A 72,089-nucleotide genomic window follows, 5' to 3' on the forward strand; every position below is an offset into this window, starting at 1 on the left:
ATTGGAACCAGAAGCAGCCATAGAAACAAGAAATCGACAGCTAAGAAATCGATCAATTTCGGAAGAACTTATCCGCTGAAGATTCCACATGGGAGGATGAGAATTTTATACAGAAGCATTAAGAACTACTCAAGCATTGAGGACAACTATTTTTTAAAGGAGAGGGGCATGTTGGGTCCCTATAATACTAGTGATTACCCCATTGCTATTGTAGTTGCATCCCTTATTAATATTGTTGTGCCCCTATTATCCCCATATTGTTATTACTGTGCCCCATAGAATCCATCTATTGTTATTTTTGTGGCTTTATATTATTATTGTTAGGTCGGCTAGGTTATATTGTGACTCCTTAGACTCCTATGTATAGAAAGGAGGTTTTTTCATTTGAATCATCCAAGAATTGTTCATTTATGTAATGTAAAGGAGGTTTCCCCCTCGAAGAGATTAAATTCTAAGGCGTTGATCTATCTTTTCTATATTTTCTTGAGCTGGTTTCATAACAAAGTGAGGTCGAGATGCTTGCTAACAATCTTGTGGTGATCCTTTTTCTCCTAGATAACCTGCTACTTGCAATAATGCACATATCAAAGAAAACTATCACACAACCAATCTAATCTACACTACTTGTAATGGAAATGCATCTAATAAGAGAATTAGCAATTAAACTATGAATCTACACTAAACATACATGTACAATCAAGAGGAGCCTTGGCTGCTAGGGTTGGGCCCTAACCAAAGAGCTTCAACCCTTTGAGTTAACTCAATGCTGGCTCAAAACGAAACTCATTCTTATTACCATAATAACAAATTACATAAAAACGAACTGTCACAAGTCTTGTAGCTCAAAAATAGAGTAAAGCTTTACAATGAAAATCGAAATCCTACTAAGGTCCTAGGCCTATCTACTTATACATATGAAGTCTCCAACAACTTTCTTAAAATTAGGGAGGCTCGGCTCCCAAACTCGAGATAAACTGGTGCTTTGTCTCTCACTTGCTTGGTTTCCTTCTAGTCCTCATGATTTGGTTGTTTGCACTTCGAGTTGATGGAGAAATATTCGAATGGAGGGGTAGTAAATGAGGAGGATTTACCTCCTATAATCCCTCTCCCTTGTCCCATTTGATTTTTGACCTTGGTCTTTGCCAAAATTCATTGATTTTCTCCTTTAATCCTGCATTAAATGCACATTAGAACACAAATAAAAACATCCAACTCTAACTCACCTCATAAAAAAAATATAATCAAAAGCATGCAATAAGTTATGAGAATAGTTCGTTTGACTAAGCTAGGAGGTGAATTAAGGCCCATATAATTACCTAATGATGATTCTCATCATCACCCCCCACTCAAAGTGTTGCTCATCCTCTAAGAAACTTAGTCAATATCCATATCCTTCATGGCTCTGGTAGCCTCTCTGACATTCCATGCCTCTGTTGTGGTCTCCTATTCTGATTCATAGAAGCCTGCTTTCTTTTCTACCTCTTCCTTCTGCCTCTTTCCTTATTCTTCTTTTCTCCCTTCTAGCATCCTGAAGAGTTTTAGTTCCTCTCTCAACCTTTGAGGGGCATGATATTCTCTTATCTTTAAGTTGTATGGCAGGGTGTTCCATCTCCTCAAGAAAGCATGTATACTATCATCCCCTAACAGCCTAAACATGTCCTCAAAATGTGAAATTGCTTGCTCTTGGGCAACAAGATATCTAGGCTCCAGCCGAGGATCATTTGTAGTCAAATTATGGGTATTGATGAGGGCCATGGGATTTGATTGTTCATATCTGATAAAAAAGGTTCAATTTCCTCTTTTGCCAATATGATTTTCATCTCTGTAACTCTTGACTCCTCATGGTTCATCCATGATGTCAATGCCATTAATTGTAGATCTCCTAGCTTTGCATTAAGGTCCCATAAATTAATGTATGTGAGGGCCATGCTGTGAAAATAAAAATCAGCCATTTTAGACCTATCCTTTAGTGTACTTTGATCACAAATATCAATAAACTACCTGTAGTCCTAAAATCGCATGGTTCCCCTCTATGCTAGAGTCTTAAAGCTACATCCATTGTTCTTTAAGGTAGAGAGCATAGGATTTAGCTGGCATCCTACATTGGATTGCCTCTAAGGAGAGGCTGGCCATACATGCCAATTGGTTCTCTCTTTCTTGTAGATGTCGCCTTAGCCATGCATTTTCTGTCTCTAGCTGATTTCTCATTATAGCTTCTCTATCCCTCAGGCCACTTATCTCTCTACCCATTTTCTTGAGTTTCTCCTCCATGTGCTCAATGTCTTCCACCCCCTTTGATTTGGTGATCTACATCCATCAATGGGTTTTAGCCCTCTCCTTCTCAATCTCAAAGAATAGTGGGATGGAAAATTTTTGACGTATGACCCTACCTCCTTTAATAAATCAGTAATAGGTGTTCAGGTTAGGTTGGGGGCTGGGTTCTCCACTTTAGTTTCTTGTTTCTCCCCTACCTTCCTTTCCAATTTCTGTGCCTCCTGTAGATTCAACAGAGTATCTTGTAGGACTGTTTTTGCTTACTGTAGATTTTGTTGTGGATCCTGTAGGATTGCCTTTTCCTTTGAGGAAGTTGATATAGTAGTATGCCTCCTCGCATAGGTGATAAGGGACTCAGGGGAAGGCATTTTGTCTTCTTTTGTAGGGGAATTTTCAATCATAATAGGAATTTTGGTTGATGTTTGTGGCTTCCCCTGTCTTATTCTTTTGCTCTTTCTTGTTATGAAACATAGTTGGGTCTGCCTCTGCCTTTTTCCTTTTTGCTTGATTGGAGCATTGAGAGCAGTGAGGGAAGTTTCTGCCTCTCTTTTAGTGGCCTCTAGAGACACCCTAGGTGACTCCTCCTTGTTTTTTGTCCCCTCTGTTCCATTGCCTTCTTCCTCTCTGTCTTTCTTGTCTTCTTCTTCTTCTTCTTCTTCTTCTTCTTCTTCTTCTTCTTCTTCTTCTTCTTCTAGATCTTCATCATCTCTATTGTTTCCTCCTTAATTTATTCCTTTGTTTATTCTTCATCCTCCTTCTCTTCTCCCTCTTCTTCTTCATATTCATAATGTTCCTTTGTGTTAGCTCCATCTTCATCCATCTCATCCTCATCTCCTTCTATATCTTCCTCTTCTTGTTTTACCTCCTCTTTACTGGCAGTAGGACTAACATCATAAGTGAGAGCTTTGATGGTATCCTCTACTGGCATGTCTATGAAAACTGACCATGTTATAGGAGTTCTAAAGTTTTGGAGGGCATATTCTATGAGGATCCTAATCAAGCCAGGGTGAGCTAATTGTTGGGAATTTCCCTCCTTTACTTTGATGCTTGAGTCTATGAGTGATTGAAGCAAGAAGTATGGTATGTTGAGCCTTTGGTGAGGGGGTGTTTATGCCCCAAATCTTAATTATTCAAGGATCCTGAAATGATAGCCATAGACAACACTAAACCTACCCCCACATGAGATGTATTTGATCAGTTGGTAGCCTACCTCATTCCATGGATATGGCAGACTTTCCCTCCTTACTCCTTTTTTGTTCTCAGTGGGTTCCTCACTTTCTAAAAATAATTTTCTTTTGGAAACCTAGCTATCTCGTTTGTCTTCTTTCCTCCATGGTATTCCTAGGGGAAGTGTGGTGACTCTGCTGATGAGCTCAGGGGTGAGATCTATAGTGAGGCCCCTTATTACAATAGTGGCATGAATTCGGGTGTGTGGAGTGAGGGAGAGAGAAAATTCTTGATCCACCTCATCATCATACCCTCCGAATTTTTTGAAAACCCCATCCAATTATGTCTTGTGAATATTTCAAGAACTTGGGGGTGTTGTTGGATTCTCATAGTGTTTGTGGGCTCTCTCCTATTAAATCCTCCTGTCATTTTGCTGGTGAGGATTGAGGAGAAAATGAGAGGGTTGAAATAATTTTTCAAATGCAGAGCCAAAACGAAGATGACTGTGTATTTAATTCCCTTCAAACAGTTGATAAATTCACTCAAATTTAGAGTATTCTTGGTTCATTTACTTGCAAATAGTGATGTAATTATAGAGCCTACCTCTTTAAATTATTTGCAGTGGCCAACTCCTATGATATCCCTTCTGAATTATTCTCTACCAATCCTGTAGACAGTCTCTGTGTATCATGTAGGCAATCTCTGTGTATCCTATAGGAATTCATGTGCACTGAATTGATGGATCTTTTCTTCTAGTGGGTTGCTTGGGTATGGTAGCAACTTGAGTGAGGGATTTTTGAGGAGGTGAAATGCATGAATTCATGGGAACGATGTTTTGTTTCCTCTTATGGTGATTCGGGGTGAGGTGGTGTGCTGGAAGCAAAGGTACGTTGCCATTTTTAGACCGTTAGTCCCACTACCACCTTATCGTTTCCCACTCCTTGTAATCAGCTCCCACCTTGTAGATCTGTAGTTTAACCTCTTTTTGTCCTACTCCTTCTCTGTCTTTGAGTTGACTACAACCACGTGTGAGAGGACATTTGATTATGCATGTGCTGACTGAATGAAGGTGGCCAAGTTAACTGGCCACCTTTTCACTTATAAACCAACTATCTCATAACCCTTACAATTTTTGACTACATGATTCATATGAGAGAGAAATCGGGATACTTACCTGTATTTTCAATGCTATACTGCAGTTGTTGAAGACGAGAGGTGTTGTTTTGTATATTTGTTGCATGCCATTCTTCTTCCTCCTCTTGCTGTCTGTTAATGGCTTCTTTGTTTTTACAGGTACCTATGGTTGAGGATCTGATGCTACTACTTTGTAGCTCCTGGATCATCATGGTGAAGACATTTTTCTGGTGTGATTGGTATTCTGTGGGATAGGCTACTACAGGATTTCCTACAGGATGTCGTGTAGGTGCTTCTCCCTTATAAATCTTTAATCATTTTTCTTGTTGGGGCTATGAGCATCGTGACATGGATGGAAAGGAGTGGGAGTGTGGAGATAAAGAATACTCAAGTGATGCTCTTTAATCCTCTTTGTTTCCTTTTTTTTTTTGAAGACTGGATATAAACTCTTGAAATTGATTTTTTGAATGGTGAGTGCAGGGATGATGATGGTGGACAAGGTGAGGTTCTAGATCATGAAGACAGTGAATTTTATGGTCCTAACAAGTCCATCATTTGCCTTCGGATTTCTTCCTATAGGATTTCTGGGTCACTGTAATTCCTACAGGATCATCCTATAGGTTTTCAGGGGATCCTGTAGGAATACAAGGGATCCTGTAGAAAACACAGTCTTTGTATAAACTGAAGCAATGGAGTGGAAAAATGACAAAAATGATGGAGGGATGCATGGGAATGAGTGAAAAAAATAAATATGTGAGTGGTAGAGGTCTCCTTGGGATACTCATTTACTCCTTCACCGTCCTTACCTACCTATAAATGAAAATTTCATGATTTTTCTTTTTTGAAAAACAACTAGGCTTCCTCAGAGAGGTTTTCACCCTATTTTTTTTCCCTGGGCACCTCAAGAAAGGTTTTCACCCAGGGATCTTCTTATTCTCTCTCTTTTCTTTTCTCTTTTTTTTTTGTCATCACATAGCCGCCTTAACAAGTTTGCAACCCAATGATTGGACTCAGGCCCATCATGGACGTTTTCACTTGAGTCCTTATTTTTTCCTTTTCTCATTGATTTGAAGATGGAGGAGCTAGAACTTGCTCCACTATCATCACTGTTTTATTGATATCATCAAAGAACTCTTATTTTGATAAAGGTCTCTTGTAAATTTTCAATCGGTGTCCATTAACAAGCAAAGGAATGTCTTCTTCATATATGGTTTTGATTTGCACTGAACCATTATCATGGCAGCCTTCCACAACATAAGGTCTTGGCCATCTTTTCCTTAACTTGCCCTTGAAGTCTTTATACCTAAAATCATATAACAATGCCCAATCGCCTTCCTGAAATTGCTTCTCTTTGATATTTTTATCATGCCAGATATTCCTCTGAAGTTGAACTATCTATGTATGTAGGAGGGCCTGCATTCTGAATTCATCCAAACCATTCAATTGGAACAATCTGTCTTTCTGTGCATTGCTGAGATCCAGATCAAGCGGGGTTGCCATCCTTAATGTGTTATATTCAAATTCAATGGACAACAAGGAATTTTTCCCATAGACCAGCTCATAGGGTGTGAATCCAGTGGTGGTCTTCCATGTGGTATTATAGGCCTAGGTGGCCTCAACTAGTATTTCTGCCCAATCCTTCCTGCTGTTGCTCACCACTTTGGTCAATATGCCCTCCAATGCTCTATTGGTCACCTCTACTTGCCCATTAGCTTGTGGATGATAGGGAGTGGAGGTTCTATGCTTGATCTTGTGATGGTTGAGCAAGTCTTCAATCATGTTGGAGGTAAACTTGTTACCTTGGTCTGTGACTAGCTCTCTAGGGTACCCAAATTTGTAGAATACATTCTCCTTTAGGAACTTAGCCACCTTCTCTTCTGTTGCTTCCTTAATTGCCTTGGTTTTATCCCACTTATCCCAATAATCAATGCACACAATAATGTACTATTTTTTTTTTGGAGGGTCAATAGGCCCAATGAAGTCCATGCCCCACTTGTCAAATGGCTCGAAAGTCACTTGAGGGTGTAGAGTCATTTCATATCTTGGAGTATCCCTTCCCATCCTCTTGCACCTATCACACTGACTAGTGTGTTTTTTACATCCTTATGAAGAGTGGGCCAATAATAGCTTTCTTGTAACACTTTGAATGGTGTACTCCCTTCATTTCCTTGTAACTCCAAGTGAAGGCTTCTAGATTTTCCTTTAACATGTTGCATAGCTTCTCCTCTTCGAGAGAAGAAAGAGATGGATTGATTTTCAAGGTTCTCTCTGGGTTGAATTTTATGGTTTTAATAGGGAGTGGGTTGTAATTGGCCAAGCATAAGTCAAGTGGAGGATTTTTATGGGTTTACTTTACTGCTTCTTCTAAAGGTAATGAACCAGGAGTTGGACTTTGGAGTAGGTGTTCAATCAAGTCATCCTAATCTTGATGTCCTCCTCCCATGGTTGCTTCCAAAATATAAATTTAGATGCATTAAACTTCATCTTATTCCTTCTCCTCCAACCATAAAGGTAAGTCATGCTCTAGAGAAGGTTGAGCAGGAGGGTATATGACTAACTACTTGGACATATGCCCATTCTTGATGGTCATATTTCCAGCTCTGTAGCTAATGTAAGCATCGACAGTGGCCAACCATGGCCTCCCAAGGATGATATGGTAACCAATAAGCTTAGACATAGCTTGGAGAACTAGGAAATCTGCAGGGTACTCCCAGGATTCAATGGAGACCATCACATACTCCACAATTCCCTCAGGGGTTACTGTGGAACGGTCTGCAAGTTGTAGAACTATTGTGGTCTTCTTCAATGAACCTTGGAGGTTGAGCTTGAGCATGGTGTCCTTGGTCATCACATTAATGGAAGCCCCAAGATTGATCCGAGTGTGTGGGACAATGGTGCCATTGATGTGCACATCTACTACAGGGTTTCCAGGGTCCAAATACTTTGCACATATTACCTACCCCAACATCAAGTCGGACAACTGCCCAATGACAATGATTGTATGGGAAACCCTCTTTTGCCTCCTTGGATGCTTGAAGCACTTCTCCTTAATCAACTTATTGTAAATGGGAACATCTTTTATTTCCTAGAGAAGTGGGATCTTTACACATAGTTTTCCCAATTGTCCAAGAAGTTCAGTGTCTTCTGGGGTAGGATGGAGTGGTTGGGTTAATCTCTCTGGAAAGGGTGCATTTAATTTAAGGTTACTTTCCTCTCTTTCTTCCTCAACCTCCCTAGGTGGAGGTGGAGGATGGTTATCCAGGAGAACACTCCTAGATCTCAAGTTAATCTCCTAGATTTCCACAACATAAGATGGATATGATGTCTCTCCATTGTATACTTGTTGAGCCTGCCTGTTGTTTGGGTTTGGATTTGGCTGGGTAGGCACTTGGGGTTGCTTGGGTGGAGTAGAGTGTAGGAGCTGTGGTTGGGTAGGTGGTGGAGGAAAAATAGCTAGAGCATTGTTTTATTGGGGCCTTCTAGTGGGATCCAGTATTGCAGCAATTATGTTGCAACTCCTGGGACTCCCTTCTTAACTTTTATCAACCTTGTAGTTCATATCAAACTTGGAAGCGACGGTGTTATATGCACAAGTACTAACTCTTACTGCAAGCTGTCACTTGATTAGCTGGCACAAGTTCGCTAGGAGCTTCAACCAACTTCCATGAGTTCTTAGAAGAAGTTTTTAACTGTGATGGATGAAACCTAACTCAAAAGAGGCTAGTCTACTTGCAGAAAGAAGTAGAAAGCTGAAAGGAAATGCAAACCCTAGCAAACCCTAGTTTTACCGACTAACCCTACTAGTGCAAGAAAAGGATGAAAGCTATGGAAATGGATGCCATTGACTCTTGGAAAGGTAAAATGCATGTGACTAAGCTACTTCTGAAGGAAAATATGGAAAAAAACATCCTTTTGTATTTTTGAGTGATTTTGCAGAATTATTATGCATGTGATTTAACTATTTTTTACTGTGCAGAGGTTGATTGGCGAAAGGAAATGGAGTGGGCACTTGCAGGGGGTTGGGAAGGTGAGAAGAGGGCCTAAGGGGTCCCAAGCACCCTTTTATAGAATTTCACAGTGATCATATTTCGATAAATGGCTCACCTGAACTTCTACAGGAAGTCTGCAAGGGTTCTACAAGAAGTTCTACAGGAATGGCCGAAAGAGGATTTTAGAGGGTTGATGGTGGAAAAACTGTGGGAAATTGGAAATGAAGGATGGATAAGGATGTTAAGGGGTCTAGGACCTGGTAAATGAATCTAAGGAGTGATGAAGGTGGTTGGATTTTTTCAAGGATGGATGGAGCAATGTTGCACAAGAATGTAGAAATTAGGGCAACTTGGGAAAGTGTGGCAAATGAAGGGAAGAAATCTTGGATCAGGGCTAGAATAGGTTGTATGATGGAGGAATGGTAGGTAGGGATGTATTACAGGTGATTTTCACATTATTTCCAAGACTGATCGAATAAAGACTAGAAAAACAAGAGATCTATCTATTTTGACCTAATCTAACCTAAAAACCAAAAACATGATGAACAAAAGTTTATAGATAGGAAATCATGCAAGATAGCTATGGAAACTAAGCAAGAACAAATATAAACATGCAAACACAACTGATATCAAATTTTCCAACTTAAAATCTAACACTAGCAATTGCATTGGAAGGTAAAAATAGTGTTTTCGTGGCAACAAGTATGCCTTGGTCTCAGCTCATGGTCTCAAGGAGGGAGAGATGAGATCAAGGATTGCTTGATGGCCTTTTTGAAGATCTTTTCTATTACCAAACTACCAAATCAACCTAAAGCATGAAAATCTATCTTAATCATCGAAAACAACCTAAGTAACAAAGCAAGATCTTAACGTAAATAACAAAAATTATTCTATGAATGCAAGGAAAACACATAAAAGTACACAAAGGAGGTATTGGCACTTGGGTGGGCCCAACCCCAAGAGCTACGACCTCCTAAGCAAGCTCAGAGCTGGTGCAAAGAAAAATTCATCTCCATTACTCAAAAAATAATAGTCATGTCACAAAACTGGTTACAAAGCTCGAAAATGAGCTGAAATGCAGAGCTGCACTAAAGTGTGAAAAACAAATTGTTCAATAGTTAACCTACTAACTAAAATCTAACTAAAAAAACTAAGGCCCTAAGCCCTCTTATTTATACAAATGGGGACCTCCAACAGTCCTCCTAAAATCAAGGAACTCGGCTTCCTGGAACTGAAGATAACAACAGCCCTACTTGACTTGCTTTGCTGCCCCTTGGCTTTGTGCTCCGAGTTTTGGATGGAGAATTTGAGGTAAGGGCTCATAAATGAAGGGGACACCCTCCTACAAATCCTCTCCCTTTTTCTTCCATGTATTTGGCTTCCAAATGCTCACTAAACCCTTGATTTTGTCTCAAAATTGACCAAAAATTTGCATAAAGCACACATTAGAATTTTTGGCATAATGACTAACCCAATTCACTCTATTAGCATAAACATAATAGAAAACATGCAATAAACTAATGAGAATGGTGGATTAAGTTGAATTAAGAGGTAAAATGAGCCCATATAATTACCCATTTCTAAGGCTCATCATCACCCCCCCACTGACGGTGTTGCTCATCCTCTGAGCAAATAATTTATCTCTTCATCTTTGATGGCCCTGGTGGCCTCCCTATCATCCCAAGCTTCTGATGTGGTCTACTCATGTGTGCGATAAAATTCTACCTTCTTGTCCATGTCCTTCCACTGCTCCTCCTCTTCACTGCTAGTTTGCTTCTACATTACAAGGCTTCTATTTCCCAGCTGGCCATGCAGGCCATTTGGGCTTCTTTTTCCTCTAACTGTTGTTTTAAATATGCACTTCATCTGCTGCCTGAGACTCTTTTTCTTGCAGCAGTTTCATTAGCATTTCAACATAAGCTTATGGCTCTCCCTCTTGTTGTCTTTGAATGTGGTCTAAGGGACATCAAAAACTCTCCAATTATCTCCTCATCATAACCCTGAATTCTGTCAAAGAAGGATATCCAATTTGCCCGAGTGAAAAGGTCCACCATCTCAGGGTGCTCATGCAACTTGCTAGAGTCTGAGGGTTCTTTCCTTACGAATCCTCCTGGCATGGTGTTGAGTGCTCTTTTTATGTTTCAACCAGAAAAGAAAATGCTCAGGTGGAAAAAATAGTCAATCACTGAAACAGAGGATAGCTGAATTCGGTTTCTTCTGAACCCAAGAAGGAATGTCCTGGGTGCTTCTTTGCAATATCAAATGGCAATAATTCTCCTATTTTAAACTGCTGCCACCCTGAATTTGACTTCATGGTTTTGAAAAGAAAGAATTTTTTTAACAGAACAGAGGATAAGGACACAGGTTCTTTTCTCAACACGTAGATAGATATGCACAGTCGTTTTTTCACACACACACAGAGGCTGGCCTTTATTGCTGCATGTATCTTTCTTACAGGAGAATTTGAAAAAGGATGGGGAGATTTCGGATGTAGAGAAGAAAACAGAAAACTGAGTAGAACTCAGGGAAAATATGCAGGTAGACTCTTTTTTAAGATTCACTCTCCTTTTCAATCCAATGTCATGTTTTTAATCCACCACCTTACTCAAACAAGTCATATGCAGAGAGGCTTCCCGAGCCTACCTCATTTCTAGCTCGAATTTTGACAAAAATCTCAGGTTTTCCTTCTACAAAGTTGTTCTCTGCCCTTCTTGTAGAAATCTTCCGGCTCCTGTAGACTGTGTTTGTCATTCCTGTAGAACCCGATAAATAGGAGGGTTTTGAAAAATGGCAGAGAACGACTGGTTCACTGCTATGGAGGTGGTATAGAGCTTGCTGCAACTGCAGGGATGATGACAAAATGGAAACAAAGGTGGTGAGAGTATTTCAAATATGAGTTTTTACGGCTATTTATGGAGACTTCCGTTGATGGAAGGTGATCTGGCCAAGTGCACGTTGGCCTCATGTAGACCATTGGTCCCCACTGTAGTGTTATTATGAAACTGTATGTTCTCTGTCTGTTAATCACTTGACATCAGTTGCGCTAGAGTTCAAAACATCTACCACTACCTGTTTTTTAAATTTCCCGTGGGTTGACTATACATGTGTGCTGGGTGATCTCCGGATGAGTGCAATCGAACCAGCTGAGGGTGTCCAGTTAACTGGCCACCTTTCTAGCTTAATGTCACCATTTCATTTGTTTATGAAATTTTGAATCATATAGATGCAAATAGAGGAACTAGTTTAGACACTTACCTGTAAGTTGAAATGTGTGTGTTGCTTGGTTCTTTTGCTGCTGCATGCCTGTATCCCTTCTGCTATATGCATTTTGTTGTTTGATGTGTGGCTATTTTTCCTGTGCAGGTATCCTCTGGTTGGATCTAAGCTACAGAAGTTTGTTTCAAACTTCAGATTTGCACCCTCATGTTGTTGATGCAAGATTTTTGTAGGACGGGGACTTGTTTTGTCCATAGCTCCCAAACGATAGACTGGATTGACCTGAATTTTTTTGAGCAGGTTTCTATCATCATTATGCACCTCCCATAGAAACATTATGGTCAATGGATGCACAGATTTCGAGAAAAACTGAAAATGGCTGAAGGTGACGGAGGTCAATTTCTTGGAAACCATGCACTGGAATTGGCTGAAATTGCTTAGGCAGGTTATTATCACCCATATACATCTCCCCATGAAATAGGTTTTTAAATGGATGGACGGATATGGAGAAAATGCAAAAATGGCTGAAGGTGATGGAGGTTGATTTCTTTGAAACCATGCACTAGAATCGACTAAAATTGCTTGGGCATGTTTCCATCATCCCTATACAACTCCCCATGAAACAGTTTTTTAAATGGATGCACGGTTTTCAAGCTAGGTAAAAAACAAATTTCTACTCTATGTATTTTCGTATCAGATCATTCTGCAGTTTTTTTTTGGGCAGTCAGAAAAATGAGCTTGGGGTGTGATGCAGGCATGGAAATGATGGAAGAGGGGTTTGAAGACTGTAGGAGGATTTATAAACCCTTTATGAAGCTTCCTTGTTCCTCAAACTGATTTTGAAGTCCATTTCTAGCTCTCTATAATTTCTACAGGATCCTCCTGTAGAAAACATAGTTTTCAGAAAAGAAGCACAGTGAGGTGGAAAGGATGTCAAGAATGATGGAGAAGGGTGAGGGAAGGTAGGATAGGTGCTATTATTGGTTTCAGAGCTTTCTTGGCACTTGCTACTACTTCCTGAAGTTCTGCAAACCTGCAATACAACTGGAAATTCATTTTATTTTTTTTTCTCTTTTCTTTTAAAAACAATTAGGGTGCCTCATGAAGGTTTTCACCCTAATTGCCTGTCCTTGGCGCCCCCAAGGGAGGTTTTCACCCAGGGATCTTGTTCCCTTTTTATTTTCTCTTCTTTCTAACCCTACCATACTTGAGGAACAAAATCATTTTCAAGTATAAGAATACTTCCAATGGAGCCATGTGCACATCGAGATGAGAGACAAAATGATGTGGAGGCTTGGAATGCATGCTTTGACATGTATCCAGATTTCAAAGACCAAATGATTTGACTTCGAAGGGATAGAGCATAGTTGAGGAAGAAAGTACTACTGCAACTTAGTGACTGTCTGGAACCATATCTCAATATAGCTATGATGTCCTTGGTCCTTTTGCTGATCTGTATCATTCTTCATGTCTTCTTCTATCATGACCTTCACATCTTCCTCTTTTTGCTGATTTTTCTCTTGAATACATGGAGGATTTGATGGTAACCATGAGGGAGCTCTCTCGATCTCTAATTTTGATGTCTTCTCTTCATCAAGTGCATCCCATGGTCCTTTGATCTCCTCTTTTGAATATTCTTTTGCTAGATGTGGTCCTTCAATGCTTTCAATATAATCTCTTTTTTACAATACTCTTCTTGAGCTATGGTGAATATCATTGAGCTCAAGAGGAGTTGTTTGGACATGTTGTGCCTCAGCATTGTAATTGGGTTGAGCTACTCCAATGTGTGGGTTTGGAAATGGTGGTATGGGTAGTTGAGTGGGGGTGTATATTTGAGATGGACGTGGATGGGGTTGTGGTTGGGCACGTGGTTTTCCACTATATACTTGCTGAGCCTACCTATTATTTGGGTTCGGGTTCGGTTGAGCAAGCATTTGGGGCTGCCTGGGTGGAGCAGGAGGCGATGGTTGCAGTTGAGCAGGTGGTGGAGGAAAAGGAGCGGGAGGAGCATTGTACTGGGGCCTCCACCCCTAATGAGGTGCATTCCACTGAGGCTATGGCTGAGTGTAGGGGTGAAATGGATGAGCAGTTGGTTGGGCATAATATGGAGATGTGAAGGACCAAGGAGGAGGTGTGAACCAGGAAGGATGAGTAGGGGGACCCCAAGAAGGCATGGAAGTGGCTTGATAGGGGTTCTAATAGGTCTGGGATGTCCCTTGCATTCCCTGCTGGTAAGGTCTGGGTCCATGTGGCCTCCTTTGGTTCATTAAATAGAGTGGTTCAATGGCTCCTTTGGCCCTCTGATATGAACCTTTGATTTTGGGTAAGGAAGGGCACTGATTTGTAGGATGGTCTTCTTTACAGACAAAACACACTTCTATGGAGTGCAATGGACATTCGTTCCTAGGATGCTTTCTAGTGCACCTAGGACAAAAGATGGCCAAATCCCTCTCTTCTTCTTGTTGTATTCTTTTGATATGCATGGCAATAGTCTCTCTCATCTCGCTTTTGAAATCTTCCATCTGATTTGCAAATTCACCTCTAAGGGATGAGTTGGAAGAAAAGGTACTGCTCCCAACATTTTTGTTTTCAGCCATGGGCTCCAGAGGAATGGGTTTCTTCTTCTTCTCCCCTATAGGTTCTTCAAATATGTCTGGCTATTACATAAGGGTGTTTCTTGATTGCAGCCACCAAAGAAGAGAGAAGGTTGGTTGTGTGAAGTAATGGGGGTGTTTTGCAAACATTTTTCTAAATTATCTCTACTCCTACGATGCATGAAAGGAAATCTTTTTGGTTGATTTTTTTTTGTACCTGCAAAACTGAAATTGATCTAACAAAAAATTGCAACTAACTAAAATAAACCTTGCTACAATGAAAATTGCAGAATTGAAATGAAAGCAGGAGATATCTAATCTACTTTTACTAAAATGAAATTGCAGAATTGAAAGGAAAGCAGGAAATGCCTAATCTATGCTTGCTGAAATGAGATTGCAGGATTGAAATGAAAGCAGGAGATGTCTAATCTATGCTTGAAGAAATGAAATGAAAGTAGGAAATTTCTAATCTACTTTTGCAAAAATGAAATTTCAGAATTGAAATGAAACAACTACTCTACTCTTGCTGAAATAAACTACTTAACAGAATGTTGCAGTAGACAATAGAAGAAAAGCAGTAATCACAAATACTTTGACACTTCCCCGGCAATGGTGCCAAAAATACGGTGGGATCCAATATTGCAGCAATGATGCTGCAACTCTTGGGACTCCCTTCTTAACTTTTATCAACCCGGTAGTTCGTAACAAACTTGGAAGTGACGATGCTATATGCACAAGTACTAGCTCTTACTGCAGGCTGTCACTTGATCAACTGGCACAAGTTCGCTAGGAGATTAAGCCAACTTCTATGAGTTCTTAGAATAAGCTTTTAACTATGATGGATGAAAGCTAGCTCAAAAGAGGCTAGTCTACTTGCAGAAAGAAGCGGAAAGCTGAAAGGAAATGCAAACCCTAGCAAACCCTAGTTTTACCGACTAACCCTACCGGTGCAAGAAAAGAGATGAAAGATGTGGAAATGGCTGTCATTAACTCTTGGAAAGGTAAAATGCATGTGACTAAGCTACTTCTGAAGGAAAATATGGAAAAAAAATCTTTTTGTATTTTTGAATAATTTTGTAGAATTATTATGCATGTGCTTTAACTATTTTTAACTGTGCAGAGGTTGATTGGCAAAAGGAAATGGAGTGGGTGCTTTCAGGAGGTTGGGAAGGTGATAAGAGGCTCTAAGGGGTCCCTACCACCCTTCTAGATAATTTCACAGCAATCAGATCTCGAAAAACTACTCAAGTGAACTTCTACAGGAAGTCTGCAGGGGTTCTATAGGAAGTTCTACAAGAAGTTCTTTAGGAACGGGAAAAAGAGGATTTTAGAGGGTTGATGGTGGAAAAACAGAGGGAAAGTGGAAATGAAGGATGGATAAGGGTTTTAAGGTGTCTAGGACCTGGTAAATGAAGCTAAGGAGTGATGAAGGTGGTTGGATTTGTTCAAGGATGGAGAGAGCAATGTTGCATAAGAATGTAGAAATTAGGGCAACTTGGGAAAGTGTAGCAAATGAAGGGAATGAATCTTGGATCAGGGCTAGAATAGGTTATATGATGGAGGAAGGGTAGGTAGGTATGTATTACAGGTGCTCTGCACACTAGTTTCCAAGACTGATCGAAAAAAGACTAGACAAACCAGAGATCTATCTATTTTGACCTAATTTGAACTAAAAACTAGAAACATGATGAACAAAAGTTTATAGATAGGAAATCATGCAAGATAGCTATGGAAACTAAGCAAGAACAGATCTAAACATGCAAACACAACTAATATCAACTTTTCCAACTTAAAATCTAACACTAGCAATTGCATTGGAAGGCAAAAATAGTGTTTTTGTGGCAACAAGTATGCCTTGGTGTCAGCTCATAGTCCGAAGGAGGGAGAGATGATATCAAGGACTGCTTGATGGCCTTTTTACAAATCTTTTCTGTTACCAAACTTCCAAATCAACTTGAAGCATGAAATGCTATCTTAATAATAAAAAACAACGCAGTAACAAAGCAAGATCTTAACCTAAATAACAAAAATTATTCTATGAATGCTAGGAAAACACATAAAAGTACAAAAAGGAGGTACTTGCACTTGGGTTGGGCCCAACCCGAAGAGCTATAGCCTCCTAAGAAAGCTCAGAGCTGGTGAAAAGTGAAATTAATCTCCATTACTCAAAAAATAATAGTCATGTCACAAAACTGGTTACAACAAGAGCTCGAAAATGAGCTGAAATGCAGAGCTGCACTAAAGTGCGAAAAAAAAAATTGTTCAATAGCTAACCTACTGACTAAAATCTAACTAAAAAAAGTGAGGCCCTAAGCCCTCTTATTTATACAAATGGGGACCTCCAACAGTCCTCCTAAAATCAAGGAACTCGACTTCTTGGAACTGAAGATAACGGCAGTCCTACTTGACTTGCTTGACTACCCCTTGGCTTTGTGCTCCGAGTTTTTAATGGACAATTTGAGGTAAGGGCTCATAAATGAAGGGGACACCCTCCTATAAATCCTCTCCCTTGTTCTTCCACGAATTTGGCTGCCAAATGCTCATTAAACCCTTGATTTTGTCTCAAAATTGACTAAAAATCTACATAAAGCACACATTAGACTTTTTGGCATAATGACTAACCCAATTAACTTTATTAGCATAAATATAATAAAAGACATTCAATAGACTAATGAGAATGGTGGATTAAGTCGAATTAAGAGGTAAAATGAGCCCATATAATTACCCATTTTTGGGGCTCATCACCTCGACCCCTAGAGTGGTGTATTCCACTAAGTTTGTGGTAGAAAGTAAGGTTGAAATGGCTGGATGGATGGCTGGGAGTGATACTGAGATGCATAGGACCAAAGAGGGGGTTTAGACCAGGAAGAATGAGCAGGGGGTCCCTAAGAAGGGATGTTTATGGTTTGGTTGGGGTTGTAATATGAATGGGATGACCCTTGCATGCGCTGCTGGAATGGTCTAGCACCATGAGGTCTCCTTTGGTTAATGTAGTAAAGATACTCAGTGACCCCTTTAGCTCTCTGATATACATCATTGAGTCCAAGTGAAGAAGGAAACTTGTCTATGGAGTGGTTTTCTTCACAGGCTGAGCAAATTTCAATAGAGTTCAATGGACAATCATTCCTAGGATGCATCTTGGTGCATCTAGGACAAAATGGCCAAGCTCTCTTTGATTCCTCCTACATTCTTTTAATGTTCGTGGTGTCCATTTGCAAGGAAATGGTTTGTATCATCTCACTTTTGAAATATTCTAGGATGTTTCCAATTTCCTCCTTGATGGATGAGTTGGAAGGTGATGTACTGGCCATAGGTTGACTACCACTACCCTTTTTCTTGGTTGCCCTAGAATGGTTTCTAAAGACAGTTTTGGTATCCTCATAGGGTAATTGGTAGATATCTCCTCCTACTAACAAATGTAAGGTATAGAGAAGATCTTCTCCTACTCCCCTAAGCAGACCAACTTTAGTGACTCAGGGTCAAGTGTCCTTTCGTACACCCCATTCTGTTGTGGGTTATGGGGTGCCGTCAACTCCCGTTTAATTCCTTCTGCAACGAAGAAGTCCTTAAACTGCTGGGAGACATACTCTCCACCATTGTCGCTACCCAAGGCTTTTATTTTATTTCCAGATTCTTTCTCTACCAAGGCTTTAAACTCACAAAACCTCAAGAAGTTTTGATCCTTCTTTTGCATAAAGTAGATCCAACATCTAGGAGAAAAATCATCAATAAAAATAACATAGTACCTTTGTTTAGCGGTGGACGCTGTAGAGAATGGTCCACAAAAATCTGACTGAACTCGCTCCAGGATTTCTCCTACTCTACTGTCTCGATCCTGAAAGGAAAATTTTGCATACTTACTCAAGGTACAGCCTTTGCATGTATCTGCCTGCTCCATTTTTCCATTGGGAAGTCCGGTAGAAATCTGTCGCATGATCTTCAAGGCTCCAGGGTGCAAGTGGCCCAATCTTTTATTCCAAAGCTCACCAACATCTTGGCTCTGCACCATCTTAGATTTGGAACTCAGTGCAGCATAGTCATCTACCTCCAGCTTGTAGAGATTCTTTACTCGAATCCATGTTCTCTTGGTCTTTCCAGTGTCGATATGCCTCATGAATACCTTTCCTTTACTAAAGACTACATCATAGCCTTTATCTTATAGCATAGCAACAGACACAAGATTCTTCTTCAGACCTAGTACATAATTTACATCAATCAGGGTGAGAGGAGCTCCATGCTCGCTCTGAAACACAACCGTACCTTCATCTGAAACATGGTACTTTCCATCATCGCCCATCTCGATCCGCATCTATAGATCCTTCTCCCCCAAGGTATTGAAAAGATTCTTGTCACCTGACATGTGGAATGAAGCTCCAATTTCCAGGTACCAAACACATCCTACCATGGCTGAAGCCATGCATGTGATAAAAGAGAAATCCAACTCAAAATGGGAGGCCAGTGCCTCACCATTAGATCCCTTCAAGGATCCTTTATTGGATTTCTTTTGTTGACAATTCGTAGCATAATGGCCCACTTCATGACAATGAAAGCATCGCGCTTTCGATTTGTCAAACTTCTTCCCACCATGGGAAGAATTGGATTTGGAATGGGACGCCTTCCCTTTCCCCTTCTCGCCTTACTCGCTAAAGCTATATTTTCCTCATCATCTTGCTTTGGTGAGGATCCATCTCTGATGCTTCTTCTTATCTCCTCCTGCATCAAATCCGACCAAAGTTGTTCCCAATCTGGAAATTTTTCTCTTCCATTTACCGATTCTTGGTAGCTATGCCAGCTCTTAGGAAGACCAAGAAGTGTAAGACTCACCATGTCATCATTTGTTGTCGTGATCCCTACACTTCCAAGCTCATCCCTACAGGTGGTGAGCTTGTTCAAATATGTAGAGATCATGTTTCCCTTTTCGGGTAAAAGCATGTTAATGTGTCTCATTATATGGCAAAGCAAAAAAATACTCAAATGAAAAAAGATATATATATATATATATATATATATATATATATATATATATATATATATATATATATATATCAATTAAATGAGTTGAGTTTCATACTTGTTAATTATAAAAAATAAATGCTAAATTTGTAACAAAGCTAACTCACAATAAATTTTGGTAAAAGCTATAGTGAACCTATTTATTGGGTTTAGAAAATATAAATAACGTTATAAAAAGTAAATACTAAATTTGCAAATAAGTCAACTGATAGTAAATATTGGTAAAAGCTATGGTTAAACACTCACAAAATATAAATGACTTTATGTAAAGTTAAATGAAATGCTAAAACTCTTTAAAAATATATATAAAAATAGAAGTAGAATTTCTAAACAAATAATTTTCTATATTATATTTTGAATAATATAAAATACGTTATTATAATCATAGTTAAAAATTTCATTATAAAAAATATAAAATATATTTTAAAATTTTTCAAAAAATAATTTTAACATTTTGTTATATGTTATTTTCAAATTTCTATTAAAAAAAATTGATTTTATAAACTTGAAAGGGTAGTTTCTTGGGTTGCGGTTTTATATATATGAAAATATGATCATTTTTACTAGTATTTTAATAATAATTAAAAAATATGCTTATTTTTTATTTTTAAATTTGTTTAGCAATCTTTAGAATGTTTACAACACATCTCTTAAAGAAATTGGAATTAAAAAACATAAATCAATAGAGAAATGGGGGGTCGCGGTTTCGTCACTACTTAAAAATTTATGTAAAATATTAATGATACCTTTTAAAGAAAATGAATAAATTAGATAAAAATTATATATTAAATTTTAGAAAAAATATGACATGAAATTGAATTTAAATTGACATGTTTTGTCTTCTTTTACCACCACCTAGTTTTTGATGATTTTGTAATTTTAAGAGTCAACATTCCAACTCCATTTATTTTTATAAAACTTCTTTGCCACAAAAAGGGAAAAAGTGATACACATTAACATGCTTTTACCCTTTCACACTTGATTTTCCAAAGCTTGTCTTTCAGCACCAGCTTCCTCTAATCGCTGCTATTCTGATATAGATATTTCAATGTTTTCCACATCAAAAGTGTCTCCTTCCCATGGAAACTGGAGACTATGTGGTCTCTAACTCCCTCCAGAAGGATTCTCCTTGCTCTAGCCACACGTTTCTTCCATTCCGCCAATTTTGTAGCATTAGCCGCTGCCAACTTGGGGACTTCTTGATCAATGAAGTCCTTTAGACCATTTTCCTCTAATACTACTTCCATGCAATCCTTACATGCTATATAATTCAAGTTGCCATCAAGGGCATACTCGAGTCTTAAACCGTTGAATGCCATTGGCGAAATTGAGATGTGATAAGAACTCGATTTCTATATTCAAGAACCTCAAACTTCAAACTTCTCCCTTCTTGTATATTGGTCTCTCCTTTGATCACCTTTGCTCTGGTACCATGTAGAATTACTCACTGTAGGTCAACAAATTATGCAATATACTAAAACAAAATACAAGATATACTTCTAAAAAAAACTTTGCAAAAGCCTAATCGAATATGAGCAAGATCAAATAGAACACATATAACTGAGAATGAGAAAGAAATCACATATGAACACAGAAGAATACTCTGGGGAAAGCCTCAGCCTAAAACCCCAATCTCTGTAATATCATACAAGTGGAAATATGTTCAAATTACACAAAGATTCATCTCACAATCCATCCAGATCTCAGCGAAATTGAACAATTACAGCTCACAGACTGAATAGACACAACATATGTCTTCCTCTAGCCCTCCAAGTCTCCTATTTCCTTGCGTTGTTTCTCTTGGGGTCCAATGTTGCCACCTGTGTGAATTGGCGTCATCACACAACCATCAAACTCAAAAGTAACTTGATCCAGGTGGATTTTGGTGGCCACCCACCTATCCCATTTGGACCCCCACCACTGTCTCTTTTAGTCTTTTTAGTTTCTTAAATTGTAGCATATTTTACTATTTTTAGCAGTTTTTCGGGTCGTAAACTTTTGGAGCCATTTTGAGGCCCTAAACGATGTTTTTTGGGAAATCTACCACCAATGATTTTTCTGACAAAAAATCATCTTTTCTGTTGTAGTCCTTGGAGATATCTTTCCAACGGGCTATCATGCACGTCAAATGGAGATAATATGACCAATTCACGACCCCAGGAAGTTGATGTACCAACTTACCCAGAAACGGGGCCCACAATTTGACATTTCATCTTCTAGGGTTAGGTTTTGGAATGTTAAGGGTTTTCCATTGTTTCTCAACAATAAATAGGCCTTCGAGCCTCATTGTAACACAGTTCAGAGGCATGTAGCTGCCACATCTCTTCTTAGAGATAAGCTACCATCGCCCTAGCTGGTTTATTTCCATTACTGTTTGTAAACATATTTCAGTATTTTATATTAATGAAATGAAGTATTATTTCCGCTGCATATCTGTGTTTATGGTTATCTCTGTAACTTGTTGCTTTCCTGGATGTATCTGTGCAGGCAGCCGCAGTATTTGAGTACTAGATGCAGCTCAGAATCTTTGATACCCAACTGTGTGCGAAGGGTATGAAAAATGTTTGTGAACTCCGGCACATCTTGGTCTCGTCCCTGCTGCAGTGTGGTCCATTTGATGTATTTGTCCTCATAGCTTTTGACAAGGTAGTATTAGTCCTTGATGGCATCCCGGAAGTCATTCCAAGTAGGTGCGGCTAAAAACAGTGAGCCTGTACTTTCATCCTTCTTCTCGCAGTAGGTTTCACACTAGTCCTTGAGGTGGGGGGCTGCTTTGAGAAGAGCGAAAAAAATCTTTTCCCGACTTGAAAATTCATGAACAGAAAAATACCCATCTAGCAGATTTAACCATTTATCTACAACATCTGCGTCTATTTGACCCTCGAAGATGGGGATTTCAAAATTAACTTGTACCTTAAAGGGTGTGGCATTTCCAGAGTAGCTGTTGGAAGCCGATGCGTTGCCTCTGGGTAGCCAATGAAGGATTTGGGCAAAGCTGTCCATCATCGCGTTCCTTTGTCGCTCAAGGGCTTCTTCGAGCAAGATTTTGATAGGATCTCCTGCTCCCTCATTTTTCTTCTCATCCGCCATGGGAGGTCGTCAAGATTTGCGAGGCTAGTCTTGTAAAGGTTCGACCAATTCAAGCCCTAACTCCTTATATCCCGACCTCGTTGGGGACATGCAAAGAAAAACAGAGAAAAAGCAAACCACTCTGATACCACTGATCCGGATTTAAACAGGAACACAACAAATTACATAGATAACCATAAACATAGATATGCAGCGGAAATAATACTTCATTTCATTAATATAAAATACTGAAATATGCTTACAAACAATAATGGAAATAAACCAGCTAGGGTGATGGTAGCTTATCTCTGAGAAGAGATGTGGCGGCTACATGCCTTTGAGTTGTGTTACAATGAGGCTCGAAGGCCTATTTATTGTTGAGAAACAATGGAAAACTCTTAACATTCCAAAACCTAACCCTAGAAGATGAAACGCCAAATTGTGGGCCCTGTTTCTGGGTAAGTTGGTACATCAACTTCCCGGGGTCTCGAATTGGTCATATTATCTCCGTTTGACGTGCATGATAGCCCGTTGGAAAGATATCTCCGAGGAATACAACGAGAAAGACGATTTTTTGTTAAAAAAATCGCTAGCGGTAGATTTCCAAAAAATGTCCTTTAGGGCCTCAAAACGGCTCCAGAACTTTAGGACCCAAAAACTGCTAAAAATAGTAAAATGTGCTACAATTTAAGAAACTGAAAAGACTAAAAGAGACAGTTGTGGGGGTCCAAATGGGATAGGTGGGTGGCCACCAACATCCACCTGGATCATAACTACGCAATCTCCAAGGAATGAATTCCTTCTACATGCAAGAGATATCCTCCAAGGAATATTCATGCAACTGATAGTACATTGTCCCATCACCTGATCTCAATTGGGTATCTAACTGAACTGATATGCATGAGTTATTTATGAGAGAATATTCAGTTATCTGAAGTGCAGTAGTTACATGCATGCGTGCATTAACTAACTGAACTCACAATCAGTTCCACAAACTGTTGGAACTAATCTAATTGACTTAAGTCATATAACTGAGCTAACTAATTACAACTCATCTTGATCTCGTTTAATCAAGGCATAAATTCCTCAATCAATGGAGAAACTGTTGCATGTCTTCACATAGACTTCATGTTTGATTTCCAACAACTAATTAACTCAAGAAGAATTAATTAATTATTTTACAAACAACTGCTAAGATCAAATTCGAATTTTACTTCTCAATTTTAGTTCAGAGACTAACTAAAATCGGAAGGTATCCTGACATGCTATTTATAGCAATGATATTTTTAGCACTTCTATCTTTAGCATTTCTTGTTGCTATTTTTAAGAGTTAAGATAAGCTCTAACACCCATATATATGGCATACTTAGTAAAACTCAAAGTCCCAAACAATTAAGAATATTTTGAATGAATATCTAATTCTAGAATATCATGTTGAATTCAGGAAGAAAATTCAAAAATTAAAAGAAATTAAGAAGGAAGCAAAATAGAAGATAATTAGAAGTATGATTTCTAATTTATTATTAGGGATTATACATAAGAAAAGACAATTAAATTGGGATTTAGGACATTTGGTATCCACTCTTGGAACTATTGTGGCTTTCCATGGAGCGTAGGTCCCATGTCATGATGTTGGATCATGAGAAAAATTGATATTATAGTGCTTATTGAAGCTGGGGAGCATGAAGAAGCCTAGGTCCCTAACATGAGAGGTTTTGTATTGTGGTCAATATATAACAATAGGTCTTACCACGTATGGTTGGAGGAAAATATTATGATAAAAAGAGGAACATTTTCCCTCATATTAGGCTTCATATTAAAGATTATTTCAATTAGTACATGTGCAACGGATATTTCACATATTAATGCCAAAAATATTTACATAGTGATATGTTATTTTTCACCTATTAATTCTGATTTTAATAAGAAAAATGATCTAGAAAATAATTTCCCTTATAATGAATTATAACAATATATTGAAAAATTGAGAAATGAAGGCAATATCCTATTTCTTGTAAACTTTAATACTAGAATAAGAATTAATAAAGGTATTAGTTTAAGTAATGATTCCAACTCTAGTCCTATATGACTAGATGAGGACTTTGGCTCTATTAGTAGATACAAAGGAAACTTTAAAAACTTGGTTGAGAAAATGTTTAGGTCTTAGCCAATCATGCTCTATAGTTCTCAAGATATGATAATTTATAGCAGTTTAAAAAAGTGTCCAAAATCATTTAGGATGAATTGCATCCACAGGCTTGGCAGTAGTATTGTAGGGAATATGCTAAATATGATATCACCAAATGCAACAGATAGTAGATATTGACATCTTAAATGACCATGAGTGGTTCAAATCATGAAATTTAACCCCAACTCTAAACTTTGTCACACACAAGACCCCATATAAGAGAATTATGATAGCCAAAAGTATTTCATCTTCGAAAAATGAACATTAATCTTTTCTAAAGGATTTAAATAATGAATTACATATCCTATCAACTAAGAACAATATTGAAGATTTCTATCATGATTTTATGATAACCCTCTCCAATTTCATCAATAAGTTCTCTATGAAGGTGTTGAGTGAAAACAAAATAGAATGAGGTGTAAGAATGTTAGAAAAGCCACTAGGGATGCCTCTAAAGAGTCCCTAAAATTTGACAAGATAAATTGGTACAAAGGCCAACTAAATAGAAGAAAATATATAGCAATATAAACTTTTACACCTCTCTATGTTAGATCCTAAGAAATTCTAAAGAAAAATTATAATTTGTAAAATTAAAGAAAACAATATGATTTCTTTGAGGGATTGGAATTCCTACCTTAGATTTTTTATGAATCATCTAATGTTGTAAACAAACTTTAAACCATTTCTACAAAGAACTACTTTTTTCCTTTAGAATACACAAACTTTGGGGTTTAGCGGCTGACAAATGGGAAAGCTAAAGACATAGGAATATGTTTTGTTAGATTCTTATGGGCTTGTGATTTGATACCTGATTTTTTCGAAGTAAACTCCACATTAGACATTTTGATAGGTAAATATTTAGAATCTATTAACCAAATTCATAATCAGGACATAAAAGTCAAAGAGAAAAAGGAAGGAAGGAAAGTTAGAAATGCAAGATAGAAAATGGATAAAGAAGAGAAGAGAAGTGGAGGAAAAGCATTGATTTAATGTAATTTTTCTATTAAAATAATAGATTATTGTAATATGTAAAAGTTAATATATAAAATTATATAAAATAATAAAATAATATATAAAATTAATAACAATATATAAATTAATGTATTAATATATTGCTAGTATTATATAAATCAATAATAATATATAATAGATATAATTTAATGTATTAATAAATATATAACTCAATAGTACAATAAATTATTAAATTAAATTAATTAAATAGTTATATTTAATATTAATTACTTTATTATTGTTATTAAATACTAGGAGGAATATCCTAGAGGAGAAAAGGAAGGAGGGGAAGAAGGAATTAGAAAATAAGAAGTAGAGGGAGATGAGAGGAGGGGTATAAGAAAAAGAAAGGTATAGGGAGGGGATGGAGGAGAGGAGTAAAGAGAAAAATTGTAAAGTAGGTTAGGAGGGAAAGGAGAGAAGAGGGAGCAAAGAAAAGAAAATTGAAAAATATAAGGGAGATGAAGAGGGAAATGGAGATTATGTTCAACAATAGGGGTATTATGAATTGTCAATTAGTGGAAGCCAACTTTTACTAATTTCCAAGCCTTCATTTATATTTTGGTTGTTAAGATTTTTGGAAATTTATGGGGCCTCTCTAGTGTGCCTCTTAAAATAATGATTTTCTATAGCAAGAATTTGGGTGTTTTTAATACAAACATGATGTTTAATTTTGATCGAATGTTCATATAAGGCTGAGGATCTGATACATCCATGATGTATGCAATGTGTTCCTTCATTCTGGTCTTGAATGATCCCCCAGTTTGACTAATGTATCATTTCATGCGAGAACAAGAAATCTTGCAAACCCCTCTCTATTGGTGAATGTCAATATCATCCTTAACATACCTCATCTTTTATTTCACTGTGATCAAGGGTTAAAAGGATGAGACAATGTTTGTTGTTTTTGGCACTCTTGGAATCTTATCAGTAGCTCCCTGAATGTAGGGAATGTATGCCTTTTAACAATGTTTTTTTCAGTAGATTTTGTTTGGCTTGACATTCTTCTTTTAACTCTGGTAAAGGTCTTCTTAATGTCTCTTTCTTTATAGCCTATAGTTTTAAAAACCTTCGCTAGGTGATCAAATTCTTATTATAAATGTTCTAAGCCACATATCCTAAATTCTCTAGTGGCCAAGGTGTTTAAAATTCTCTACCAGGTGGGAATCCTAAAAATTGAAAGACCTATCCTCGTCTCTTATATTCACAAGCTCCTCAATATAACTGTTTAATAGAGTTTTCTTAAAATCTAAACCAAAAGTATCATTGGTCCTATTTTAAAAGTGAGAGTAAAAAAAATCTCTCTAACTATAGGACTATTATGATTAACCTTGCTTTAGCCAAAGAAAATAAGATCAATGTAAGGCTAGAAAATTGCAGAAGAAAATTAAATACCATGTTGATTTAGAATCTATCATTCTACTATGAATGCGTTGATATGCTTAGAGATATTATATAAGACTATCACAGTACTAAGACCAATCTCTTGCGTTACATCATTGACGTTAGAAAAAAATTTAACATAGTGCCTAAAACTAACCATTGGAATAAATTAGAAGAACTAAAAATTACTTTCGGGTTGAGAATTGTTGCAATAAAACTATACGAAAACATTATCACCCATTTTAGAGATAATAACCATGGGTTAAAAGAAATTAATTTTAATATAAAAATTAAGCCAGATTTCACTTTATCTACCGCACTTTTTGACACATATCAACACGCTAGATGTATTAACATGTTTCTCGTTGGAATAACCATAATCATGATGGTTATTCAGCCGATAACTTGTCGTAGCTTCCCATGCCATGCTCCCGCGGGATAGTCGAGTAGTTGGAATAACAATCATCATTTTTTTCAGTCGAGTAGTTGGAATAACAATCATCATTTTTTTCATATTGACAATATTGACAATATTGTTTTTGTTGGTTCGGGCGGTTGGTTTTTGCACCCCCACCACGTTCGAAGCTTGCGGGAGTTGCGTGATGCTGCAGCACATGCACATTTGATTTAGTGACCGCGATATTTGTATTGGTATATATGATATATGTAAATCTGCTCCGGAGATGGTGATATATGATATATGTAAATCTGCTCACTTCGGAGATCCTTGTCCGCCACTGGAAAAAATATTGTTTTTATGACAAAGAGTCCCGTGATGTCAACAAACCGCGATATTTGTATCGGTATATATGATATATGTAAATCTGCTCCGGAGATGGTGATATATGTAAATCTGCTCGCTTCGGAGATCCTTCTCCGCTACTGGAAAAAATATTGTTGTTATGACAAAGAGTCCCGTGATCTCAACAACTAATTAAAAGTCATCCAGGATTTTTTTGGTAATATGGGTGTCATTGTTAATCAAAACAAAACTAAGGTTATAGCAATCAAATTCAAACATATCACTTACGCTTACGTCCTGCATGACAATAATAGCATGGAGGAAGTCCTATATCCATACAAATATATCCAATTGGTAACGGAGGAAGTCCCATGTCCCGATGATAACAGAGATTTCTATTTCTATTTCTATGGTGTTGTCTTTTTCCTGCGCGGGTCTTTCTGGAACGCCCGTGGGCCGTGACCCATCTGTCGTCTTTTTATCGATTATTGCTCCGTGATAACCACACCAAAGCGCAGGTCTCTCTGGAACGTCCGTGACCCGTCTGTCGTCTTTTCATCAATTATTGATCCGTCATAACCACGCCAAAGCGCAGGTCTTTCTGGAACGCCCGTGGGCCGTGACCCATAAGTTTGTTGAATTTGATTTCTTGTTTCTTCTCAATTATTGCTCCACGATTACCACGGCAGTTGGAGCAATGGAGACAGAATTTGAAGTCTATTATTATTATTTGTCCCCTTCGACAAGGAGGTTTCGCTTTCCTTTCTTCAGTAAATTTGTTGAATTTTCATTCTTCACTTTCACTTACAAGCATTTACGCATTTGTATGGCATTCAAGCCTGGAATTTAACGTTCTACAGAACGTTTTTTTCAATCGAAAATTTTCCAAAAGTTTTGTTGCGTGCACCATACGGAGAGTGTCGTTTCGTGCGTTATTGCCTCACAACCTCTTGCAATTCAATTGACATTACCTACCATTTTCCATAAGTCAATTGGATTTGATATCTTGTTCATTTTCTATAAGTCAATTGAATTTGATTTCTTGTTTCTTCTCAATTATTGCTCCACAACTATCACGACAATGGAGCAATGGAGACTGAATTGATATGCAGTGACAGAATTTGAAGAAAAAACATGGTGCTGTCGCCCATCTCAAGTCTTTGATGACTTCTTTTGTCCACCGCCATTATTATTTATGCCCCTTCAACACGGAGGTACTTTCTTTTTTCCCGTGTCATTGCCTAGCTCACGACTAAACCACTTTTTATTAAATTTGTTGAAATTTTCTTTTTCTCTTTAGTAAATTTGTTGAAATTTTCTTTTTCTCCACCACCATTGTTATTTGTCCCATTCAACACGGGGGTTTTGCTTTCCTCTTGTAATTTCTTTTTCCACGTCATTGCCTCGTTCACAAGCAAACCATTTTATCACAAGTAAACCACTTTGTATGAGTTTTTCCAGTAAATTTGTTGAATTTTCCTTCTCCAGCGTCGTAATTTCTGAAGTCATCAAAAGTACCGTAATTTCTGAAGTCATCAAAAGTATTTTCCTTCTTCACCTTTATTTACACGCATCGTAATTTCTGAAGTCATCAAAAGCATCTTAATTTATGAAGTGATAAAAAATGTGGTGATTTTAAAGTTTTTTTTTAAATATTTTTGAGTTTACGAGAAGGTTTTTAAGGTCATAGATTGATTATGATTTTAATGAAATAGATGTTAATCATCATAATCATTATTAATGTTAAAGGTGTTTAGTAAACTCTGGTAATTGAATGGATTGGAGAGTGAAAGAATGAAGGACTAAACTCTAACCCTACATTTTGCCACCTCAATCCCTTGTGACCAATGACCAGCAATGGGGGGCTCCTCCCCCGCCTAATGCGACTGTAGTAGCTTTCAAAGCGTTGATCACATCCCTCCCCAAGAAGCAAAAAACCAAAGAAAACAATTTGAACTTCGTCATGAAGGTAAAGAACGTCTTCGTTGTTCCACAGTAAAAATAAAAATAAAAATATGACAGTACCATGTTTAAATGTTACACTTTTCAAAAAATATTTCCATAGGCAACGGGAGTGATATCAACTTCATATATATCTATATATAGAAAAGAATTTGTTAAAATAAAATATTTTAATGGTGTATATAAACAAATATTTAAACAATGAAAAAATACACATTGTATTTTGCACTCTAAATAAATTTGTGCTCAAAAATTTGATCCTTCTCCACTCATGTTAGATCCGTATTTAAGATGGATCTACGCTGGTATAAACATTTCCACCCAAACAAATTACATAAAAATAAAAAAATGAAAATAAAAAATAAAATTATTAATTAAAACATTTTGACTTAGTAAAATTACATAAAAATAAAAATTAAATGAAAAAAATAAAGTTAATAATTAAACTATTCTTGATCCATCTTAACTTCAGATCAAGATCTATCAACCTCTAGGCACTTGATAGAAATTAAAATTGATCTAGAATAATATTATACAATATTAAATTAACATTTATATTTAATATTATAATAGAGAAAAAATATAAAAAATAAAATATATATACACATTACATATTAAACTAATATTTTTAAAAAATATTTTTTATTATATTAAATATTTAAAAATAAATAATTAATTAAATTTAAAATGATGATAGTTATCTCCCGTGAAAAAATGAAAAAAATATATATTATTCCAAACTACTTATCTCATTTAAAAAGAGATAAAGTTCATTACACCAAAATTCATTATACAAAAAAGTTATCTTCTCCTTTATGAGTAGAGATTCCCATTTTTCTTTAATATTTCTAACATCTGCGACACTCATTGATACTATTTTCACAGATATATTTAGTTTCTTGGCTTTTTCTGAATTTTCTAGTACCAATGGACAGCCCCACAGTCTTAGTTTTTGGAAATTTTTGTTGAAATCTAATTTCAACGCAGACGTTCTCACCCAAAACCGCCAGAAACCGTTCACCAATCCCGCCGGAGAGTTCTCGGGCCACTTTCCGGTAAAGGGACTTTCCGTATACTTGAGCCCGAGAAAATCTGGAGCAGACGCGTGGCTCTCCCCTGACATCAGCAAACGTAATTTCTCGGGTGCTAATGTTCAGTCATATGATGCGTTCCGATATTCACCTCCACGGTCCGATCAGCTCCATCATTCTCCACCGTCCATCAGTGAAACCTGCACACCTGAATACGACCAGCATTAACTACATGGCGTGGAGTAAAAATTAAGTTCGTTGATCATACCTCTTATTAATGCATTGTCATATGCCTAGGTAGATTTTTATGTTTTTTTTACGGCATGTATTAATGTTCATAAAAACTTGTTGTATTTTTTTAAGTGCGTTGACCATTTTGTAATGAAAAATATAACAAGTGAAGTGTGCTCGTGTTGTGTTGTTGCACACGGGAGGAAAAGAACATTGGTGTTCGCAGCAGCGTGAAGAACCAGAGGATGTATGCACAGCACTGCACAAGATATATTCTGTAATGTTTTGTTTTGATTTTTTTTGTAATGGAACAGTGAAAACGCAAGGTGAAATGAGAACTGAGCCCGTAATGTTTTATGTGCTGAAGGTTTTTGTAATATCCATGAGCGTATAATGAAATTGTTTTACAACAGTAAACTTATGTAAATTTTTATTACAGCAGTAAGGTGTTTTCACAGCAGTGAATGTAAAAAGGATTTTACAGTGGTAAAACCCTCTCACTAAAAGAGGATGAAGTTTGTATCAGTTTTTTTTTAATAGAAATGTTTTTATGGTGGTGAAATACTCTGTTCCTCAGTAATTTTTATAAAGCTTCCCTGTGCACAAAAGATCCTGGAAAGGTAGAAACAGAGCATTGCCTCTGTTGTGTTTTATATTGTTTGTTTTTGGTATTTTGCATCGAAAATACCCAACAGTGGTATCAGAGCAGGCTCAGGCTCTTTAAAGAAGTTAAAGAAGCTGAAGGGAGAAGGTTGTTGTTGCAGCAAAACTTCTCAGGCAGACAGAAGACTCAGACAACGAAGGATTCAGGTATTCTTCATAGCTATCTTGTTTGTTGCTGTTGAAGCAGTCAGTTGTTTTAAAACACACAGTCAAGGATTTAGTGGCATAGATAAGAATGCAAGGAATGGCCAGCACAAGCACTGGTATGGGTATGTTTAATACCCAGCTCCCACAGTTTAATGGGAAGAACTATGACTACTGGTCAATAACTATGACAGCCCTGTTTGCCTCCCAAGACTTATGGGAAATAGTTGAGGAAGGTTTTGAAGAACCAGCAGATGAAACTGAGTTTAATAGATTAACTCCAGCAGAGAGAGATCTGGTGAAGAGAAATAGGAAGAAAGATTCAAAAGCCCGTGTGTTGTTGTATCTAGCAGTAGACCAGAGTATGTTTCCAAGGTTAGCAGCAGCTAAGACAGCCAATGAAGCATGGAAAACCCTCAAGACAGCCTATCAAGGCATGGAGAGAGTGAAGACAGCAAAACTACAATTGCTGAGAAAGGATTTTGAGAACTTGAACATGAAGGAGTCAGATAACATTGACTCATTCTTCACTCATGTGATTGGTGTAATCACACAAATGAGAACTCATGGAGAAACCATTGAAGACAGAAGGATTGTGGAGAAAATATTGAGGGTCTTACCCTCAAGGTTTGATGCCATAGTCACCACCATTGAAGAGACAAAGGATCTCTCAAACTATTCAGTTGATGAGCTACATGCATCACTGATAACACATGAGCAGAGGTTGAGTAGGAATGAAAACTCATCTCTAGAGCAAGCCTTCAAGACCCAGATGTCCTTTGGAAGAGGAAGAGGTCGAGGCAGAGGAAACAAGAGAGGAAGAGGCAGAAGCCAGAACAGAGGAGGAAGGAACAGCTCATCAAATGCACAAGGAAGAGGCAGCAATCCAAATCAGAACCAAGGTCAAGGCAGCAGCCAACAAAGAGAACAGTATCATACTCAAGGACAAAGGTATGATACATCTAATGTTCAATGCTATTATTGCAAAAAGTATGGACATTATGCAAGTGATTGTAGAAAGAAACAGCATGATATGAACAGTAGACAGAATGCAAATGTTACAAGAGAAAACAAAAGTCAAGAAAATGTCCTGTTAGCTTGTAACATGGCTGAAACACATAGTGAAGACATATGGTTTTTAGACTCAGGTTGCAGCAACAATATGACAGGAAACATTGCCCTCTTCTCAGCCTTAAATCAAAACTTGAAATCAGAAGTCACACTAGGAACTGATAGTAAAGTGTCTGTTATGGGAAAAGGAGAAGTAAAAATATTTTCAAAGCAAGGAGAAAGGAAAACCATAGCAGATGTCTACTATGTCCCCGGAATGAGATGTAACCTCTTGAGTATTGGACAGCTTGTCCAAAAGGGGTACAATGTTTACTTTGTAAATGATGTGTGCACCATCATGGACATACCACCCAGAAAAAGATGCATTGCTGAAGTGAAGATGACAATGAACAGGATGTTCCCTCTCCGGATCAGGGCAGACATGAAGAACAAAAGGGAAATGGCAGCAGTCACCCAAGAGGCCTTCCAAAGCGTGCCAAAGGATGATAACTGGTTATGGCACTTGAGATTCGGGCATCTAAATTTTGGAGGTCTAAACTTATTGAGCAGAAAAGGAATGGTAAAGGGATTACCATTGATAGAGAAGCCGGATAGCCTTTGTGAAGGTTGTATATTGGGCAAACAACATAGAGAAAGTTTTCTATCAGGGAAAAGCATAAGGGCAAAGGAACCCTTAGAGATTATCCACTCAGATTTGTGTGGACCAATGCAACCTCCATCATTAGCAGGTAGCCTATATTTCTTAACATTCATTGATGATTTTACAAGAAAGACTTGGATATATTTCCTCAAGAACAAAAGTGAAGTCTTTGAGAAATTCCAAAACTTCAAAGCACTTGTGGAGAACCAAAGCGGGCTACACATAAAAGTATTAAGAACTGATAGAGGAGGTGAGTATATCTCAAATGAATTCCTAAAGTTTTGTAGAGAAAATGGAATACATAAACAGTTCACAACTCGGTACACCCCACAGCAAAATGGAGTTGCTGAAAGGAAGAACAGAACCATCATGGAGATGGCAAGAAGCATGTTGAAGGCAGAGCATTTGCCAAATGAGTATTGGGCTGAAGCTGTACATAGTGCAGTTTATATACTGAACAGGTGTCCTACAAAAGCAGTCATGAACAAAGTGCCAGAAGAGGCATGGAGTGGAAGAAAGCAAGGAGTCACCCACATGAGAATTTTTGGATGTGTGGCCTATGCACACATACCAGATCAGCTAAGGAGGAAGTTGGACAGCAAAGGGGAGAAATGCATCTTCATTGGATACAATGATGAATCCAAAGCCTACAGGCTGTATATCCCATCTACCAAGAAATTTTTTGTAAGCAGGGATGTTCAATTCATTGAGGAAGAAGCTTGGGATGGAAGCATAGAGAAAACAGTGAATGTCAAGAACTGTTTGTCTCATGATGAAGATGATGAGGAGGTGGCTGAGATACATCCCCAAACAGCAGCGCCAACACAAGGACAACAAGGGACACCATTGAGGACAACACAAGGACATCAAGGTACACCATTGAGGATCAATGAGAGTGCTTCTCCAAGCACGCCACAAGGAGGAAACTCAAGTGCATCATCAAGCACTTGCACACCAAATGAAAGAGGTAAGAAGTTTAGAAATCTAAGTGACATTTATGATGAAGGAATGAATTCCTTATTTGCCTTGTATTGTCATGTTGATGATCCTATTCATTTCGAGGATGCAATTAAAGATAGGAAATGGATAGAAGCTATGGATGAGGAGATCAATGCCATAGAGAGAAACAAAACATGGGATTTGGTTGAGTTACCAAAAGGAAAAGAAGTCATTGGTGTGAAATGGGTCTACAAGACCAAGAGCAATGCTGAAGGTAAAATAGAAAGACATAAGGCAAGGCTGGTTGTCAAGGGGTACAAGCAGCAGTATGGGAGAGATTATGAGGAGACTTTCGCACCGGTTGCAAGAATGGAAACCGTGAGAGCAGTGCTGTCCATAGCAGCTCAAAACAAATGGAAAGTCTACCAAATGGATGTGAAATCAGCATTCCTAAATGGAGTGTTAATGGAAGAGGTTTATGTGGAACAACCTCTCGGATATGAGAAGAAAGGTGAAGAGCACAAAGTGTGCAAATTGAAGAAAGCTCTTTATGGGCTGAAGCAAGCGCCAAGAGCATGGTACAACAGGATAGATTCATATCTATTGGATAATGAATTTGAAAAATGTGAAGGAGAACCCACAGTCTACATCAAGGAAAAGGATGGTAAAATTTTAATTGTTGTCTTGTATGTAGATGATGTTAATTTCACTGGAAATGATATTTATCTTGTTGAGAATTTTAAATCAGTCATGAAGGATGAATTTGAAATGACTGACATGGGTTTGTTGAGATACTTCTTAGGCATAGAAGTAGATCAAAATGAAAAAGGAATTTTTATATCTTAAGCAAGATATGTAAATCAAGTATTGAGCAGATTTAACATGCAAGAGTGCAAGGCAGTGATCACTCCTACAGTAATGGGATTAAAACTCAGCAGAGAGGACAGCAGCAAGGATTTTGATCCTAGTTTGTACAAGAGTATTGTAGGCAGCCTTATGTATTTAACAGCTACTAGGCCTGACATTATGTATGCTGTTAGTTTAATTTCCAGATTCATGGAGAGGCCAAAGGAGGCACATTGGCAGGCAGCAAAAAGAATTTTGAGGTATGTGAAAGGTACCAAAATGTTTGGAATTTTATATAATGTCTCAGAACATTCAGATTTGGTTGGATACACTGATAGTGATTGGGCTGGAAGTGTAGATGATCGGAAGAGCACTTCCGGTTATGTTTTTCATATGGGTTCAGGAGCCATTTCATGGGCTTCTAAGAAGCAGTCCATTGTAGCATTGTCTACAGCAGAGGCTGAATATGTGGCAGCTACAGCAGCAGCATGTCAAGCAGTGTGGATGAGAAGAATGTTGAGAAGCTTCGGCCAAGAGCAGGCAAAAGCGACAGTGATTTTTTGTGACAATAGCTCAACTATTGCATTGTCAAAGAATTCAATGTTTCATAAGAGAACGAAACACATTGATACAAGGTTTCACTACATCAGAGAATTGGTGAACAATGGAGAAATTGTCCTAGAACATTGCAGGACTCAAGAACAGGTAGCAGACATCTTGACAAAGCCTTTGGATCAGAAAAGCTTTGAATTTTTGAGAAAGTGTCTGGGTATGACCGAATGCCCAGCTGTTGAAATTAAAGGGGAGTGTTGAAATCTAATTTCAACGCAGACGTTCTCACCCAAAACCGCCAGAAATCGTTCACCAATCCCGCCGGAGAGTTCTCGGGCCACTTTCCGGTAAAGGGACTTTCCGTATACTTGAGCCCGAGAAAATCTGGAGCAGACGCGTGGCTCTCCCCTGACATCAGCAAACGTAATTTCTCGGGTGCTAATGTTCAGTCATATGATGCATTCCGATATTCACCTCCGCCGTCCGATCAGCTCCATCATTCTCCACCGTCCATCAGTGAAACCTGCACACCTGCATACGACCATCATTAACTACATGGCGTGGAGTAAAAATTAAGTTCGTTGACCATACCTCTTATTAATGCATTGTCATATGCGTAGGTAGATTTTTATGTTTTTTTTACGGCATGTATTAATGTTCATAAAAACGTGTTGTATTTTTTTAAGTGCGTTGACCATTTTGTAATGAAAAATATAACAAGTGAAGTGTGCTCGTGTTGTGTTGTTGCACACGGGAGGAAAAGAACATTGGTGTTCGCAGCAGCGTGAAGAACCAAAGGATGTATGCACAACAGTGCACAAGATATATTCTGTAATGTTTTGTTTTGATTTTTTTTGTAATGGAACGGTGAAAACGCAAGGTGAAATGAGAACTGAGCCCGTAATGTTTTATGTGCTGAAGGTTTTTGTAATATCCATGAGCGTATAATGAAATTGTTTTACAGTAGTAAACTTATGTAAATTTTTATTACAGCAGTAAGGTGTTTTTCACAGTAGTGAATGTAAAAAGGATTTTACAGTGGTAAAACCCTCTCAGTAAAAGAGGATGAAGTTTGTATCAGTTTTTTTTTAATAGAAATGTTTTTATGGTGGTGAAATAATCTGTTCCTCAGTAATTTTTATAAAGCTTCCCTGTGCACAAAAGATCCTGGAAAGGTAGAAACAGAGCATTGCCTCTGTTGTGTTTTATATTGTTTGTTTTTGGTATTTTGCATCGAAAATACCCAACAATTTTTAGTGTTCAAATAATTTTCCGGCAATATTTTTAAAGCTTCACATAACATAATGCTGAATATTTTTAGTGAAGGCATTCCACCTTCTTCTATCATGGGCAACTCCTCTAACTCCTCTAATTCAACTAATGAAAATATCTCCAGCACAGGAAATGCGCCTTTCTCACCAAATTTGTCGGAAAACCTTTTCAACTTATAACACCTTATGATTTCTAATTTCCTCAAACTCTCCATCTTTTGTAACCCTGGAAGTTCTTCGAGCATTTCACATCCGACCAGCGTAAGTGTGCTCAAACTTTGAAATGCATAAAACTCAGTCTCCATTTTAACCACGCGAGGGCACTGTAACCGAACTTTTCTCAACTTGGACATTTTGATGATATCAGCGGGTAGACTTTCCATCATTGGGCATGTCAAGCTGAGTGTCTCCATTTGCTCCATGCTCCCCAATGTCCCCTCACTAATCATCTCTCCGTTGCTACCCAGGTATAACCTTTTTAGCTGCGTTAGTGTGTGCAGATCATTAACAAGAGCCACCTTTTTACGACTTTTCTTCTGCCCGCCATTTGTCCACAGCCGACTGCACCCGTCCATCATTAAGTGCTGCAGAGAGGTAAGGCGTGACAGACTCCGCGGCAGACATTCTAAATCTTTACAGTTCTGAAGCCCTAAAGACCTCAGGGATCTCAGCCTGTGAATGTCGGAGGGTAATTCTGTTATTTTAGAGCTACCAACTTCGAGAACTTCTAGGCATGCAAGTTCTGTAACTGATGCAGGCAGCCTTGTGATGGGCACGCCTGCTAACACTAGGGATACCAACTGTTTCAAACAACCCACACTGTCCGGCAATGACTGGAGGGGCGTCCAACTCAAGTCCAAAACCTTCAGGGAGACCATACTCCCAATCACTTTTCTTGGAATCTCTCTGAGATTTGCATTTTCCCCCATTAACAGTGAGGAGATTTCTGGAGGCCGGAATGACTCTGGAAGCGAACTCAAATCGTTAAAAGTCAGCAAAAACTGAGTGCGCCCTGAACATTCATTTTCAGGCAACGCTGCCAAACCCTTACCTGCCCGGCAGTAAAAGTTTTCTTCCCGCTCAGCGATTTGTATTGCCAAATCACGCAGGACGTCGTGCACCCTGAAATACAGCACGGACCCATCCACGTCTCTCAATGTCGGTTCTATCAAGCAACGATCGGCAAGAAAGTTGATGTAAATTCTTCCGACCACAAATGGGTCGTGGCTGCGCTCATCTTGCCCATTCTTTCTTGCAAGTAGCCCTTCGCCAATAAAAAATTGAATCGCCCAGCTGACTGTGATAACCACGTCTTTTGGGTAGGCAGATAAGTATAAAAAGCACAATTGCAGGTTGACGTCGTACCTGGCCAGTGCGTCGTAACTCCACCTGAGCGGATCATAGAGAGTTTGTCGAAGATCTTGGTTGTTGGTGCTTGGCAACCCCCTGACCGCTAACTCCCACTCTCTTGGATCAGTAATGCCTGCCATTGCCCTGCCAACTGCTTTGATGGCAAGGGGAAGCCCTTTGCAGCGGGCACACACAACCCTGGCCGTTCTCTCCTCGATGCTTGTTGGCCGCTTTCCGTTATTGTATGGGAAAGCATGATGACCAAATAACCGCCAACTCTCATCTTCGATCAGTTCCTTCATACTTATTGTCGCCCTCTCTGCATTAACCCCCATCTCTCGCAATGCTCTGTGATCCCTTGAACTGACAACGATTTTGGAGTCGGAGGGGTCGGTTAAGGAGGGTACACCCAATTCTTCCAGCAGTTTTGCACCCTCTCCCCATAAATCATCTAACAACAGGGCAAATTTCTTTGCCTGCAGAGTCTGGTTCATCCAGATTTTTAGACCTTCCGGGTTCATATTATTTACCAGTTCCTGTGCATTTGTTTGGATGGCTATCTGTTGACAGAGTTCTTCTCTAAGACTTTTAAAAGACGGGAACTGTGAAACAGTAAGCCAAAGCATTAGGCCATCGTTAAAGACATTCCGCACCTTTTCACTATTGAAGACTGCCTTGAGAAGCAGAGTCTTCCCGGATCCACCTTTTCCTACCACGCCAACGCGCGAGAGCTCTGGCTCGATCACTAGCTTCTCCAGTGCTGCAAAAGTTCTCTCCTGTCCGACGATAAGGGTTTCGGGGATGAAGAATCCTGTTGAAGCAAGAGATTGGGAGGTGGTTGCAGAAGAACTGCTGGAAGAAGCCACGGCTTCAACGCTTTCCTTCATAATCTGCCCCAATCCCTCCATGAGCACCTGAGTTTGTTCCTCTAGAAGCTCTGGAATTTGGGCCAACTCGACCAAAGGAGACAATCTTAAAAGGCCATCGATTTCTGAAACAAGACTGCTGATCTTTCTTCTTGGTAGGTAACGAGAAATGAATTGATACCTTGGTAATGTGCACTGATGCACCAATTCTGATGCTTGTCGGAGAAGCAAGTCCAACTTATTGAGCCATATACTGACGGCTGAAGCTCTCTGATAGCACTGAGAATTCGGAATTCCATTCTTCCTGTTCAATGCTGGGCGGTATCGCTGGATCTGCTGGATGATAGGCGGGATGTCAGTGACCAGACGCTGAAGAGAGCCCAATTCTTGCTTGTAGCGAACAGCAGTCCCTATGAGGTGCAGAATCTGGCTGACCACCTTGTCGATGCCCACACCAACAAATCCAGAAATGATAACAGCTTCTGCCATGATATGATTTTCTCCAACACAAACACAACAACAACAAAAAATCTCAGAATGAGCATACGCTCTATGCAGCTAAAAATCCAAGATGATAATGGATACCAATGTCAAATTTCTCACACCTCTATTACTTGAAATGAACTGACCATTGGAGATATATAGTAGTGGCCTCGTTCAGGAGTCATTGTCAAATGATGGGAATAATAATGAAAATGGAGGACCAAAAGTTTAGAATAAATGGAGGCGGTGTGGTTTCCACAAGAGAAGAGGATCTCTATAGAGAAACCACTTTGTATGAGTTTTTACAGTAAATTTGTTGAATTTTCCTTCTCCAGCGTCGTAATTTCTTAAGTCATCAAAAGCATCGTAATTTCTTAAGTCATCAAAAGTATTTTCCTTCTTCACCTGCATTTACACGCATCTTAATTTCTTAAGTCATCAAAAGCATCTTAATTTGTGAAGTGATAAAAAATGTGGTGATTTTAGAGTGTTTTTAAAATATTTTTGAGATTACTATGGTAGAAGGTAATTGTTTAATGTCATAGATTGATTATAATTTTAATGGAATGGATGTTAATGGAATAATCATTATTAATGTTAAAGGTGTTTAGTAAACTCTGGTAATTGAATGGATTGTAGAGTGAAAGAATGAATGACTAAACTCTAACCCTACATTCTGCAATCCCTTGTGACCAATGACCAGGAATGGGGGGCTCCTCCCCCGCCTAATGCGACTGTAGTAGCTTTCAAAGTGTTGATCACATCCCTCCCCAAGAAGCAAAAAACCAAAGAAAACAATTTGAACTTCGTCATGAAGGTAAAGAACGTCTTCGTTGTTCCACTCCCTCCCACATTTTGTCGAGCAACAATAGGCTACACATATTGTGTGTTGGTTAGAGAATTCACCGACATGTGGCCATCTCCCAAGTCCATTGAGCAATGGGTGGAGAAAAAATGGAGAGCGAAGATGAAATGCAGATTGGGAATATATGCAATCGATAATGGATACTTCACATTTCTTTTCAAGTCAAGGGAGGACAAGGAGATCATCTTTCGAAACGACCCCTACTTCATTGAGAAAGGGGGAATGCACTTAAACAAATGATCAATTGATTTTGATCGCACAAGACATCCCCACAAATGTTCTAGTCTAGGTGAAATTGTCAAAGCTTCCTCTCTCCTGCTGGGGAGATGATTGTCTCAATGTGATCAGAAATGGAGTAGGGACATTTATATTGATAGAGAAAAACCCAAAGGTTGATAGTTCATCTCTGTCAAGATATGCATTGAGGAAAACTTAGAAAAGGGACTCTAAGTGGAAATATTTCTCACATTGGAGAATGGAAGCACTGCCAAACCCTAGACTACGAGCAACTTCCCTTCAAGTGTCGAGTCTATCATGACTACAAACACTTTGCTAGGGATCGCAAGAAGGAAAATCAGGGAGAAGTATCTCAACCCCAGCAAGATGAGCAGGTGGAAAACATAAAGGAATAGAAGGAGACAGGCCCCAAAAAAGGAATCTTTCCCGCACAATGTTACTCCCTCAACTTCCGCAAACCCCTTTGGGGTGCTTCAATTGAATGGTGAAAAAAAATTAGAGGACTTGGATTCCCCAAGAGTAGTCAGAGGAAGAGGATACAGAGGATGACATGAAAGAAGAAGGGGAGATCCTGGAGTGGCCAAAGGAAGGGGAATAAAAGTAAGCCCCAATTCCTGAAGATCACGTTACAAATCTCCTCCTTAAGGTCCAAGAACCCTTGAAGTCCAAAGATGATGAATCAAGCCTAGTGTTTTTCGAAGTTTTCCTTGTGTACTTTACCTAATCTGGACCAACACAGTTAGTCAATCACCCTAGAAAGATCGTCACTAGGAATACATCTCTCCCTCCAAGTGGAAACGAGGACTCGAGCAACCATGAAATAAAGAGCACTGAGAAAAGAAGAGGTAGACACTCCAGAAAAGAACCAACGGAGAAAAAGGCTAAGCTCAACAAAAAACTGGCTAGTTGGCCTAAAATTTTAGACATTCTGAAAGAATCAAGGTTCAAAGAAGGAACAAGTTAGGAAGGAGGCTGAAAATCCAATTCTCTTACCAAAAATTGATGAACATGATCCCATGGAATATAATGGGAATGGGTGACCCAAAAAAGGCCCTCTATATAAAGGATCTGGTTAAATTAGAGAAGGCCTCAATTTTGTTTTTACGAGAATAAAAAATAATAGATTTTGAGCTCGTGAAAGCCTCAAAGGTATTTTTGAAAGAAAGCAGTGGTGTCGCGTAAAGTTCAAGGGCAGCCTCGGGAAGCCTAGGCATCTTCTGCGACAATGTTGTCTTCTCCTTGATAGAATCCTAGTCAACTACGTACTAGGTAGCGACATATGTGGAAAATAAAGGAACAATGGATAGAGTCAAATTGTTGAACATCTATTCCTTGGTAACTTACAATGAGAAAAATCAATTCTGAGATAATCTCATCTCCCTAAATGAAACATTATGGCATCAAAAATCCATAGTAGGCAATGATTCTAACACAACTTTGTTTGCATCCGAAAAAAAAGGGAGGCTCACTGGTTAGGGATCCTTTCAGAGAGTGAATGGAGGATATTATGGCAAATGGGATCTTCTAGACTTCAAACCAACAAAAGGCAAATACACTTGGTCAAATAGAAGATGTGGGGTAGCGAATATTGTTGCGAGGTTAGATCAATTTTTAATACATAGCTCTTGGATTTTATCAGGTTGGGATGCCTCCTCCTCCATTATGCCTCAAGACGAATCCAACGATTGGCTGATTAAACTCATAATGGAAGTGGGACAGGACTTAGAACCAATTCCTTTTAGATTCAACCCAAGATGGTTGTGAGAAGAAGGCGTAATGGATTGTTGGGAATCAAGATTGTCGTTATACAAAAACTCACAGGTATTAGTCAACGATCATATCTCTGGAGATAAGGATCCATGAGAGGTGTTAGTCCATGTCTCGAAACACATGGGGACCATTGGTTTATCCAATGTCCAACAATCTTCCCCCCAACGCAAGTTGGGTGTGTATCAAACTCGTGACCTATGCTTTGATACCACTATGCTTTTGCTTACCTCCCCCTTTGTAATAAATGGAAAGGGGGTTTGTTTGTAATGAAACTCAAATTAATTAACACTGTCTAAAGCATCTTTTCCTTTATTTCTCTTCCTCAAGTCTACTTCACTTCAGCTCTTCTATGTGTCAGGTAATTAATCAAGAACACCTCAATAAAATCTCGCACATTCTCTAACTCTCTAACAATTAAGCCTTGCAACCTCACACATTATTATAAGCATGCTTTGATGGTTGTTAGTATTTTTCATGAGAAATAACACTCTCTCCTAGGTTGTAAAAAACATTGGCAATATATCAATAAAAGTTGTGGCTACCAATATGAAGAGAATAACGTTGAATGAATCAATCAGGGTGGGCAACGGAAGCGTGGTGGTCCCATAACCCTTTGTTGGGAATCACATTTGTCATACCAAAAACCGCAGGTAGTTAATGATCATATCGCCAGAGATAAGGATCCATAAAAGGTGGTTATTCCATGTCACGAAACACATGGGGAGCGTTGGTTTATCCAATGTCCAATAATATCCCTCCCAATGTGAGTTGGTTGTGTATCAAACTCGTGACCTACGCTTTGATACCATTTGTTGGGAATCATGATTTTCATTATACCAAAACCCACAGGTATTATTCAATGATCATATCGCCAAAGATAGGTATCCACAAGAGGCGGCTAGTCCATGTTGCGAAACACATTGGGAGAATTAGTTTATCCAATGTCCAACATGGAGATCATTAAGAAAACATGGTGTACTCAAGTTAATCTTTCTCTAGACTTCACGTGGGAAACAAAACTAAAAATGGTCAAGCATGCTCTTCGAAAATGGATAAAAGAATCCTTTGTTCCACCAAGTAAAAAGAGAGATTCAATACTTGCATAAATGGAGCGACATATGTTAATTATGGAGAGAAGCAAGGTAGAAGAGTGACATCTAAAGAGAGAAAAATAATTAAACTCTCTCTACTTCCAAGAATTTAGGGAAGAGGAAGAGTTTTGACATCTCAAGTTGAGAAGCACATGGCTTAAGGTAGGAGATAGGAACATGGCCTTCTTCCACAAGCAAGAAAAGGAGAGGGAGTTGTGGAATAGAGTCAAAGAAATTACTCCAGAAGGAAAAGAAAATATAACTTATTTTATGAAAATTAAGCAGGAAACCTTCACCCATTTTCAATCTCTCTATACATTACATTGTGTTGGATTTCACCAAAGCTAAACAATTCCTCTATCCCTTCCTCATGTTGTCTTTTTGGGGCCTGGCCCAGGTTTGAACTTAATTAGCTTAGCAAATCCCTATACTACTGGCCCTTTTGGCAACAGTTTGCGGAGCATGGATTGAGGTCTCACCCGAAGTAGTATGGGGGTTGCTTGAACCAGGTTTCCACAACCTTGAGATGTATGAGGGTTTGATTTGATCCAACTGCTCATCCTTGTGTGTAGGTTACTTTGCGCACTTTCCTGGCCTTCGTGCCCTGATATACTTGCGTTCATCCAACCCTAACTAGGGGCTTTGGAGCTTCCGCGCTACTAGAGCAGTGCTCTACGATATTTCCTTAAGTCACACCTGAGATCTTACCTATCTTCCTTCACTAGTTAGTTATATTTGCGTAAATAGAAGCCTTGTGTTATATTTAATTATACAACACACTCATATAAGTTCACGCAACAAATAAACAATACACTTGTAATTTATACTTAATAATTCATTAAACAGGAAAAGATACACAGAAATAAGGTAAAGTTCTCTTTATTAATTCTTCTAACGGTTACAGATTCAACTATCCTGCGCACTCAGCTACAGGGGTCCACACACTCAGCTGTGGACTACTAGGCCTTTGTAGACTCAGTTGCAAAGCCTTCTCCTACCTGACAACCCAAAGACACAATTTACACTTTCTCAGTCTCTTATACTCATCATGCTTCCTCTTTTAGTTATGTTATCTTTGCTATTTTCTACACTTAGAGCCTTGATCTATTTATACAATCCCATGGTCCTTGACCATGGGTAGTTTTATCAAGTCAACATTACATTACAAAAACTAGGGCAGACAACCCTGTGACTAATATAACTTCGCACTCCATGCCCACACTTCACGGAGCTTTTACAAGGGACTTGGTCAAAGCTTGTGTTTTAAGCCCCAAAACATGCCTTGGGGGGATTCCATGCCCAACGGGCCCCCAACACAAACATCGTGACTCACCCTTGAGTCACTCTATTGGTGCGGAGATCTTCACTCGAAGTCCCTCCAACTTGGTTCGAACTGCTGCAAGGTCAGCAGCACACTAAGTGGCTGCCTTCTAGATCTCCTGTACACATTGTTCCAAGACTACAGTGTCGGAACTGCTTCCCTGGACCTGTTCTCGCATCCCTTGCATTTGTGTGAGCTTGCTTTCAATTGCTACTGTGATGGTGAAGGCCTCGTCGATCCAAGACTGAACCCACACTTTCAGGACTGCTTCCTTGTGTCGTGTTGCATCCACCTATTCTTTTAGCACTTTGGCCTGTCGCATCCACACGAGCCTCTGAGTGAGGGGGACACCATCTGTGCAGTTCCTTTGACACTGTCATACTATTGCTCGAGTTCACGCACCTTTGTCTCTAAGCACTGGATGTTGGGGTCCTCTTGCAGTTTCGTGAGGACCTCAAATGACTCCTCCAACATTCTGGTGCAGTCCCTCACTACACTACCGATCTCGTCTAGTCCTGTTATAATAGCGTTGGCATGCTGTTCTCTTACTTCCAGAGGGGTGGATGGTTGCACCTTCAACCGTAGCTCTGTGATCTGAAGGTTTAGCTCCAGTTGAACCTTTGTCATTTCCTCCCGCGCCTAGTGCACCCCTGCTGCTAGCATGTGGATGCGTGCCTCTGCTGGTGTGTCTACTGGGATAGCCAGCTTAGGGATGCATTGATAAGATTCATCCAATACCTGTACTAGTTGCTAATTCTGCGACACCACTTTGTCATGATACAAGCTCAATTGTTCCATGTTGATCTTATGCTTGCTTAGTACTTACAACACACAGATCTCAATAGCTCAAAGTTCTACAGTAATCCCATCCTGCAGGATGTATAGTGTCTCCCGTGGGAGCGTAGCCATGTTGATCCCAATACCTTTGAGTGCATTAATCATAGGCTTGTAAACCTCATTTGTCATCACCAATGTCCCTTCTGACAGCATTATCGTGTTTTTTTCCTTGCGCACAACATTTGCTCGACTGCAACTATCCCTATTGCAAGGCTAGTAGAAAGGGTACCAGCCTCAGGAGTATGCACCTGCAACTCCTAGATATGTGCTCTAAGGGCCCCCAACACAATCTAGTTCTCTTGCGCGAAGTTCTGGAGAGCCTCGAAGGTGACATCATGCACTGTCTCGCTGATGTCGTACAAATCACCCTCAGTAAGGGTGATCAGGTCAATAGACAAATTTGATGCCTTGACCTTCTTGCGCAGCCCCGTCTGCTCGCTTGGGCACTAGCACTTCAGTTGTGTTGACACTGTTTGTGGGTTCAGGCCACCTTCCTCTTCCTCTGTTTCTTTCTCCCGCTCATGTGAAGGCAAATTTTGGCCTTCCCATGCCTTTTCAGCTGCCTCCTAGGTTGTTGTTGTTGCTGCAGCCTTTTTCTGTTTAGTTGTTGCTTGTGTAGCATCCCGTGCCTCTTGCGCTTCTACTTTTGCTACCATTGCCTCCTTCCTTCTCTTCTCTACCAACTGTGCCATGTGTAGTTTGGCCTCCTCTTTCTTCCTTTGCGCTGCAGAATTTTCCATTGCCGCAATGTCTAGAGAGCGTCACTCTAGTGACCATGTCTCTAGTACATCAAAGATTATGTCGTCCGTGGCTACAAAGGGTAGCTCTCACCATTGCTTAGGCGGGTCCTTGCGCGCTCTTATGTATATGCGGTGGAGGTCCACTTAAAACTCTGCAAAATTTTGCAGGTTGTTGTAGACAGTGGGTGATAATTGCGGCTTATAGTTAATAACCATCCAGAGGTTCATTTCCATGAACACCCAGAATATCTTACTGTCGCGGATCCAGTTTGTGTCCTTTATGGCCTTGAGCAGAGTGTACTTCGTGGTCTTTGGCAGATCCCTGTCAATTGTGGGGAATTAACTGTCCTCCGGTAATTCCCCTGCCACGAGCACTATGGACAGCAGAAGCCATGCATAGTGGAACGTTTTGCCTTATTCATGAGTCTCGCGAAAATTCTCCAAGAATTCCTTGCAGAGGAATTTGGACCAGTTAAACTAGACCCCCTCCGTGCACTACTCAGCAAGTGCAACCACCAGCGCAGGTACCTTGTCCATGCGACACTTGTGCATAACCTTACCGACTAGTATTTGGGTCACCACTCTTACTTCTTTGTCGTTGATGCTGGATATGGAGTAGCCCCTTTCTTCTTTGGCAGCTTGTATTTCTTCTTCATAGCCTCTGCGACAACCAAGTCACTACTCTTCCCCTCCGAGATGTCTGGGTGGTCCTCTCCTTTGCATGGAAGCTGGGTAATGCGGTGAATCAAGTCCTCTGTGGTGGGGATGGGCTCCTCCAGCCACAAACACCCACCATGCACCAAGCAGAGTAGCTGCCTGATGACGAAAACTGCTATTGGGGCGTGGTGAAAATGCGACACCTAGAGTGGGTTTAACAACCCTAACTTTTCCACTCTGCACAACCACTTTTGCGACTATAATTCGATAACCTCCACTGCAATGATTTTCTTAGGCTTCATGAGCTGCATGGTCTCTAAGTGAGGGAACTTCTCGTGGTCAGCAAGGTCCCAATCTTCAAATTTGAAGCTAGGCACCCATCCTAGGTGCGTGCCCTCAAAATTGATGTCCTTCGGGAGGAGCAGGGTCTGAAGTGAGCTCTTGCTCTCATCAAGGTCCTTGGGAAATTTCACCTTCCCCTTCTGTGGGGGGATATACTGGAGCAGCTTTGTTAGAGGGTGTGCAAGCTTAGTTGCTTCCTCCATGCCTTCGTCCTCATCTTCTTCGATGATAAGGTCCTCCAGGTCTTCCTCTTCCTCATCGGTTTTTATGTTAACAACTTTCCCCTTCTCCTCCATTTTCAGCCTAGTGCGTAGCGGGTTTCGTGGGGACATACGTATGAGAACTATCACCTGTTTGTCTTTCTTTGGCCTCGGTGTGCGCTATAATTTAGGGATTTCTGCTACAATCCCGACGCCTTTCGAGGCATCCCCCACAGTTAAGGCCTGCGTGCCCTCTTCGACAGTCATCTCTGTAATTTCCATAACTTCCTCAGATGCTGCCATCATGTCTATCCAGAAATCTATCACTTGCGAAGTCAGGGGCTCAATCATCACTTGACATAAGGCAAATAGGGATCTACTCAGAATACACAGAGTATAAAATAGATCAATTCGCAAATGACCAAGTGTTTTTTCCTAGGCAGCGCTTTGTAATTTATAGCGCCTTTTGAATTTGAATTCGATCATTCCACCTAAATCCGGCTCATTAATGCTTCCTTGGCAGCAAATTTTCCCAAATCTTGCCCATAAATCGCTTCTTAAATGCTTTCCGCCCACTCCGTTTGATCTCAAGTCGAGCATCAAATTGTGAATAGTAACTCCAATGATCACTTTCTGGCCAACCTGCGCGACAACGCAGCCACCCTTGCGCAGTCGTGAACCTTGTGACTCTTCGCTTCCATGCACAGCTCCAACATCATGCTGCTCCAGGCAAAATAGTATATAGTCCTGCACCTCCTTTCAACAACATTTTAATGGAATAACAATCATCATTTTAATGGAATAACAATCATCATTTTTTTCATATCGACAATATTGTTTGTATGACAAAGAGTCCCAGGATCTCAACAACTAATTAAAAGTCATCAAGGATTTTTGTGGTAATATGGGTGTCATTGTTAATCAAAACAAAACTAAGGTTATAGCAATCAAATTCAAACATATCACTTACGCTTACGTCCTGCATGACAATAATAGCATGGAGGAAGTCTTATACCCATACAAATATATCCAATTGGTAACGGAGGAAGTCCCATGTCCCGATGATAACGGAGATTTCTATTTCTATTGTGTTGTCTTTTTCCCGCGCGGGTCTTTCTGGAACGCCCGTGGGCCGTGACCTATTTGTCGTCTTTTTATCGATTATTGCTTCGTGATAACCACACCAAAGCGCAGGTTTCTCTGGAACGTTCGTGACCCGTCTGTCGTCTTTTCATCAATTATTCATCTGTGATAACCACGCCAAACCGCAGGTCTTTCTGGAATGCCCGTGGGCCGTGACCCATAAGTTTGTTGAATTTGATTTCTTGTTTCTTCTCGATTATTGCTCCACGATTACCACGACAGTTGGAGCAATGGAGACAGAATTTGAAGTCTATTATTATTATTTGTCCCCTTCGACACGGAGGTTTCGCTTTCCTTTCTTCAGGAAATTTGTTGAATTTTCATTCTTCACTTTCACTTACAAGCATTTACGCATTTGTATGGCATTCAAGCCTGGAATTTAATGTTCTACAGAACGTTTTTTTCAATCGGAAATTTTCCAAACGTTTTGTTGCGTGCACCATACGGAGAGTGTTGTTTCGTGCGTTATTGCCTCACCACGGCCCACTTTATGTTGGTTTAATAAATCATACGGAAAAATGCACAACCTATTGCAATTCAATTGATATTACCAACCATTTTTCATAAGTCAATTGAATTTGATTTCTTGTTTCTTCTCAATTATTGCTCCACAACTATCACGACAATCGAGCAATGGAGACTGAATTGATATACAGTCACAGAATTTGAAGAAAAAACATGGTCCTGTCGCCCATCTCAAGTCTTTGATGACTTCTTTTTTCCACCGCCATTATTATTTATGCCCCTTCAACACGGAGGTACTTACTTTTTTTCCGTGTCATTGCCTAGCTCACGACTGAACCACTTTTTATTAAATTTGTTGAATTTTTTTTTTTCTCTTCAGTAAATTTGTTGAAATTTTCTTTTTCTCCACCACCATTGTTATTTTTCCCCTTCAACGCGGGGTTTTTGATTTCCTCTTGTAATTTCTTTTTCCACGTCATTGCCTCGTTCACAAGCAAACCATTTTATCACAAGTAAACCACCTTGTATGAGTTTTTCCAGTAAATTCGTTGAATTTTCCTTCTCCAGTGTCATAATTTCTTAAGTCATCAAAAGTATCGTAATTTCTGAAGTCATCAAAAGTATTTTCCTTCTTCACCTTTATTTACACGCATCGTAATTTCTTAAGTCATCAAAAGCATCTTAATTTATGAAGTGATAAAAAATGCGGTGATTTTAGAGTTTTTTTTAAATATTTTTGAGCTTACGAGAAGGTTTTTAAGGTCATAGATTGATTATGATTTTAATGGAATGGATGTTAATCATCATAATCATTATTAACGTTAGTAAATTCTGGTAATTGAATGGATTGGAGAGTGAAGGAATGAAGGACTAAACTCTAACCCTACATTCTACCACCTCAATCCCTTGTGACCAATGACCAGCAATGGGGGGCTCCTCCCCCGCCTAATGCGACTGTAGTAGCTTTCAAAGCGTTGATCACATCCCTCCCCAAGAAGCAAAAAACCAAAGAAAACAATTTGAACTTCGTCATGAAGGTAAAGAACGTCTTCGTTGTTCCACTCCCTCCCACATTTTGTCGAGCAACAATAGGCTACACATATTGTGTGTTGGTTAGAGAATTCACCGACATGTGGCCATCTCCCAAGTCCATTGAGCAATGGGTGGAGAAAAAATGGAGAGCGAAGATGAAACACAGATTGGGAATATATGCAATCGATAATGGATACTTCATATTTCTTTTCAAGTCAAGGGAGGACAAGGAGATCATCTTCCGAAACGACCCCTACTTCCTTGATAAAAGGGGCATGTACTTAAACAAATGATCAATTGATTTTGATCTTGCACAAGACATCCCCACAAATGTTCTAGTCTAGGTGAAATTGTCAAGGCTTCCTCTCTCCTGCTCGGGAGATGATTGTCTCAACACGATCAGAAATGGAGTAGGGACGTTTATATCGATAGAGAAAAACCCAAAGGTGGATAGTTCATCTCTGTCAAGATATGCATTGAGGCAAACTTAGAAAAGGGACTCTAAGTGGAAATATTTCTCACATTGGAGAATGGAAGCACTGCCAAACCCTAGACTACGAGCAACTTCCCTTCAAGTGTCGAGTCTATCATGACTACAAACACTTTGCTAGGGATTACAAGAAGGAAAATCAGGGAGAAGTATCTCAACCCCAGCAAGATGAGCACGTGGAAAACATAAAGGAAAAGTGGCAATAGAAGGAGACAGGCCCCAAAAAAGGCATATTTCCCGCCCAATGTTACTCCCTCAACTTCTACAAACCCCTTTGGGGTGCTTCAATTGAATGGTGAAAAAAATTAGAGGACTTGGATTCCCCAAGAGTAGTCAGAGGAAGAGGATACAGAAGATGAAATGAAAAAAGAAGGGGAGATCCTGGAGTGGCCAAAGGAAGGGGAATAAAAGGAAGCCCCAACTCCTGATGATCAAGTTACAAATCTCCTCCTTAAGGTCCAAGAACCCTTGAAGTCCAAAGATGATGAATCAAGCCTAGTGTTTTTCCAAGTTTTCCCTGTGTACTTTACCCAATCTGGACCAACACAGTTAGTCAATCACCCTAGAAAGATCATCACTAGGAATACATCTCTCCCTCCAAGTGGAAATGAGGAATCCAGCAACCATGAAACAAAGACTTTATCACGGAGATTCTTAATGTGTAAATACATTTTGTTACAATGTTATAGGCCAATGCTATGCCTTATCAATACAACATGCACAAAAAAGCATAATTCTTTGCATATGACACTTGTTCATATGACATATTTTTAATTAAGTAATTTAACTAAAAACACACAAAAGAAATAACTGCTTTGGAAATAAATTTGAACTTTTGATTTATGAATATTATTAAAAATACTCTATAGACATTAAATCTCTACCATCTATTTAATAATTATTAATAATTAAATTAAAATTCTAAAAAACTTATTCTAAAATAAACATCAACATAATTAATAATTAATAATATATAATATATAATATTTAAATATTTTATTTTTCATTTATATATTATTTAAAATAACTATACAATATTGAAATATTTTACTTCAATATAAAATTTGCATAATATTATTATTATAACATAATTATTATTTACATCAATTATTTTAAAGAAATGTATAAAATTATTTTATTATAACATAATATAAAGGTAAGACTCGTTATTTTATATAATTTTTTAAAACAAAATATCACAGAGTTCAGCCTCCCGCATGTTTTATGATGTATTTATAATTTCTCATACGGAGGATTAAAGAGAATTCTTTATAGTTTTTATAACACATTTTAATGATGATAACTGATTGCCTAAATGAACTAAATGAAAGATGATAATGCTGTGTATGTTCATGGAATCATTTCATGAATTTGTATAATAATAAAAACAGCTATTGATGTATTAAAGTTTGTCGCTCGAAAATTAAAATGACTGGGCAATATGTGAAACTACTGAAAATATCCAATCAAATATATCTTCCACTGAATTTTCTGGATATATAAAAATATTCATAATCTGTTACAAACTCATAATCTGTTACAAATTGTAAAAGCAAATACGATCTGGTCATCCATATCATCGGTAGTATATTTATAACTACCGATCCTGTTACAGTGCTTTATTTATTTTTTTAGGTAGGGAATTGATATTCACCAAAAAAATGGTTTTGATCGGGGTGGAATTACCCAATTTTTGGCTTTATCCCATATTATTATCACACTTACAACTGTAATAAACCCAATCACCACTCCCAAACCTACTGCAATTAATGAAACAACTTTGTTCAAATGATTTAACCATTTTCTACCTTTACTAGTGCTGTAATCTTTCATTGCTCCTTTTGGTTGTATTTCTTTTTCCTTGCAGGCTTGTAAAGGATTATAACCACACAAACAGTCATTATCTTCAAATGAACTTGGACTAAAAGTATCCCACTGCCCACCTTTGGGGATTGGTCCACACAGTCTATTAGATGAGACATTTAAGGATGCCAATTTGGTTAATTTAGAAAATTCTTGAGGAATGTCTCCTGTCAAGTTATTTTTAGATAATTCTTATTCCTCCAACGTAGATATCTGACTAAGAGATGCATTGATTTGTCCTTCAAGCCCGTTTCTTGATAAATTTAGCAACCTTAGGCTGATCAGATTTCCTATGCTTTCAGGTATTTTCCCTACAAGGTTATTGTTAGACAAATCTAATATAGTGTTTGTCTCCATCACATATGTAAGAGTATATTCATACCCTTTAATCACAATCCTCAAATCATCATATAGAGTATTAGTGCTCACTTGGGAAGATCCAAGAACTTTGAATCCTTTAAGCCTTTCAAGATTAGAAGGCATTTTTCCACTAAAATTATTGTTGGATAAGTCCAACACTTGTAACTCGATGAATTTGGCAATCCATTGAGGAATATCACCATAAAAGTTATTATAACCCATGCTTAAAACTCTTAACTCATGAAAAGATGCGAGATAATCAGGTAACTCACCTCTCATTGCATTTTCCCTGACATCAAGCAACTGAAGTCTGGTACAATTGGCCAAAGATCCTGGTAGATTTCCAGAGAAGTTATTTGAATAAGCAGACAAAAATTCCATTGAAACTGGAAACCCTATGTTGAGATCTCCACTGAGTGAGTTATCGGACACCTTCAACTTTTGCAAAGAAGTGCATTCATTTAAAGTTGGTGGTAATCTGCCTGATAAAAGGTTGCTTGTTAGGACCAAAACCTTCATGCTTTTGCAATTTCTCAAAGATGCAGGAATCGTTCCATTCAAATTGTTTTGAGATAAATCCAATTGCTGTAGTGCCACACATTCACCAATACCTTCAAGAATTGGTCCCTGCGGATGATTTTCTGATAGGTCTAATTGCTGAATGCAAACCAAACCATGAATACTTTCAGGGATGTTCCCAAAAATATTGTTACAAAATATAGCTAAATGACTGAGAACATTCAGCTGGCCTATACCACCTGGAATACTTCCACTTAAATTCTTTAAATGCATAAACAAGTATTTGAGGAATTGAAGTTTTCCTATAGCTTTTGGAATTGTACCTATGAAGTGGTTCATATCAAGATAAAGTTCTTCAAGCTTGCTCAAATTGACAATGCCCTCAGGTATGTGACTAGTTAAATTGTTTGTACCAAGATTTAGGTAGGTTAACTGATTCAATTTGGAAATGGTTTCAGGTATGTCACCGATTAGCCAATTTCTACCAAGATCTAGAAAGGTCAGGCCAGTCAAATTGGTAATTGGTTCGGGTATTCTACCTGTGAGGTTATTTTCACTGACATTGAGGGTCGAAAGGGGAAGCCGGAATATGCTCATAGGAATATTGCCTTGAATTTTGTTGGCAACTAGATCCAGCCAAATAAGATTGCTGCAATTTCCTATTTCAGAAGGTATAAAACCATTAATATTCCCTGTAGTATTCTAGAGGCCATAAATTGAAAGTTGAATAAGCTCTCTCCAATTTCCTAACTGAGGTGGTATACTACCTGACAATAAATTGTCACCCAGAAATAAAACAATGAGAGAAGTGAAATTTCCTAAAGATGGTGGAATGGCATTCTCTAGCGTGTTAGAATGTAGATAAAGGCGTTCTAAATTCTGCAACAGCCCAAGTTCACCCGGAATTCTTCCGCTCAATCTGTTGTGGGAAAAGGCTATATACCCCATCTTAGTACAATTTCCCAGAGTTGGAGGGATGTAACCAGTGAGTGCGTTGCCTTCAAAGAAAAGATATGATAAATTTCTGATCAGACCCAAAACTGAAGGGATTGGACCACTAAGATCGTTATTTCCAATGGACAATTTTTGGAGAGACGTGCAGTTGCTCAGAGAGGCTGGAATCCTTCCACTCAGACTATTGTTGGCCAAAAGGAGGTATTTCAAATTACTTAGACGGCCAAATTCTGCTAGTATATTCCTGCTCAAATTGTTCACAGAAATTTTGATCCATTGAAGACGTGTACAGTTACACAATGCTTTTGGAATAAGAACATGGAGCAGATTAAAGCTGAGATCAAGAATTCCTAGCGCTTTGAGCTGCCCGAACTATGGTGGAATTGTTCCTGTTAAATTATTACCAGACAGATTCAAAGTACTTAATAAGGAGAGGCTAGCAAGAGAGGCAGAGAGGCTACCTTCCAATCCTAGTTCAGGAAGTATTATGCGGACGACCCTTTTAGTTCGCTTTCTGCAGGCAACGCCATACCGGGAGCACACTTTATCTGAATTCTGAAGCATCCATTTGGAGAGCGATCCAGTTGGATCGAATGTGATAGCTTTCCAGAAGGATATGAGAGCCTCCATGTCCCTTGTATCATCCATGGAAGGATGGTTGCCTTCAAGTTGGTTCAAAACAGAATGATGGTTTTGAAGAGAAGTACTTCCACTAGGGATGCGTTCATAGAGATGGTGATGATGATTGTATAAGCTATACTCAGGACGAATATGGGAGGAATGAGTAACAGGTGAGGCAGTGATAGTATGAGCAGTTACTGGGATCGCCATGATCACAAAGCAGAAAGGCATCATCCACATAATTTATTTATCCATTTCTTTCTCCAATGACCTTCTAAATGATCTGGGCTGTGAAATACTTAATCGCTATGCATATATATATTATAAACACCTCACTACTACACCAAGGGCACTTTTGAGACATTTTTTTAAGACAAAAGAAATATTTTGTCTCAAAAACTCATTTTTTATTTTAGTTATTTTACATTAAAAATTAATATCAATTGATTTGTCTTCAATATAGACTTTAAGACAAAAATAGGTTGAGACAAAAATATTTTAAGACAAAACTTTATATTTAAGACAAAAATAGTTTAAGACAAAAATATTTTAAGACAAAAATTTATACTTAAGACAAAAATAATTTAAGACGAAAATATTTTGAGACAAAACTTTATATTTAAGACAAAAGTAGTTTGAGACAAAAATTTATATTTAAGACAAAAATAGTTTAAGACAAAAACAATTAAAGACAAAATTATTTTAAGACAAAACTTTATATTTAAGACAAAAGCATTTTGAGACAAAATTATTTTAAGACAAAACTTCATATTTAATACAATGACCACTTTTGATCAAACCTATGTTTAATATGATATTTCACTTCGAATGAAAATGGAGGGCAGCGCTGAGTTTCAGGGTGATCTGCGTGCGCGTTCTGAACTGGAGCTCCCGCGCCCCTACTTCGTCGGCCCCTGCAGCCCTCTACAGGCCCCCTGCCTAGCAGCCCCTGCGGCTAGGCTCTCAATCCTTCCCGGCATCCCCGCAATCGAGCTTTGCCTCCTTCCTCCGGCTAGTGCTGCTGTTGGCACAACGTCCGCGTCTGGGTTTTGCGATCGCAGAGGAGCATAGCCACTGCCATGAGTGCGTGTGGGGGTGGGGAGCCTTCTCCCACCCCACCAATCTCTTCAGAGGAAGCATTGAGAAGATTGCTCTTCCAAAAAGGGAAGAAACATTTGATTCCAGAAGTCCCGAAATTCATCAAAAAACTGGAGGAAATTCCTGAGATCGCCCTACCAAAAGACCAACCGATAAAAATCGCCCTAGCCTTGGTTGACAGAGGGTTGGTAGGAGAATTTATGGGACGCTGGCCCTCTACAAAAACAACAGATGACTGGATCCAATGCAATTGGAGGCCCTAGCTGGAAAACAATGTGATCTGCTATGTTGTCAGAAGAGGGAATTTCATTTTCTAGTTCACCCCCAAAGAAGATCGAGATTTGGTTTTTAGAAATGGTCCATATTTTATGGGAAATCAGGGTCTGTATCTTAATAAGTGGACCCCCGACTTAGATCCCTCAATCGATACCCTAAAGAGGTCCCAGTCTAGGTTTGGCTTCCCAATCTTCCGATCCATTACTGGAGCTATCACACCTTGCAGAAGATTGTTTCATCGACAAAGCAGATAACAAGGGCCAATATACCTGCATAAGAATCTGTGTGGAAGTCGATCTGGAAGCTGGACTGCCCAAAGCGGTAAGACTTATAGTTAGAGAATGGCATCACTATCAAAAATTGGATTACGAGCATCTGCCTTTCAAATGCAGAACCTGTCATGAACATGGACACTTCCAACAAAATTTCCCAAAAGCTCCAACGAGGGAAAAAGTGGATGAAGAAGGATGGAAAGAAATCAAAAAGGGCAAGGCAGTCCCAAAACCAACTGAGAAGAAAAATTCAGGGCCATTGGGGAAGCCCGGCCTAAACCAAAAGCCAAATAAGTTCCAAAAGAGGGTTCTTCCTCTGGGGTAAAGATAGATGCCATTGGAACCCAAGAGGAACCAGAAGACTCGTCGAAGAAAGTGAAAGAAGCAGAAGCAAATGCAACTCTTCCTCCATCAGAGGATGAACAAGGGGAAAAAGAAGAAAACGAGGAGCGCATCAGTCTGGGCTTCGATTCTGAGGGAGATTCAGAAGATGGAGTCTTAGATTTAGACAGCTCGCAAGTCACTCCTATCAAGTCAGCCAGGGGTCGAAAGTCCAAGAAGAAACAGAGAGAGGAACAAACTTATCTGGATGTTCTCCAAGGCTTTCAGAAAACTCTCAAATAAATGATGAATACCAAATCTAGGCGCAATCATGGTTAGGCTCCAAAAGGAGCCACAACCTTCCAAGTCAGTGAATAATGAAATACGTCTCCTGGAATTGCAGAGAGTTAGGCAGCAGGTTGAAAGAAGAAGCTCTGAAAGACATTGTAAGGATGTACTCGCTTGAAATCCTTCTCATCCAGGAGACAAAACTGGAGGACCTTCTACTCCTCCAAGCAAGCAAAGCATTCTGGCATAAAGGCCAAGGGAGAGTAGTCAGCGCTAGAGGCGCCTCTGGAGGGATTGCCTCCTTTTGGGACAGCTCCAAATATGATCTGATTCACGAAGAATGTTGCCCCCATTGGCTACTCACTAAGCTCCTCCATAAAGAATCTGGCCACCAAGTAAGTATGTTCAATCTTTATGCTCCGGTCTTACCATCTGAGAAAAAAATTTGTTGGGACTCGCTCTAGTCCTATCTTTTCTTGCACAACCCAGAAAATATTATTATTGCAGGTGATCTGAATGTTACGCTAGCTGCAGAAGAGAAAAAGGGGGGCTCGCTGGTCAGGGACCCAGCTAGAGAATGGGTTGAAGACCTCATTTTAGATTGGGAATTAGAGGATATCAAGCCCACATCTGGGAAATTCACCTAGTCAAACAAAAGGATAGGCCCCAGCCACATTGCTGCTCGTCTGGACAGATTTCTAGTCCAATCCTCCTTATTGACTTGTGGTCAAATGGCCACCTCTAAAATTCTGCTGAACTACACCTCTGACCATAAACCCATTCTGCTTGAGCTCTCCTTGGATGGAAATCTTGGCCCCATTCCCTTTAGATTCAGTTCTCTATGGATTCATCAAGAAGGATTCCCGGAGGTGGTCTCCGAGGCCTGGAACCGGCAAGTTCATGAAGGATCCCCTTTCTTTGTGTGGGAAGAAAAAATGAGACTTAAAAGGGAGCTCAAGGAGTGGGCTAAAAGGTTGAAAATGCCCACCGCCAAAAGAAAGGAGATGCATGACAATTTAGCAGGCCATCAATTAAAATTGGATGATTCCAATGTAACTCAAATCCTTCTTCAAAAAGAAGTAGAGCTGCAAAAATATCTCCATAGAGCAAGTAGGGATGAAGAAGAGTTCTGGAGACAGAAGTCCAGAAAACTTTGGTTATAGGCCGGAGACAAAAATACAAGCTACTTCCATAAGCAAGTTGAAGCACACAAGCACTTCAAAACAGTAAATGAAATTCACTATCAAAACACTGTGGTCAAAGATTCTGAAGGCATAAAGTGAGTAGCCCACTCCTTCTTCAAAGATCTTTACTCTACCCCGGAAGACCCTCCTATTGATTCTCAAGCCTATTCGATTAATCTTATTCCTCACTATGTTCAAGATTATGACAATATTATGCTGAATACTTTGATCAGTATGAATGAGATTAAAGAAGCTTTGGATTGCATGGATCCGGATAAAGCCCTGGGCCCTGATGGGTTCACTGCAAGGTTCTACCTGACTTGATGGCCTACAATTAAAAAAGGGCTTTTGAGAATGATCCGTAAATCTCAGACCTGCACCAAGATTAGAGGCAGTACCAACTCGGCCTTCCTTTCCTTGATTCAGAAAGAAAAAGGCGCCACCAATTTCAGTAGATTCAGTCCCATCTCTTTGTGTAATACAAGTTATAAGCTGATTACAAAAATAATAGCCAACCATATTAAGAAAATTCTGTCGGTCATCATCCCTGAAAACCAAGGAGGATTCATAAAAGAGAGAAATATTCTTGACAATATTGTGCTAGTGCAAGAAGCAATCCATTCAAGCTTACTGGTGGGCTCCAGTATTGCAGCAATAATTTTGCAACTCCTGGGACTCCCTTCTTTACTTTTATCAACCCGGTAGTTCGTAACAAACTTGGAAGCGACGGTGCTGTATGCATAAGTACTAGCTCTTGCCGCAGCTGTCACTTGGTCAGCTGGCACAAGTTTGCTAGGAGCTTAAGCCAACTTATATGAGCTCTAAGAAGAAGCTTTTTAACTGATGGACGAAAGCTAACTCAAAGAAGGTTGTTCTACTTGCAGAAAGAAACTGGAATGCTGAAAGGAAACGTAAACCCTAGCAAACCCTAATTTTACCATCTAGCCCTACTGATGCAAGAAAGAGGATGCAAGCTACTGAAAGAGATGCCATTGACTTCTAGGAAGGTAAAATACATGTGTCTAAGCTACTTCTACAGTAACATTTGAAAAAAACATCTTTTTGTATTTTTGAATAAGTTGCCAGAATTATCATGCATGCGATTTAACTATTTTTTACTGTACAGAGGTGGATTGGCGAGAGGAAATGCTTGGAGGAGGTTGGGAAGGTTCAAAGAGGGCCTAAGGGGTCCCTAACACCCTTCCAGAGAGTTTTACAGAGTTTTGCTATCAAGAAACCTCATTCGTGAGCCTCTATAGGAAGTCTGCAGGGGTTCTACAGGATGTTCTGGAATTTCTACAGGATGTTTGTAATTTTCTACAGGTTGTTTAGAAATGGGATTTTGGAGGATGGATGGAGAGAGAAAGGTGAAGGAGTGAGTATGGAGGTAGGACAGGGGTGTGAGGAGGTCCAGGACTTGGTGGATGGAGTTGAGGAAAGATGAAGATGGCTGGATTTGTTCAAGGAGGAATGAAGCAATGTTGCACAAAAATTAGGGTTATGTGAGCAAGTGTGGCAAACGTGAGGCAAGAATCTGAGTTAGGGGATGGAGCAGATGGGATTGATGGAGTATGGGCAGATAGAGAAGTGGTATAGCTACTCTGCAAGCTGTTTTTCCAACTAAACCAACGAAGACTTGTAAAATCAGAGACCTAGTTACGTTGACCTAATCTGATCTAGCTAACAATAAAGAGAATGAACAGAAGTTTTAATTGCAATGAAACCATTTATAATAACTATGCAATGAAGCAATCAAGAATCTGAACATGTAACCAACTTTTGCAAATAAAAATCAAACACTAATGATTGCATGGCGAAGCAAAGTCAGTGTTTTTGTTGGCAGCAAGGTCACCTTGATCCCAGCTCCTGATCCCACTGAGGGAGAGGTGAAATCAGAGGTGCTTGATGGCCCTTTTCTGAAGCTTGTCCCTGTTAATAACCTATCAACTCAATCTGAACATCAAAACTCTTTCTAATCATCAACAGTGACCTAGTTAATCAACAAGATTTTAATCTACTTAACAGAAATTATGTTGCAAAGACATAAAAAAACAAATAACAGTACATAAGGAGGCCTTGGCACTTAGGTTGGCCCCAACCCCAAGAGCTACAGGCTCCTCTAAAGAACTCAGAACTGATTCCAAGTAAAGCTGCGTTTCATTACTGAAAAATAATCATCACAAGAAAGTTATACAACAATAGCTACAAGAAAACGAGCTGAGAAAATGACAGCACTATAGTGAAAAACCCAATAGTTCCAAAAGTAAACTATGAAGGCTGAGGCCTTCCTATTTATACACTATGAGGGGCCTAGTAGCCCTCTTTAATTCAAGGGACTCGGCTGCTCAAACTGCCAGTAAACAATCACTCTTCCCAAAGCTACTTTTCTACCTTTAGGATTCATTTTGGTGGCCTGTTGAGCTCGGAGTTGAGGGTGGAGATTTCGAGGAAGGTCCATTTAATGCAAGAGACAACCTCCCTATGAATCCTCACCTCAAGCTTGGCTGTCACCTGACTTATAATTGCTTGGCTTTGCTCCAAAATTTGGACAAAAATCCTGAAATAACCACGTATTAGCCTCGTTGGTAAAGTGACTACCCTTATTCGTTCAAATAACATAAAAATACTCAAAAAACATGCATAATATATGAAAAATGGTGGATTGACCAAGGAAAATTAGGCAAAATGAGCCCAATAAGTTACCCAATTCGGGGCTCATCACCACCCCCTGCTAAATGGGTTGCTCATCATCTAATCAACTAGTCCAACTCATCATCCTTTATAGCTTTGGTCGCCTCCCTCACGTCCTAGGCCTCCACGGTGATGTCTTCTTCCTGGTCGTGGAATCTTGCTTTCCTTTCCACTTCCTCCCACTGTCTGTCCTCCTCCTACTCGTTAACTCCTTCTAACAATCCCAAAAGCAAAGGAGGACTGAATTTCAGGCCAATCCAATTGGCCTGCAGATTTTGCATCAACTGTTTGTAGAGAGGTACCATTGCCAAGGCCTCCCTCATCCTGGTGGGAGAGTGGTATTCCCTTATCTTGAGGCAGTGTGTTCCACCGCCTTGTGCAGGCATGCAGGCAGTTTTCTCCCAACAATCTCTCCATGTCCTCAATGTGGGCAATAGCTTGAGCCTGTTGCTCAATGTATTCTGGTAGATCCTAAGGGCTATTGGCCAAGTGCTGGTGGGTGCTTATCACTGGTGAGGGGTCATCCGGCTCTGCTCTGATCATTAGTGGCTCACTGAGTTCTCTGCCTATGATACTATGGACCTCTGCTGCTCTCTTTTCCTCATGATTCATCCAAGAGGCCATGGCCATAAGTTGGACATCTCCTATCATAGTGTTGGGATCCCATGCATTCATGTTCGAAAGGGCGAAGTTGTGCAAGTAAAACTCTGATAATCTGGCCCTTTCCTCTGATGAACTACTACCACATAGAGCTACAAATTGATGATAATATTGAAATGGAGTGATGCCCCTTTGGGCGAAGGTGTTGATCTGAAACTGTAAGCACTGATCCTTAAGGTATAGGGCATAGGATTTGGCAAGCTGCCTACACTGCAGGGCTTCCATCGCGCCTCCTTTTCTTGTACCTGCTGTTTCAGAGATTGTATCTCCTGGCCTGCTTGCAATTCCTTCTCCTGTAGCTGTCTATTCATTGTCTCAATTTCAGCCTGCATCCTTTCCCTTCTTTGCTGTTCATCAGGGGTTTATTTGTCTGCTGTGGTCTCCTCTTGTTGCTGTTGTTCTCCCAAGATGTGAGGCCTATCTTCCTTCTTCTGTCCTTGTAACTGTAGCTGTTGTTTAAGTAGCTCATTTTCTTCCTGTAGCTTGGCCTGCTGGCTGCTCTCCACATGTCGTACCATAGCAAATTCCCTTGTTGCCTCTTTGAGTTATTCCTCTAGAGGACCTATATCTGCCACACCCTTGGACTTAGCGATCTTCATCCAAGTGTGGGTCCTCACTTTCTCTTCTTCTAGTGCAAGGAAAAGTGGCATTGTGAATTTTTTGGGAATGATCTTTCCAGCCTCTAAGAAGTTATAGTAGGAGCCCAAGCTGGGCTGGGGGCTAGGTTCCACAATGTTCTCCACCTTTTCTTCCTCCTGTGGTGATTTAGCTGCCTCTCCTTCCATTTCTTCATCTCCTTTAGCCTAGCCAGTGTTTCCTGTAGAACAGTCTCAACATCCTGTAGAGAGGCCTTTGTGTCCAACATTTTCATTCTTTCTCTCCAGGTGGATGTCTTCAGGCTTCTCCGTTCATAGGTGATGGATGCCTTTGAGGGATACCTCTCCTTTTGTGTAGCTGGGGCGTCTAAAATTGTGATTGGCTCTTTTGACAGTGGCTGGGGTCGGCTAGTCTTTATCCTCATGCTCCTTCTTACCTTAAAATGCATGGAAGTCTCCCTCTTTCGCTTCCCTTCTTGCTTTGGAGATGTGCTCAGGGTAGCCAGCACAGCTGCAGCCTCCCTGGCTAAAATCTCAGGCGATTTTTCCTTCTGTTTCCCTGTTTCCAAACTTCCTGTAAAAAGTCATGTGCTGACTGTTTTCTGGCTTCCTGTAGAAACGGTTTTTTGGCTTCCTGTAGAAACGGTTTTCTGGCTTCCTGTAGAAACTGTCTTCACTGTTTTGGTCTGCTTGGCTAGGGGTGCCTTCCCTTTTAATTTTGCTGTGGTTGCCTTGGTTGTGTCCTCACTTGCTTGGACTTTTTCAGTCCTCTCTGCCCTGATTTGCAATCGTTTCTCCCTTGGTGTTTGTGCCTTTATTCCACCCATAGTTTTGGGCTCAGCAGCTTGGCCTTTCCCTCATCTCTCTTCTTGTTCTTTCTGTGGTGGTCTATCCTAGGTTTCCTTCCCCTTGGTTTTCTCTTCTGCCTCAATGTGCTCCCTTTCCTCACTGCTAGATGAAGTGAGTTCCTTGGCCAGAATTCAAATATCATCATCCTTGGACATATTGCAGAAAATCTCCCAGGAGAGAGGGACAGTGTAGGTATGGAGGGCATATTCCACTAGAAGCTGGATAAGCCCATGATGGGCCAGCTGATCCAGTGTCCCTTCCTTCAATTTTGTGCCACACTCAATTAATGATTGTAGGAGGAAATAGGGGATGCTTAACTTTTGTTCTGGGGGTAAATCCATCCTATGTCTGAGTTCACTTAGCAACCGGAAGTGATAACTGTAAACAATAGTAAACCGCCCCTCAGAGGTAATGTATTTCATGATCTGAAGGCTGACCTCGCTCTAAAAAGGGTGTAGGTTGGCTCTCCAGACCCCATTCTTATCTTCTGAAAACTGTTCCTCTGGTAGGAAGAATTCTTTCTTGGCTTTTTGGCCCAATGCCCTCTCCTCTTTGCTCCAGGGTATCCCTAATGGCAAATCAGTAACCCGACTAATGAGTTGTGGGGTAAGCTTTAGGGTCAGCCCTCTGAAATTCACAGTGGCTAGTGTTTTTGATTTAGGCTGTAGGGACATTAAGAATCTTCTGTTACCTCATCGTCATGACCTTGAATTCTGTCACAGAAGGTCATCCAATTGGCATGGGTGAATAGGTCCACCACCTCGGGAGTTTCTTGCAATATCCTGGAATCCGAGGGTTCCTTTTTGATAAACCCTCTTGGCATGGTGAGAGTGCTCTATTTTGGCTTGTGCTCTGATCAGAAAGGGGAATTTTGTTTATGGTTTCCTCCCCTGAACTTTGAAGACAATATCCCTCAGGTGTTTATGATTCAACCTTGCACCAATTCCCTGGTCTTTTTTTTTTTAAACTCGACTGTTCGTGTACATAAGGAAGACTTGGGTTTTCCCAGATAAGACACAGAGCTCAATTTTCACCCCCCAGCATACATATAACCATGTAAAATTCACATTCTTCATGCATAGGTTAACCCTCACAGTGGTTTATCGTTTCTTAGTGGAGGAATTTCTTAACAGGAACTGTGGAGGGGAATTTGACGCAAAACCAATTCAAACATTCCGTGTAACACACAGGCAAACTACTATTCTTGACCCACAGGCAAACTTGCCTCTAATTCTCCTACTCCAGACAGTTCAATTCACCACCTTTCAATATATACCATGCAGGGAAGAGTGGTTTTCAAGCCTACCTCTTTTGGGACTCCGAATTTGTAGAAGAAAAATCCAATTGCTTTGCTCTGGAAGGCTATGATGTAATTCCTGTAGAGCCTCTTCCTGTACAATGCTTTTTCGGCTTCTGGAGGACATCACGCGCTTCTGAATGAGCCTGGGATGTGGGAGGATTTTGAAACAGGCCGTGAAGCTCGGGCTAATAGACTGTGGAGGAGGAGGACGCATACTTTGCTGAGAACGGTTTCATGTGTAAATGACAGCGGTTAACGTGAGTTCTTCGGCCGAGCATTTTTGAATTACGACGCAATTCATGGCGAGGGGGTGAGGTGGCCAGGCTGATCTATTAGCCAACGTCACGACCATCATTCCTCTGTGCATCTCTGACCACTGTTACCCTTCCTCTGCCATTAACCACCGCCATCACTTCCAATCCTGCCGATTCCCCCCGACTGGACACTTCCCACGTGTCGACTGCACGTCTCGTCGGTGAATTCGAACGTAACCGAGCTCGTTCAGATCCCACAAGGCCATTCGACTGACTATGGGTGGCCAATTGACTGGCCACCGAATTCGTTCAATCTGCACCATTTCACAGACATGCAGTTTTCAAAGTATAGTCTATGCAATTTGACGAATAAGGTTAGACACTTACCTGCGTGGCCATGGACATGTTCTGCAGGCTTCGGGATGTGGAACGATGGCTTTGTTCACTGCTGCTTCGTGCACAGGCGCTGGACCTCCTTTCATTGGCTGATGCTGCATGCACGGCTTTGGGACCTGATCCTCTGGTTGTAAACGCTGCATACACAGGCTCCGTATGATTTTAGCTGTCGAAGAGGTTTTCACGTCCAAGCGGAGTTTTTTACATGTCCCCTATGTCGATTTCAGCTGCTACCGACTCCATAGAATGTGCTCGAGAAAGATCAGCTACTACAGGATTCATGTAGCTGCTTCTCCTCCCGGAATGCATGCTTAAACGAGAAAGGTCGTATTCGTGGATGAAGAGTTCGGATGGAGCTTTGACAGGTAGAGTGTGCGAGCCTTTGTGTGCTTGATTTTTCACTTGGAAAAAAATATACAATCTGAGGAAAACAGGACTCTTTGTATGACTGTGCAGGGATACATAACCAGATTGTTGCAATGACGGTGGAAGAGATGAAATAGGTGATGGGTGGAAGAGAGGGGTGGCTGCAGGCATAATCAACAGACTTCAAGCTTCAAATCCCCTTCCAAAAGCGAATTTGGCCTGCCCGAAGGCTCGTCAGGATGTTTCCTGCAGAACTTCCTGTAGAAAGCCCCAAAACTTCCTGTAGAAAACTCAGGACTTCCTGTAGGAGGTTCAATCTCGACCCGATTGTGATCAAACCTTGGGAAAAGTGAGTGGCTATGGATGGAGTGGCTATGGATGGAGTGTCTGTAAGGATGTCCTGTAGCCTAGCACGGACCCCTGTCCTTGTTTTGCACGACCTTCTTTATCTGAAATGTATTCCTTGCAACCTGCAATAATTTTACAGAGATTAGACCTGTTCCTTTTTTCTGTTCTTTCTTTTTTCTTTTCTTTTTTCTCTCTCTTTTTTTTTTTTTTTTGAGAGACAACAGGGGCACCTCCATGAGATTTTCACCCCCACTATCTGCCCTGGGCGCCTCAGAGAGGTTTTCACCCAAGGACCTTTTTTTATTCCATTTCTTTATTTTCTGAGAGACAGTTGGGGCGCCTCCATGAGGTTTTCACCCTCAGTGTCTCCCCTGGGCGCCTCAGAGAGGTTTTCACCCAGGGATCATTTTATTTCTTGTTTTTTTTTTTGGATGATCAAGGAGTGGCTGGAATAGAGGCAGAACCCTGCTCTACTACCACCACTGATTTTTCCACAGTTTCAATGAACTCATGCCTCGAAAGGGATTTCTTGTAGATTTTCAATCGATGCCCATTGACAAGCATGGGGATGGCTTCTTCATCAATGGTCTTGATAAGGACTGAATGATTGTCATTGCATTTCTCCACTGTATATGGTCCTAACCATCTTGTCCTCATCTTTCCTTTGAAATCCTTGTATCTTGATTCATACAGCAACGCCCTATCTCCTGGATAGAATTGCTTTTCATTAAGGTGCTAGTCATGCCATATCTTTCTCTTGAGTTGAACTACTTCTGAGTGGAGGAGGGCCTACATTTTGTGTTCATCTAATCCATTCAGCTGCAATAATCTTTCATGTTGAGCATGGCTGAGATCTAGTTCCAACTGAGCTACCACCCTCAATGTGTTGTACTCGAACTCTATGGACAACAAAGCTTTCTTCCCGTAGACCAATTCATAAGGTGTGAAACCTGTTGTAGTCTTCCAAGTAGTGTTGTAGGCACAGGTGGCCTCAACCAAGCGATCTGCCCAATCCTTTCTACTGCTGCTCACCACCTGCCCATTTTCTTGTGGATGATATGGGGTGGAAGTCCTATGCTTGATCTTGTGATGAGCGAGCCAGTATTCAATCAGGTTGGAGGTGAATTGGCTTCCTTGATCGGTGACTAACTCTCTTGGGTAGCCAATCTTGTAGAAGATATTTTCCCTTAAAAACTCAGCCACCTTTTCTTCTGTTGCTGCTTTGATTGCCTTTGTTTCTGACCACTTTGTCAGATAGTCGGTGCACACAATGATGTAAGACCTTTGCTTTGAAGGAGGGTTGATAGGACCCACAAAATCCATGCCCCGCTTCTCAAATGGCTCGAAGGTCACTTGAGGTTGGAGAGGCATTTCATCCCTTGGAGTCAGTTTCCCCATCCTCTGACATCGGTCACACTGGCTGATGTATCTTCTGACATCTTGATGAAGAGTAGGCTAATAGTAGCATGCCTATAGAATTTTGAAGGCAATCCTTTTTGCTGCAAAGTGGCCTCCACAAGGCCCGTCATGACAGGTTAGGAGGATGTCAAAGGTTTCCTCCTCCCTAACACAACACCTCAAGATTTGATCTGGGCCAAGTTTAAATAGGTTGCCCCCAATCCAAGTGAATGGGCCACTCTTCCTTACAATTCTACTCTTCTCCTTTGTGGATAGATGCGGAGGGAACTGTGATGAGACCAAGTAATTTGCTATATCAACAAACCATGGAGAGAGTACTGAGATAGTAAACAATTGTTCATCTGGCATCTGGTCATCCATTGTTCCTTCTTCACCTGCAGGCAAATCCAATCTAGACAAAAAGTTAGCAACAACATTTTCCTTACCTGGCTTGTCGACAATAGTCAAATCAAATTGCTACAACAAAAGTAACCATCTAATGATACGAGAATTGACATCAGGCTTATTCATTAAATATCTAATCGCAGCATGATCAATGTGTACAAATGTTTGATAACCAGTGATGTAGTGTCTGAACTTGTTTAGGGAATGGACTACAGCCAGGAACTCTTTCTCGGTTACAGTATAATTCATTTCTGCCTTGGACAGGTTTTTGCTGGCGAATTATATGGCATATGGTAGTTTCTCCTCAACTTGTCCTAAGGCTACCCCTATGGCTTTGTTCGAGGCATTAGTGTGGATGTGGAAAGGTAGGGCCCAGTTTGGACCTCTCAAGATCGGGGCGGACACCAGCTTATCTTTCAACTCCTCCAGAGCCCCCTGACATTCGTTAATCCATTTGAACTCAACATCTTTCCCTAAGAGGCCAAACAATGGCGAGGCTAGCTTACTAAAATATTTAATGAATCTTCGATAATATCCTACTAAGCCTAGGAAACTCCGAACATCTCTTACCTTTTGAGGAGGTGGGACCTTTTGGATGATAGCAATCTTATTAGTATCCACCTGTAATCCTTGCCAAGAAATGGTATGACCTATCACGGTCCCTTCAGTCATCAGGAATTCACATTTTTCGAGACTGAGGGACAGGTTCATCTCAATGCACTTGGTTAGAACTTTTCCCAGATTAGTCAATGCCTCTTGGAAGTTGGACCCATAAGGAGTAAAGTCATCCATATAGATTTCTACTGAATCATGGACCAACTCAGAAAATATGCTCAATACTGCTCTTTGAAAACTGACAGGAGCGTTGCATAGCCCAAAGGGAAGGACTCGGTAGGCAAAGGTACCCCATGAACAAGTGAAGGTGGTTTTATCTTGGTCCTCCTGGCTTATTTGGATCTGGTTATACCTGCCGAACCCATCTAGGAAAGAGAAGAACTTCTTCCCTGCCAGTCCATCCAACACTTGATCTATGAAAGGCAAAGGGAAATGGTATTTCTTGGTGGCTTTGTTAAGTTCTCGATAATCTACACAGATTCTCCACTTCCCATTCTTCTTGAGCACAAGCACCAGAGGTGAGGCCCACTCACTATCGGAGATAGGGTAGATGAATCCTGCATCCAACGATTTTCGCAATTCTTCTTTGACAATGTCTTTAAGGGCTGGATTCATTCTCCTCTGAGGCTGCCTGACTGGTTTACAATCTTCTTTAATGTAAATGTGATGGGTTCGAACCGAAGGGTCGACTCCTTTCATCTCCTTATAACTCCAAGCGAAAGCATCCAGATGATTGTTCAGTAAGCTACACAACTCCTTCTCCTTGGAGGGAGATAGGGAGGAGCTGATCTTCAAGGTTCTTTCGGGGCCAAATTCCACAATCTTAATTCTGGGAGAGGTCGGATCAGTCACACAGAGGTCTACTAAAGTGCTCACTTGGGTATCTTCCACCAATTCCTCTAAGGACAGTGCACTAGGAGGTGGATTTTGAATCAAAGTCTCAATCAAATCATCCTCGGTTTGAGGGCCTCCCTTGGTGGTTTCTACTGTGCACAATGGTGCAGAGTAGACCTCATCCTCATCTCCCTCTTCCAGCCAGAGTAGTAAGTCATGTTCTAGCAGAGGTTGGGCAGGAGGGTATAGGACTAGCTGCTTGGACATAGGCCCATTCTTGATGGTCATGCTTCCAGCTCGACAACTGATGTAAGCATCCGCAGTGGCCAACCAAGGCCTTCCCAAAATGAGGGGGTATCCAGTGAGCTTTGCCTTTGGCTGAAGGACCAAGAAGTCTACAGGGTACTCCCAAGAGTCAACAGAGACCAAGAAATCTTCCACAATCCCTTCGGGAGTCATGGTGGAGCGATCTGCCAACTGTAGGACTGTCGAGGTCTTCCTTAAGGAACTCTGAAGGTTGAGTTTAAGCATGGTGTCCATGGTCATCACATTAATGGCAGCAACTAGATCAATAAAGGTATGGGGGATTATGGTGCCATTGATGTGGACATCAACTACAGGACTCCAAGGGTCCAAATACTTTGGACAGATTACTTGCCCCAACATTAGATCGGATAGTTGTCCTACGAAATTGATAGTCAAGGCATCTCTCTTTCGCCTGCTTGGGTGCCTGAAACACTTCTCCTTAATCAATTTGTTGTATATCGGTACATCTTTTATGGCCTGGAGAAGTGGTATTTTCACACACAACTATTTAAGTTCTCCCAGAAGTTTAGTCTCCTCTAGGTTTGGTTGCGTGGTTACTGTTAGTCGCTCAGGAAAGGGTGGAATGGCTTTGGGTTCACTTTCCTATTTCTCTTCCTCATCATCTGGGGGAGGAGGTTGGCGAACTAGAAGGGTCTTCCCAGATTGCAAGTTGATCTCCTGGATCTCCACAGCATAGGTAGGGCATGTTGTCTCCCCAGTGTATAGCTGTTGGCCCTTTTGGTTGTTGGGGTTCGGGTTTGATTGAGCACGCATTTGGGGTTGTCTTGGAGGAGCAGGAGGTAATGGTTGTGTCTGAGTCAGTGGTGGAGGTAGAATGGTGAGAGGAGAGTTGTATTGGGGCCTCCACCCCGTTTGAGGTGCATTCCACTGAGGTTGTGGCTGGACATGTGAGTGAAACGAATGGGCGGTGGGTTGAGTATGGTATTGAGGTGGATGAGACCACGGAGGAGGTGCGGACCAGGAAGGATGAGCAGGGGGAACCCAAGAAGGTATGTGAGTAGATTGGTTGGGGCTATAATAAGCTTGGGATGTCCCTTACATCCCCTGCTGGTAAGGTCTGGGCCCATATGGCCTCCTTTGGTTGAGGAAGTAGAGAGGTTGAGTGGTTGCCTCAGTCCCTTAGTACATGGCTTTAAATCCGGGCAAGGTTGGGAATTGGTTTGTGGGGTTGTTTTCCTCACAAACGAAACATACCTCTACTAAGTGCAATGGACACTCGTTCTTAGGGTGCTTCCTCATACATCTAGGAAAAAAAATGGCCAAAGCCCTCTCAACTTCCTCTTTCTTTTGTTGGATTTGGAAAGTATCAAGTTGCATGGCAATGGTCTGTCTCATCTCACTTTTGAGGTCTTCCATCTGATTAGCAAACTCATGCTTGGAGAAGGTAGTACTAGCTGAAAGTGGATTCCCCCTACCTCTTTTTCGGGCTGCCCTAGAGTGGTTTCTAAACACAATATTTATGTCCTCATAAGGTAGTTGGTAGATGTCTCCCCCAGCTAGCATGTGAAGGGTATCTAGAAGGTCTTCAGGGGCTCCTCGGAGCAGAACCAACTTTAGATATTCAGGGTCAAGTGTGCACCTGGCCCGTTTATAGCTGAGTTGGAACCTTTCCTCGTAGTCTTTTAAAGACTCATCATTTCCCATGGTCATCTGAAAGATTTCTCCCTTTGTTTCCTTTGACCTATAGTAATCCTAGTATTTGTTGTTAAAGGCTTGCTGCATCTGAGCCCAAGTGGTGATACTATTTCCAGGTAACCCCATGAACCAGTGTAATGCTGCATCCTTGAGGGTAGGGGGAAAGAGTTTCAACTTTTTCTCGTCTTCTGCATAGTCATAAGTTCAACAAAGGACAACAAACTCAAACAGGAAGGTATCAGGGTCTTCAGTGGTCAATCCATGGAAATGAGGTAAGGCTAAGGGACTTATGCTCTTCATTTTCATGTCCCTGTTGGTCTCTCGGATGGGGAAGGTACCTTCTATTCTCTCATCATCTTCTCTACCATTTCTGTTTTCAGCCATGGTCTCAAAAGGAATGTTTTCTTGCTCTTCTTCTGTTATAGGATCTTCGTATATCTCAGGAGGTTCACCTATAGGTTCCTCTGGGTCACTGCCACCAAAGAAGAGAGAAGGGCGACTCAGTGAAGTGGTGGGGGTGTTGGGTAGGAATTTTCCAGTATTATCTCTGTTCCTACAAGGCATGAAAAGATTTTTGGTTTCTTTTGTTTTTTTTTGCTTGTACCTGCAAAACTGAAACAGATGGAATTGCAACTAACTA

The sequence above is a fragment of the Pinus tabuliformis genome, chromosome 2_2 (assembly GCF_031772625.1).
Source record: "Pinus tabuliformis cultivar Carrire ecotype Pingquan chromosome 2_2, CPIR1, whole genome shotgun sequence".
NCBI lineage: Eukaryota > Viridiplantae > Streptophyta > Pinopsida > Pinales > Pinaceae > Pinus > Pinus tabuliformis.